The 72089-nt window shown below is 33.1% G+C and overlaps 3 protein-coding genes and 2 long non-coding RNA genes across 5 annotated transcripts; 2 read left to right on the top strand and 3 right to left on the bottom strand.

The window, feature by feature from the left end:
- The first annotated feature begins 12978 nt into the window (after positions 1 to 12978).
- On the top strand, positions 12979 to 25925 carry LOC108470724 (golgin candidate 3-like). Its single transcript, XM_053020915.1, is given in 15 exon segments — positions 12979 to 13419; positions 13891 to 13989; positions 14979 to 15107; positions 15658 to 15774; positions 16034 to 16172; positions 16286 to 16350; positions 21874 to 22041; positions 22155 to 22241; positions 22448 to 22633; positions 23234 to 23530; positions 23628 to 23693; positions 23897 to 24099; positions 24800 to 24854; positions 25019 to 25204; positions 25469 to 25925. Coding segments are annotated over 15 exon segments (2325 nt in total). The 5' UTR covers positions 12979 to 13206; the 3' UTR covers positions 25784 to 25925.
- A 116-nt stretch (positions 25926 to 26041) lies between these two features.
- LOC108472991 (uncharacterized) lies at positions 26042 to 27351 on the bottom strand. Its single transcript, XR_008274648.1, has 4 exons — positions 27002 to 27351; positions 26751 to 26892; positions 26565 to 26663; positions 26042 to 26471 (listed from the first exon to the last, which is right to left on the bottom strand). It is a non-coding gene; the product is annotated as an uncharacterized LOC108472991 (long non-coding RNA).
- Positions 27352 to 41910: 14559 nt separating this feature from the next.
- On the bottom strand, positions 41911 to 43028 carry LOC108472527 (RING-H2 finger protein ATL67-like). Its single transcript, XM_053020806.1, has one exon. The coding sequence runs from the start codon at positions 42814 to 42816 to the stop codon at positions 42262 to 42264; it is 555 nt and encodes a 184-aa protein (XP_052876766.1). The 5' UTR covers positions 42817 to 43028; the 3' UTR covers positions 41911 to 42261.
- A 14410-nt stretch (positions 43029 to 57438) lies between these two features.
- On the bottom strand, positions 57439 to 58928 carry LOC108473104 (late embryogenesis abundant protein At1g64065-like). The gene has a single exon (XM_017774665.2). The coding sequence runs from the start codon at positions 58284 to 58286 to the stop codon at positions 57627 to 57629; it is 660 nt and encodes a 219-aa protein (XP_017630154.1). The 5' UTR covers positions 58287 to 58928; the 3' UTR covers positions 57439 to 57626.
- A 7203-nt stretch (positions 58929 to 66131) lies between these two features.
- On the top strand, positions 66132 to 68186 carry LOC128283736 (uncharacterized). The gene is made up of 3 exons (XR_008274143.1): positions 66132 to 66174; positions 67190 to 67263; positions 67914 to 68186. It is a non-coding gene; the product is annotated as an uncharacterized LOC128283736 (long non-coding RNA).
- Positions 68187 to 72089: the final 3903 nt, after the last annotated feature.

The following is a 72089-nucleotide window of genomic DNA, read 5'->3' as shown; positions in this document are numbered from 1 at the left end:
TTCGTAAAATGTATCGATGACGAATGGTTATATGAAATGGTTGTGTGAAATGTTTACAAGAACTAGTCATATGGAAATATATGTACAAAAGCGTTGTATGAAATAATTATAAAAATGGATAAACGAAATAAGTATAAGTACATGGAATATAATTTATGTTAAGTTTGATATAAGCTATTACCAAAATAAATATACATAAAATATATGGAAATGATGAAGCATAAAATATTGACATAATGAAATGAATGATATATGATTGTAAAGAAACGGTAAGAGCATGATATGTTTCATGACATGTACATATATGATTATCTTTGATATGTTGATACAAGGAAATTATGTAATTGAAACTATTATTAAACTCAAGTGCGACATGTCGAGAAAATAGATATATCAATGTTGAATTTATATGAGATATGTGCAAGTATACTAACAATGTTGTTGTTTGATGCTTATACAAGTGCCAAACTGTTAATTGAATGGTAATATATTTATTTTATATGATGCACTGAATCGGTAAGTATTTTAATTTTTTTAAGTGATCTGCAAATGGTAGCAATGCTCCGAAACCCTGTTCTGGCAGCGGATACGGGTTAAGGGTGTTACATGGACTCCTATTGACTTGCGCACGGAAACAACCGTACGCTGAGTACTTCATACTCAGTGGTATTACCATAATTCAAATAATAATAATAATGGAATATAATTATCAAGCATATAACTATTCAATTTTTCAAATATCAATTCATTCTTAAACTTTCATTAATTAACAATAACAATATAATTTATTTTTAGCTATTCTTCAATTTCATTCACATATCATATGTCTCAATTTCAATCACTACATGAACATTTAGTTCATGCCTTTCATTTCCAATCTCAATTTCAATCCACAATTCAACTTTTTCACATTTTCAATAGTACAATCAATCAAATTTACAATCAATCAAATTCATTTAATTTTTTCCCATTTCGGTTATTCACCCTATTAACAAACCTGGATTTTGATGGATACACGGATTCCAACCAAAACACACTAGTACGACACATTGTGCCTAAAACGGTACATATTACCTGATCAATATACGACACATAAATGCCTGAAACGACACATGAGGTGCCTGATACGACACACGAGGTGCCTGATATACGACACATAAAGTGTCTGATCGGCAAGGCCGATAAATCCCGTACTCTTCCAAATCCTATGGCATGCCAACTATATCCGACTTAGCTCGATTAGTTAATAAGGTATTCCAATTCTCAATTAAATTTTCACTTTCATACCAAATTTAAGATCACTATTCAATTTCAATTTCGCATTAAATTAATATACAATTCAATTATACATACACATTCCCCAACCAATCCAATTCCCATTTAACTCAAATATTAATACTTACCTTATACTCATTTATTAAATATAAAATTTATATAAAACATTTAATAAAAATTAATTTGAATTATAGTAATATAAACCCAGATTTGTTCAATTACTCCTCGACAACTTTTCCCTTTCCTTTCAATGCCGATGCTTCGGGTTCTTTGCTAGCTACAAAAATTAAAATAATTATACGATTAATTACAGTACTAATTATAACAAATAATTGAATTTCTATTCAATTTACACATTATTTTCAATTAGGTCCTAATTAACTCATTCATTTTACTAACTTAATTCATACTTCATTCTTATTCACATTCCTATCAAATTCAACCTAACTATCAAGTGTTCATAATAAAACCCTAATTTAAATTTTCTTCCAATTTAATCCATCAATCACAAAACTTATAGCTTCTTTTACAATTGAATCCATTTATCAATCCTAACTTGAAATTCATTCAATTAAATCCCTAATTCAACAATTTATCCAACATGAACCATGCTTAAAAACCTATGAACTTCCAAGACTTCAACTTAATTTCAACAAAACTTTGTTTTAAAGCATCTAAAACATCAAAATTAAGTAAAAAAGACTTAATTGACTTACCAATTAAAGCTTTAAACCTAGTTTTTACTTTTATTTTTCTTTTTCTCCTTTCCCCTGCTCTGTTTCGAAATGGTTCTGTTCTTTCCTTACTTTGTTTCTCTTTTATTTCATTTCATTTTATTTTATTTGTTTATTAAATTAATTAATTTAATATAATAATAGTTAAAATAAATATCTATTTAATATCAAATACATGTATTACAATTATACACGTACTTATTATTACACATGTGTTTTATCATCACCCTACATTTGTCATAATTCAATTTATTTGATAATATTAATAATAATTATTATAACAATAATTTAATATAATAATTTAAATAAATATCTATTTAGTAATTAAATATAAGTATTACAAATGTATGTATTTTTATTAATAAATTTGTATCAAATCATCACCATACATTTGTCTTTATTTAATTTATTTCTTAATATAATATTTATAATATAATTAATTTAATAATATACTTTATAATCAATTTATATATATAATTAAATCATGTAAAAATCTAAGATTTTTACAATCTTATGCCGCCTCAACCTCCAAATGTGGCTTAATTGCCTATTTGATCCCAATTATTTTCTTTTAATCTATAATTAAACTTTTACCCTTTATTCAATTTAGTCATTTTTCCTAATTTCTCTTAATTAGGCTAAATTCACTTAATTAAAGCATATTTAAACACACAACTAGATTGAAAAATATTCCTAATAAATATTTACGAACCCATTTCGCTTAGACGGAGGCCCGATAATGTACTTTTTCGGTACCCATGAATTTTGGGTCATTACAAAATACAATCCAACACCTAGCACATTTGAATTTGCTCGTCCTATTAGGCCGGAGGAAGGCGAGGATGACGTCAAGTAATCATGCCCTTTATGCCCTGAGTGACTCACGTGCTACAATAGACGGGACAAAGAGTCGTGATCCCGTGAGGGTGAGCTAACTCCAAAAACCCGTCCTCAGTTCGGATTGCAGGCAGCAAAAGGAGCATCAAATTGGTACAACTTATGTAAAAAAAAAAAGGAAATTAGTAGAAAAGCTTGAAGATCAAGTTGGAAGAGATTATCTAGTTTAAAATATAGATTTTCAATGCCATTTAATTTATTCAAATATACTATAGTTGAGTTGAATGATGATAACAATATCAAGATGATGATTGATGCATATTGTTCAACTAGAAACATTGTAGCAGAGATATATGCTTAATTTAATGATGTGTGGTTTCAGTTCCTCAAGATTTCTTATTAATATGTCCCTTAGTGTTGGTTAGAAATATGAATAAGAAACTCCATCAACATGGTTGTGTAATGGTTTCACATTGTCATTGGAAAACCCATATCCGGGGGCACTACAATCATTTTTAGGGAGATATTCTTTTGTAGGTGCTTTATATTTCAACTTGGCCATACCAACGAGATTGTTGATAACTTGTATGTAGAGACCCCATCAAGCTATATGGGGAGACTGTAACACCCTTAAAATCGTTATGTTATAAAAGTAGTATTAAGTTAGAATCGTGCATAATGGATTACTCGATAAAGTAGAATAAGGAATATAAATGATAAATAAAAAAAGGTTGATGGATGCCAAAGAAAGTTGAATTAAAATGTATGTCATGATATATTAATTTAAGATATGGACTAACTTGTAAATATGTGAAAAATTTTGAGTCAAGTGTAAATATTCAAAATTCATGAAGTAAAGTATAAATATGGAAATTTGAAGGACCAAAAGTGCAAATAACACAAAGTCCTTGTGACACAAAATGGGTAAATGAGGACCAAATTGAATAAGTGGAGAAATATTAAATATTAAATCACAATTTTACCAAAAGTGAATAGTGATTCAAGGATGGAATTGTAAAGAATTATGAAAGGAAAAATAGTCATTTCTCAAATTTGGATAAATATGAAGTGTAGTAATTAAGGATGAAAGGTGTTGAGAAATGATTGATTGGATTATTTTAATATTATTTTGATATTATATTATTTTCTTAATTAAATGATTAGATATTTGATGAGAAAAGTGTAGAATTTTCCATCATTTATCTTCCATTTTCACTCGACTTTCCTATATGTATGAGGGAAACTTTCATTCTCATTCATTTTAATCATTTTCACTAAAACCATCAAATCCAAGCTAGAAACCATCAAGTTTCCATAGAAATCCTTAGTGAAATCAAGAATACAACATGATAGCAAGTTGATTTTCAAGTGAAGAAGTTGTGTGTTCATGTTTGAAGAGAGAGGAAATCAAGTTGAGAATTGAAATCAAGAGAACAAGGTATAAATATTAAGGTTTTATTATGTTTTCAAGTTTAATCTTGTTAGAAAAGTAAGGAAGTGATGTTAAAATAAAGAATTCTCATAAAAAGTTTTATGTTAAAGTAAAATACGATAATGGAATAAACATAAAGTGATGTTGAAATAAAATTATAGTAAATATTGTATGTACTTGATGCTAAGGACTAAATCATGAATCTTGTGAAATTTATTTTGAAATAAGAAAAGTGAAGTGTATATAAATTAGGCATATAAAATAATATATTGTGGTGAATTAATGGATTAAAGTGCCATGTAATAGTGAATATTGAATTTCGTTGTAAAAAGATCTAAATTAAAATGTATGTAAAAGTTCTACGTGTTATGTTTTGATAAGTGAAAATGATGTAAAGAACATTAAATATAAGGTGTATTAACATGAATAAAGATCGTGGACAGTTCTAAAATGGAAATGAAAAGCTAATGTTTTTAAAAATCTTAAAGTTTGAAATTATATTTTCTTGTAATATTTAATAGTAAATTAGAATGAAAGAAATGCAAAAGAGTAATGAAATCATGAAAATCATGGAATAAAATATTTTGTGATTAATTATTGTAAATCTAGTATTATGGAATGCCCGTGTAAATTAGTATTGAACTTCTTGAATATAGTTGACATGTCATAGAAACCTAAATGTTCTCATTTTTATCGTGATATTGCACTTCGGTGGCTCTTGTTCTCTTACGCACTTGAGTGCTTGTGTTTTCAGCACTTTTGTGCTTCGTGTATCGTGACATATTGACTGCCTTAGCTATTGGGGCTGAGAATTAACACAAATACAATCAAACTTCGTGCGGTTTCTGCAAGTGTGACGGGCCAGTTGTAATATTTGTAATGTTCAATGGAACACTTGAGTATTCCAAGGATCGAACCCAAGAAGTTTCGTGCTCAAGTGATTCTAAACTATAGCATGCAATTCAGGAGTCTAGCCAACTACTCACGAGGAGTCATATTACGACAAATCATAATTGAAGGCGAATTAAGCTAATTAATTATCTAAAAATAGAAAAGGATTAAATTGTAAATCACGCAAACTAAAAAACAAATAAATTCAATAACAGACTACGGTTGGTTGATTTCCATGTTGTTTGTTAACCTTTGAATTAGGAATCTAAATCACTAATACTCCTAAATTGGCTCAATTTTACCTTTCGTTTCAATTTTACCAAATTAGTTCGGTTTATCTCTTGACCTCACCAAATTAACTTCAGACTATCAAGTTGGTGCCTGATAAGATCTCCTATTGATCTCACTTATCTAAATTTTCTCTTAGGGGCATCAATTTTAAGTTTTGAATTCTATTCGATTTAGTTTAAATTTTATGATTTAGTCTCTGAACCCAAAAATCAACTACCCAACCTTTCCGCCAACCAACTACTTTAGATTTAGTTACCCATAATCATACTCAAGACAACAAAAACACAATAATTACACAAAATATGCATATAAGGTAAACACAATAAAAATGAGAAAAACTTGAAAGTAATGAAAATGGCAGCAAATGAAATGTAAAAGAACAGTTAAAAATCAAATTTTTAATGATGAAACTAAAAGGAAACTGAGTTGTATTGAAACTAAAAGGATTAAACTGTAAATACAATAGTTTATGGTACTAAACAAGCAAATAAACCCTAGCTACAGTGAGAAGTAACTTAACTAACTACTCTTGAAACTAGGAAAAACCAAAAGAAAACATAAACTAAACCCTAGAACTATGGAGAATGACTAAAATCCTAAAAGATGAAGAGAAAAATTGAAAAACATGAAAATGTGTTGAGTGTGTCCTTGTTTTAGCCAAATTTGGCCTTTTTTTTAGCATATTTCCTACCCAGAAATAGTGACCAAATTGCCCATGATCGTCTAATTTTGGTTGCGGACATGTTGGATAAGGAAAACCCTGCAATCATTTTTTTGTCTCCTCTTGTAAGTGGTATCACAATACCACTATTGATGGCTCAATCTTCTTTGTTTCAACACTGTCAGAGGTATCACGACTTCCATGCTTCGATATCACAATACATTCTTCTAGGTGATGTTTTCTTTTTGTTCGAGCTATTGTTGACTCCCTGTATCACTCACTAAGCACGTTAGATTCCCCGGGTTCCATTTGGCCAACTTGGGTCTCAAAATGGCATCAAAATGCACACTAATCACTTATTAATGTAGAGAATTAAAACTAACTAAAAACACAACAAAGACATCTAAATTGCTCAAAAACAAGCTCTTTAAGTGTAATGGTGACCCTAATTTGACTTATCAAATTACTACAACACATGTTCTGTAATGACCCGAATTTTACGGTTATCGAAAAAGTATATTTTCGGGTCTCCGTTGCTGAAAAATGGATCCGTAAATATTTATAAAAATATTTACAAAGTTAATTGAGTGGTTAATTAGAGTTTAATTAAGTGAATTTAACTTAATTAAGGATAATTGGATAAAAGGATTAAATTGAATAAGTGTGAAAGTTTAATTATAGATTAAAAAAGGACCAAAATAGTAATTATGCCATTTAGCATAAGTTAGGCGGCACATAAAGTAAAAATCTAAAATTTTTACTTATATTTTAATTATAATATATATATATTTATTAGTAATAAATGATATTAAATTAATTTATTATAATTATATTATAAGATAATTATATGATAAATAAATTAAAGTGTGACAAGTGTGTGATAAAATAAAATACATGTGTAATAAATATTATACATACATTTATAATATATGTATGTATTTACTTATTATTTAAGTAAATAATTAATATTATTATTATTATTAAATTGATATTATATTATGAAATAAATTAAATAAAGACAAATGTACGGAAAATAAAATATACAAGTGTAATACATATATTTGTACAATTGTAGTATATTTTATTTAATTGCTTTCTATTTAAATAGATTTTATATGAAATAAATAAAATAAATAAAAGAAAGACAAGTGTATAAAAGTGATTTGGTACAAGTGTAATAAATATTACACATACATTTGTAATACATGTATGTATTTGCTTATTATTTAAGTAAATATTAATGTATTTATTATTATTAAATTGATATTATATGATGAATAAATTAAATAAAGACAAATGTGTGGATATGATTCGATACAAGTGTATAAATAAAAATACATACATTTGTAATATATGTATTTAATTATTAATAGATATTTATTAATTAAATAATTATATTATAAGATTTTGTGTAATAAATAAATTAAAACATGATGAGATGTATGATGATGATATGTTACATGTGTAAATATAAGTAATATTACAATTGTAATAAATATATTGATTATTAAATAGATATTTAATAAGTTATTATATTATATATATATATATAAAGGAAATAAAGAAAAAAAAATAGAAATGAATAAACAAAGCAAACGAAACAGAGTGCAGGGGAAGGAAAGAAAGAAAAAGAGAAAAGAAAGAAGAAAAGGGAAAATTCAAGGTTTGAAGCTTGGATGTTTAATAGGTAAGTCAATTTTTACTTAATTTTGATGTTTTGGAAGCTTTGGAACAAGGTTTTGATGAAATTAAAAGGATATTTTGAAAATTTTTAGATTTCTAGATATTGTTCATGATGAATAAAATGATGAATTAAGGTCTAAATTGATAGAAATTCAAGTTAGAAGTGAAATAAGGATTGAATTGTAAAATAATTCATAAGTTTTGAATGGTAGGGACTAAATTGAAAGAATTTTAAAATTATGGTCCTATGGTGAAATTAGAGAGTTGAAATAAGTCTAAAGTGAAATTTGAATGAAAATATTGAGTTAAATATGAATAATAAAAGTTAGTCTCGGTTTAGAGACTAAATTGGAATTTAAGCAAAAGCTGAATAGAAATTAAAATTGAATGGTAGTGTATTGATAATATTAATTAATTTCCGTAACTAGCGTTGTTTCGGAAATCTCAGCTAAGCAAGGAAAAATGCAAAGTCGACGGGAGCTAGCTCGGAAATTACGGTTTGTATTTCTATAATCTGAACCTAGTTATTAATTGTTATATTTTATTCAATGCCTTTAGAGAATGTTGAAGTGAGAATTATTGTGTTTGATAATGGAAGAGGGTTGATTTGGTATGTTATGAATTTATTGAATTAATATTGAATTGAATTATATATTATAAATATATATATATACATATATATATGTGTGTGAATGTGAACGTGATATTGTGCAATTATGATGATTGAATTTTGAGTAAATGTTATGATAAATAATTAAGATGTGAATTATTTGTATTGTGTTTTTTTAATAATTGAAATGAATTGATTTAGTATATGATGAAATTAATATGAATAAGTGACTATTGTGAAATTGAATATTTGTTATTGAAAAGTGAATTGAGTTATATTGAATTGGGAATAAATGTGATTGTTGAAGTGTATAATGATTGGAAACTGGAAAGTAATATGGAATACCCTATTAACTAGTCGGGCTGAGTCGGATATAATTGGTATGCCATAGGATTGGAAGTGTTCAGGATGCTTCGACCTTGAGTCGATGAGACACTGGATGTCACTATTTTACTTCGGATAGAATCGATGAGGTACTGGGTACCACTTTACTTCGGCTAGGCCGATGAGATACTGGGTGTGACTATATTGCTTTGAACTATCCGATGAGGCACTGGGTTCCATTCTGGTGTGTTTGGTTGGATCCGTGTATCCGTCTGAGTCCGAGTCATGTTAACAGGAGTTATTAAATATAACAGTGATCAGATTGATACTGAATGAATAATTGAAATGTGGACTGAATCACACGAATCGTATTATACAATGAAAGCCATCGGGATAGCAAGTTGATTTGATACGAATGGTAATGACTGTTATTGAAATGGATATGTACAGAATACTGATTGAAAAATGGATAGTTGAATATAGTTTATTGATATTAAACAGTGAACTAAAGTATGATTGAGACAAATGAATTATGTAGCTCTGGATTGGATAAAAGTGAATATTATAATTGTTTAATGACTTGTGAATAAATCATGGAAAGCTATATAGGTTAGTAAGTGAAAAGAATGAAATAAGTTACAATAGATTTATCTATGAATTAAATAATTGAATAGTTATGATTGTTATATGATTTTAAGTGTTTGTTATTTATTTTATTTTATTAAGTGTTCGGATTATAGAAATACCACTGAGTATACCCATACTCAGCGTACGGTTTATTTCCGTGCGTAGGTTAAGTTAAAGTTAGAATGTCGAATCAGCATCCTAGGCCAATCCCGAATTCAACGAGGTAAAGCGTGTTAATTGTTGATAATGGCATGTACCTAGGGTGTCTTATGTGTGTCATTTTGAATGGTGAATGTAAAAGTGAAATAAGTAGATTTAGATTTTTGTAATGGTATATAATAGGACTTCACTAATTTAGTATGAATTTGATTTATTTGATAATATTTGATAAGTAATTAGAATTGAGTATTGGATAATATATAAAATGTGTAAATTTAGCAAGTTTTGAGCATATTTAAATGTGTTTAGATTGGTTGAACATAGGTATTTTATGTAAATTCTCCGATAGGTTCGGTAATGCTCCGTAACCCTGTTCTAGCTACAGTTTGGGGTTAGAGGGTGTTACATGTTCTGTTATCTATTTATAGTTCAAATATGTTTAGCATGGGCTAAAAGTCGTGGTAAGTAAGTTCTAATAAAAATTTTCTGTTACATCATAAAATGACAAAGTAATAAATCTGTAACATTCCTAACTCGTATCCGTCGTCGAAATAGGGTTATGGAAGGTTACCACAAAAACGTAACTCAAATCATTCAAAATACCAAATTTACAAGCCAAAACATAATGGCTAAAACATCAACCAAAAACACCTATACATGTGCATATTTATCCAATTATCAATTAACTAGTTTCCAAGCCAAAACATAACATAATTGCTACATAATCACCACACCATATTAGCTTTATGCCATATCTAGTTCAAAACCTTTCAAAAGAACACCATATCTTGACCATGTTGAGGTCAATTCATCATATATCACTTTGACCATTCAAACATGCTTTAACACATTATCAAATTAACACATATCAATAAGGCACTAAATGTACTAAGACTACATCATCCAAAATGACATATACATGCCAAACTCATTACTAACATTCAACTATCATTAATAATAAGTCCACCTATACATGCCATTATAACCTTAACCAAGACATTGAAAACTACCAATATAACCACTAGATAGTGTGATAGATCTCCGACAAGCTTCTAACCCGATCGAGCTTTCAATAATTTAAAAAAAAAAGGAAAAATGACAATGTAAGCAATGAATGCTTAGTAAGCCCGTATAATTTTAAACATAACATTTTATTTCAATAATGAACTTTATAAGGTAAGCATAAACCTATACAAATGCCACAAGATTTATCAAACCTTCCATTTACTTACTTTAGCTTAAAAGACATTATCAACTCACAAATTAGTGTATTTATCCATAACCTATATAAATTCATCCATAACTCAAGTAAATTTCTCACATATAAGTAAACCCTTTAACTCATCTATGCATTTACATTATCACATTACATCTCAATTATGAACTTACCGTTTTTTACACTTCCTTACTTGTATCATTTGCATAACACAAGACATAAGCATAAACATAGACCAATTACGCAAGCTTGACACAAGCCTATATATCATCATCAATACACCGGTTAGTGCATATACTCATAATTCACTCGCAATATCATAAGGTAAGTCATATATATGAATAACATCTCTTGAAATAATCAATTTCATGAACATAAATATACTTTCGTTGAACATTACCTTTTTATTCCTTTCATAGATTCATGACATAAGTCTTTTGAATACTTACTGGTCCCTTCCTTTTTATACCCGTTGAATCAAATGAAATAACACCAAATAATGGAAATAATATTTTCAGTACAACTTACCTGGTACAATATATTGGCACGAAGACTACCAGGCTTAAAGCTTAATGTAACACACTGGCATAAAGCCTGCCAGGCACAAAGCCTGATATAATACACCGGCATAAAGCCTGGTAGGCACAGAGCCCGAATATCACCGGCACAGAGCCTACTAGGCACTGAGCTCGAATATCACCGATACAAAGTCTGCTAGGCACAAAGCCCGAATATCACCGGCACAAAACCTGCTAGGCATAGAGCCTGATATAATACACCGGCACGAAGCTTGCCAGGCACAGAGCCCGAATAATGTTACGTTTCTATTTCTTAAAACATAGCTAAATGACGTTTAAGCTTTAACCAATAATGAAATAGTATAAAACATTCAATTCAATTAATAATAATTGTATAATGAACTTACTCGTTGAATTTGGTGACCCCAAAACCACTATTTTCGACACCACTGAAAAACGGGCTGTTACAGAATCAAAGTATTAATGAATTTTATAAATATTAAATAAATTTTATTGTTATAATAAAATCATGAAATATAATAGTAGTATTATTATTGTGGAATGAACTAACCAATGGTAAAATTTAAATTCATGGGTAGCGACTGAACTTAGCGTGTTATTTTTTCGATGCATATGTGAAAGATCAAATTGAAGTTCTCGTTCAAAGTAGTGACTAGACTTGATTATGGGTTAGGCCGCAAAGGCCCGTCCGAAAAATGGGAGGGTTTAGGCAAAAATATAGGTTCAAAAAATGGACTTGGGCAAAAAAATAAGACTCGTTTAGAAAACGTGTCGGGCCTCAGGTAAGCTTTTTTTGGCCCGAGCTCGACTTGAATTTACAAAAAAGAAAAGTTGTTGTTTTATCATTACTTTGCTGTCCTTTTACTATTATATTACTACTGTTTTGTTGTTATTATTTAGATATTGTGTAATTAATTAGTATAGTTAAATTGAAATACATATATTATAAATGGTTCAAATATATCAGTCTTTGCACTCTTTGTAAATTCGAAATTTAGTGTCTATACTTTTGTTCTTAGGAATTTAGTCATTTTCCTTTTTGAATTTCAAAATTCGAGTCTAACGGTTAATATTTTTAAAATTCAAATTCATTACAACATCATTTTTTAATTACATGATTATTAAATGAGTATTTTTTTTATTTCAAAATGTCATATCAACAAATTTAACACTATTAACAACTGAATCTGAACTTTGAAATCTGAAAAGTATATGAACTAATTTTTAAAAAATAAAATACATGAACTAAATTCTATGTTTATAAAAAGTACAGGGAATTATGGCAGATTTTAACCAACAACTTTCGTCTTTGATAATTTCTCCAAAATTTCATTGTCATGACACAAGGAAATACGTATTCCTCCCTCGCTTCAAATCAGCGGTCCCTTTTTATGGAGGGAAAATTGTACCGTTGGGCCAGCGATTCAAAAGCACGCGCTTCCAAAAATCAAATGCGGTTCACATTTTTATAACGGGAGAAGAATAGGGAAAAAAAGAGCGGGAGGAAAGTCGCCGACATAGATTAGCTCAAATCCTAAACGGCGTCAGTGAAGGTAGAGGTGAGGTCGTTACTCATTATGAAGTGGGAACTACATATTCATCGGCCCAATAAAAAAGCCCGCTAATTGTTGTTCAGGCCTGCCCCAATATCTAACGTTTAAAAACAGTATATGGAAATATATTTCCATAAACTACCATAATTCTTTTTTAACGATCACTCTTTCTGATAATCCGCCAAACTAAACCTCAATGTCAACTAATCTAATAAGTACTGCCATAAATAATTAACCCAAAAATTTTAAGAAGATTTAATTTACCAATCTTCTTTGGCACGTCTTCCTATTCCCATTCTTGTTTGCGGGATCTTGGATACTTTCAAAACCTCTTTATCTTGAATAACAACTATTGGTTGCGGGATCTTTAGGAGATGTGGACTTCCATTGCTAATTTGAAGGAAAATTTGAATAAGATAACGCTTGACGTGCACAGGGACGACGACGAAGAACTCGAGATCTACGGTTCGGAGAATGGGCGCCATTCGACTTTCTCCGATAGACGGAATTCTCATACATTTGCACACTCAAAGCCTGTTTCCTTCTCTCCTCTCGCCAGTGGAATTGATTCGCCGTTCAATTCCGAGGTATGATTGCATTTAATTTTCGAGCTTGAATTTAAAAAATAAAACTGTATCCGGTCTTCTGATTTCACGTAGCTTTGAGTTGATTCAGTGTGTAGTTCAGTGCCGTAAATAAATATTTAATTATATTAGTCGACACTTGACTGTTTGGGGAGCAAGTGAATTGCGGGTATAGATCCCAAGTAGCTCGGTTTAATGCTTTCTAGCATTGCAATTTTCTTATTTGAGTTAGAAAAAATTGATTCAGGTTTGTACTATGGTCAAAATTATAATATTTGAAGAGCTAGTGGCTTAAGATCGAAACTGCACCACTTCTGCGCTGCATGCGCTTCTTTTGTTATTATACTGGTTGGTTTGTTTTTTTGTCTTGTTCATGCTATTATACTGGTTGGCAAGGCATTTGTGGTATTCCAATCTTCATGCATGATAACTAAACCATCTTCCTCCTCTCTCTCTCTGTGTTATTTTTGGTAGATTGGAAGACACAGAGCAGAAATTAAGAAGCTTCAGGAATCTGAGGCAGAAATTAAGGCCTTATCAGTCAATTATGCTGCTTTATTAAAAGAAAAAGAGGTACCCGATGGCTGGTTGTAGTTCTTGTAATAAATTTTTGGGGTTGATCTAAAGTTCAAATCTTTATGAATGATAATGATTCGAATAATTATTGAAATTGTTATTCCTCCATCATACATGGAATCCGTAATGTTTTGCTTATTGCAATGAAGTATGTCGCTTTTATCATCCATTTTACAATTATATGTGTCTAATACTTGACTTATGATACAGTATCTAATGCTTAAATAATAAAATTTGTCAAAATTGAATTGAATATCTATTTACCAGTCAGTATTGTACAAGTCCCTAGGAGGAAAGTTAGACTAGCAGGAGCCATTGTAGAATAATAATTAAAAGAAGGTATGGAAGTTTTCCTTTCTCAGGCACCCTGAGAAATTGTTGATGCAATTTTTTTTTTTTTTGTTTTACCTGTTTCATCTTTCTCATATGCTTCACTTGTGTATTTTACTACATGATAATGTCATGCTGAATGGAGCTGATATGGCTATTTAAAAATTTGGGTCTTAGAATCTTCACAGGTAGATGTCATGCTGGTGAATGCTTGTTTAGTAATCAGTGTTAAAAGCTAGAAAATGGGCATCTAATTTTGTAAACTGTACATATTGATATTAAATTAGTCATTTAAATTGCAAATACTTGTACTCATCACTTTATTCGAAATTTCTGCCAAAAAGTATCTCTTTTGCGGTTGTCTGAACTCCAATGTACTGGGTGTTAGTTGGCAGATTATATATCATGTTTAGATATTGTATTCCAATTATTTTACTATCATAACTGCTTCAAGAAGTCATGTCATATACTGCCTGTTTTGCTAATCTTAGAGGCATCCTTTAATTAAAATTTTGGTTTTGAATGATTTATGTCCAATAGATGTGTTGCTATATTATTGTTCATACTTTTCACTCGCTGCTACTTAGCTTTCATTTTTACATTTTCTAGTGGCTTAAATTTCTTTCTCCTTACTCACCCGTCATCCTGTTCTCCAGGAGCAAATTTTCAGACTGAACCAAGAGAATGGCTCATTGAAACAAAATTTGAATGCAACAAATGCGGCTCCGAGTGCCGCTAGAAGTGAAATTTCCAAAGTATCAAATAATGGAATTAATGCACTCAAGGTACTAGAGTCTCAATTAGAGTTGTTATCTGAGATTTGCTGGTTTATTGGAAAATTGCGGAATTCTTGCAATAGGTTCCTTAATTCTAAGTTATTTGTAGTTTCTTGTAATAAAAGCTACCGTAATGTGGGCCTTCAAGTGTGTTCTTTCTAATGTTATTTGTGCTGTAATTATCTAGCAAGAAGAAAATATAGATAAAAAGGGATTTCATTATCTTATGTTTTCGTACCTTTTGCAGCCTCTCAAGTAGTGGATGTCATGGAAACTTGAACGTAGAAATGAGATCTTTATCGTAGAATAAAAAATTGATCTTTAAGCTTTACAACTTTGTAGTCTTGATGTTTCCCTCTTTGATGAAATGAGTTGGCTAGGATACCTAACATGGTTTGGTGTTTCAATTAAGTGAAAGCAGCATGATATTAATTGTTGAATATTCTTCTTACTCTTATACTGTAACATGCATTTATTTCGATGGTTCTGCTACCACCAAGTTAGAACTAACAAGCTGTATTGATGTGCATGTCTCTTTATGTTAATCCATTTTATGCAGGGAAACGCTGATCAGTCAGCAAACCGACAGCATAAGTCAACCAATTTAGTGAAAAACTGTTATGCTGGAAACCAAATGTCCAATGGTCTTAGCTCTAAACATGATGGAAAAGAAAAGGTAATGGCTTTTTCTTCTCTCTCCCTCTTTTTTTCATTTTTTTTTGTAATAAGTGCCGTTTTAAGCTGCCTGGATATATAATTGGTTTGCACCTGGTGCATGCATCCTTCTGTTGTTTTATTCTTCCCCCCTCTTTTTATGGGATGGTGCACCCTTTCTAATGATTTTTTCCATATTATTCGAGAATAGAAAATTTTCCTCCTTCTATAAGTTTAGCTAATGATTAAACTTGATAAAAAGGTATATGAATGCCTTCTAGGAGCTTGCAGATTTGCTGGAAGAAAAAACTAGGTCCCTGGAGGCCATTCAAGCTAGTCATGAATCACAAATAAAGCAATTCAAGATGGAACTTGAAAAAGAGCATGATAAATTAGTGAACGTACAGATAAGATTACAAGGTATATTTGTACACCTTAAGACCCAATTATGATACTTGCAGTCACCCCTTCTCAAACAATGGAACAGTCTTTTTTCTTTTTCCATCTAATTTTGTTTTACTTTAAATTTCCAGAGGAGCACAAGCAGAATGAGTCTTTTCAGGAGGAGCTTAAGTTACTGAAATCAGACAAGGATAAAGTAAGATTCTCAATCTGTCAGATATGATAAATGTTATACTATTTTTGCTGTATAAAGTAAACTTTAACTCTTTTGCTTATAGAACCCTAATGGTTCAGACTTAATTATCAATTAGGATAGTGATGCTGAGTTTTACATGCTTTGTATTGCTTCACTTGAGCATGTTTCTGATATAGATGTTTTCATTGGAAAACAATATCAACGGAGGAATAGGAATTAGAGTTTTACATTTATTTAATTTCTTTAGGAGTTTTAGTTTTACTAGGTTTTCTATTTCCTTATAAACTTTAAATTAGGAATTCTATTAGGACTTTAAATTAGGAATTAGATTAGGATTTTCCTTTGTAATTACCAGCCAATAAAAAGGCTGCCAATATGAAACAAAGGGAGGAGTTTATTTTTTATCACAAACGTTAGTTTGGGAAGGGGGTTCAGCCAAAGACGAATCTGCCTTTGAGTAACCATAGGTCGAAGCAAGGATACTTTCTCGTCTAGACCTGTGACTAGATCTTACGCCAAGGCGCATAACAACTTGGTTTCGGAGTCAGCTGTCATGGGTGACGAAAAAACTTTGACAGCCAAGCTGAAGGCATTCATGGAACAAATGGCTACAAGGCAACAAGCATTAGAGGAGCAGATGGCGATCTTATCTCTTTCAGTCCAAAAGACAACGAAAGGGAATTCAGAAAAAAATAATGAAGAACAAGGCAGCAGTGGAGGCAAGAAAAAAAATTCAGATTTGCAACACGGTGTGGGCATGGTGCCAAGATATTCCAAGATGGAATTTCCCACTTATGATGGTGTTGGAGGATCCTTTAGGATGGTTAAAAAGATGCGAAAATTTTTTTGGCAATCAGCGGACCAACGAAGAAGACAAAGTCGGCTTAGCTTCATTCCATCTCTTAGGAGAAGCACAATTGTGGTTTGATCAAATCGAGGAAGAGGAGGCAAATCTGGATTGGGAGCGCTTTAGAGAGTGTTGTCATGTCAAGTTTGGGCCATCTATGAGTAATAACCCCTTGGGGGAACTTGCAAACTTAAGACAAACTGGGACGGTAGAAGAATATCAACGCCAATTTCAATCACTACTGGCTAGGACTACTGATCTTAAACCTCGACAACAAGTAAACCTTTTTACTGCCGGATTGGTAGAGGAACTTAGAATTGATATCGGGATGCAACAACCGAGAAACCTTGGAGTTGCAATGAATATGGCTCGAGCTTTGGAACGTAAACAAAAAGTCTCTTCCAAGATGTTATCTCAAACCAATCTAAACTGGTCAGCTTTCCAAAACGCTGGCAGCACTTCAATTTCTCCAACAACTAAGAGCTTTGCAAAGGGAGGAGGACAAACAACGAAACCAGTGGGGAATAACAGCAAAATAGGTTCTTCCGCACCATTTATCAAAAGATTGACACGAGCAGTGATGGCGGAGAGAAGGGCCAAGGGATTGTGTTATAATTGTGACGAGTCTTACTCCATGGGGCACAAATGTAAAAGGCTATTTTGGATAGAAGTACCAGATATTGAAGATGAGCAAGATGATGAGGTAGATGATCTTGAAATTTCCTTACATGCCATTAGAGGAACTTGCAATTCATCTACTATGCAACTACCAGCAAAGGTGTCAGGGAAAACAGTGTTAGTTCTCGTTGATTCAGGCAGTACACATAACTTTCTACGTGAAGGTCTAGTGCCAAGATTGGGACTGAAAATACAAAAGAAATCGGGGTTGCAAGTATGTGTGGCAAACGGAGAACGGGTTCTTAGCATTGGCATTTGTAAATCAGTACAGTTCGTTGTGGCCAATAACAACTTTCAAGCTGATTTTTATACAATACCATTAGAAGGGTTTGATATGATTTTGGGGGTTAAATGGTTGTGTACCCTTGGTCCAATTTTATGGGATTTCAGCTCCTTAACTATGCAATTTGCAGTAAACAAGAAGAAGATACTCTGGCAAGGGCAGCACCCAGAGGAAGTTCCACGACTTAGTTTGATACAGGGACAGGATTTAACTAATATAGTATTAGATAAACTACTGGTAGAATTTGCGTATTTATTCCAAGAACCATCTGCGTTACCTCCTAACCGCAAATGTAACCATCGTATAACTCTCAAACCAGGAACGGGACCAATTGTAGTCAGGCCTTATCTATATCCACATTTTCAAAAGGATGAGATTGAGAAGCAGTGTGATCAAATGTTACAACAAGGAATCATTCGACCCAGTAGATCACCATTCTCTTCTCCAGTACTATTAGTAAAGAAGCATGACGGGTCATGGTGTTTTTGCATCGATTATCGAGAGCTTAATGCTTGCACTGTTAAAGACAAATATCCGATTCCTGTCGTGGATGAATTGTTAGACGAACTTCATGGGGCAAAATATTTTACAAAATTGGATTTACGGTCGGGATATTTTCAAATTAGAATGGCAACCACTGATGTGGAAAAGACAGCCTTCCGAACCCACCATGGACACTTTGAGTTTCTTGTCATGCCATTCGGGCTTACCAATGCCCCTTCCACATTTCAGAGTTTGATGAATGACGTTTTTCGCCCTTACTTGCTTAAGTTTGTTTTAATCTTCTTTGATGACATATTAATTTATAGCAAAACATGGACTGAACATATGCATCATGTAAGATTAGTTTTTGAATTCTTGCGGGATAATATGTTGTTCTTAAAGAAATCCAAGTGTTTCTTTGGAGAGTCTCAGGTAACCTACCTCGGTCATGTCATCCATGGTGAAGGGGTCGAGGTTGATCACACTAAAATTAAAGATGTCACCGATTGGCCAACTCCTAAAACTACCAAGGCTCTACAAGGCTTTCTTGGGTTGGCAGGATATTACAGAAAACTCATCAAGAATTATGGACAAGTGGCTGCACCCTTAACATCTCTTCTAAAGAAAAATGCCTTCAACTGGACTAAGGAAGCTGATGTTGCTTTCACTCAATTAAAAACTTCTCTTTCAGCAGCCCCAGTTTTGCAATTACCCAACTTTACGGAGGAATTTGTGGTTGAATGTGATGCTTCGGACAGTGGGTTTGGAGCCGTACTGCAACAAAAAGGACACCCCATTACCTTTTTCAGTTGCAAGATTGCAAATCGACACCTTAAGTTGGCTGCCTACGAACATGAATTAATTGGTTTGGCAAAGGCAGTGACTCATTGGCGACCCTATCTTTGGGGAAGGCACTTCCTCATCCGTCTTGATCACTTGGTCTTAAGTATTTGTTAGACCAACGACTTACGACATCCCACAACATTGGATCAGCAAGCTAATGGGGTTTGATTTTGAGTGGAATATAAAGCGAGAAAATTGAGCAGTGCAGATGCTTTATCTAGAAAAGACGAAGACTTACCACACCTCATGACTGTTTCATTCCCTCAAGTTGAAATTCTTAAAGCCATCAGACGAGAAATAGAAGCTTCCCCAGAATTATCACAACTCCAGCAAAGAATTCTACAAGGAGAGTTGGGGTCCGATTGGGTTGCACAAGATGGGTTGATTTTCTTCAAAGGGAGGTTGTACCTTTTACCTACCTCACCAATTATTCCCACTCTTATCTCCTCCATACATGCTATGGCACATGAAGGGGAATTGAAAACATTGCATCGTCTTCGCCAAGATTTTTTTTGGAAAAGAATGAAGCTTGCAACCTCAGAATTTGGGCAACATTGTTTAGTATGCCAACGCCACAAATGGCAAAATTTACAGCCTGCAGGTTTACTTCAACCTCTTCCAATACCACAACATGTTTGGGCTGATATCTCTATGGATTTCGTGGAGGGTCTACCCAAAGTAAAAGGGAAATTGGTACTTCTGGTGGTTGTGGATAGACTGTCGAAGTACGCTTATTTTTTACCTTTGTCCCATCCATTTATTGCTATATCTGTTGCTACCGTCTTCTTTGCAGAGGTATTCCGACTTCATGGCTTGCCGGAATCCATAGTTTCGGACCGTGATAAAGTTTTCCTCAGCCTGTTTTGGAAGGAATTATTTCGTCAAAGTGGTTCTAAGCTCGCTTTTCCTCAAGATACCATCCCCAATCGATGGTCGACGAGGTAGTTAACCGAACAATAGAAATGTACCTACGATGCCTCTCTAGTGATCGTCCACGACAGTGGGTAGATTGGGTTCCATGGGCTGAGTATTGCTACAACACCTCATATCACACTGCCCTAAAGGCCACTCCTTTCCAATTAGTATACGGTAGGGATCCACCTCGACTTCTCTTCTATTCAGCTGGTTCTACAAGGATTGAAGCTGTGGATAAGGCTCTACAAGATAGGGATGCACTTTTACACAATGCTCGGGATAGACTCTTGCAAGCTCAGCAACGAATGAAAGCCACTTATGATTTGGGGCACAGAGAGTTGAATTTTAAAGTCGGGGATTGGGTTTGGTTACGGCTTCAACAGTATCGACAATTGACGATAACTAAACAGAAGCATCACAAGTTATTGCCAAAATATTTTGGTCCTTTTAAAGTCTTGAACAAAATAGGATCAGTGGCCTATCAGCTTGAATTACCTACAGGCAGCAGAATACATGATGTATTCCATGTTTCTTTCCTCAAATAATACAAGGGACCTCAACCAGATGCGGTAGGAGACTTGCCCTTAGTATATGATGGCAAGGCCTTGCCTACTCCACAAGCTATTATTAATACCAGGCTTAATCGAGGTCGGCGGGAACTATTAGTGCAATGGGCAGGATGTCCTCAAGAAGATGCCACTTGGGAACCAATTGATAATTTTCGAGCAGCTTATCCTGAATTTGAGCTTGAGGACAAGCTCAACTCCGAGAGGGGGAGTAATGATATAGATGTTTTCATTGGAAAACAATATCAACGGAGGAATAGGAATTAGAGTTTTACATTTATTTAATTTCTTTAGGAGTTTTAGTTTTATTAGGTTTTCTATTTCCTTATAAACTTTAAATTAGGAATTCTATTAGGACTTTAAATTAGGAATTAGATTAGGATTTTCCTTTGTAATTACCAGCCTATAAAAAGGCTGCCAATATGAAACAAAGGGAGGAGTTTATTTTTTATCACAAACGTTAGTTTCGGAAGGGGGTCCAGTCAAAGACGAATCTGCCTTTGAGTAACCATAGGTCGAAGCAAGGATACTTTCTCGTCTAGACCTGTGACTAGATCTTACGCCAAGGCGCATAACAGTTTCCAATCATATAATGATGTTGCTGTACCATATATTTTTCTGTATTCTTAGCCTCAATCCTGGCAAGTACAGTGTTCCTGGAAATTAGTATGTTTTTATGATGTTTATGCTATGTTTGTTGCATACATACAAGTTTTATTAATTTGTTAGTAATTGCTACTTCATGGGATAGTGTTATTCATTTGAGTAGCATTTAGGAGGTAGAAAATCATTTTGATCTATTTCATCGACTGTTTCATCACTAAAAGAATATGTATAAGCTCTTCTCTTTGTTTTTGTTTCACTTTTGAGTTCTATTGTCAAATATTTTTAATCTATTTAATTGGCAGCGCTCTGCAGAGTTGAGCAAAATATGCAATGAATCGAATAAGAAAACAATAGAAATAAATTGTCTACAAAAGGAGTTGAATAGATGGAAGGATGAAAGTTCTGATGATTCAATGGAGAATATGAAAAGATTGGTTGCCACCTTGGAGAAGGAAAACACTCATCTTAAGGTTGATACTTGCCCGGTTAAATTTGTTTCCATTTTAGTGAAGTGTATCATTGTTAACAAAAAATACATTGACCTTTTATATCCTGAGTTTGCTTCACTTACATCCTCCTATAGATGATGAAGAATGAATTGGAGGCTGCTCTGGAAAGTAGCAAGAAAGCTTCAACTGACAAGATTGATCCCATTCCTTCAGAGAATCTGGTAAATATCCACTTTGATAAGCATATACTATATGCAGTGTAGGTTCTTTTTTGCGGGGAGGGGGTTGTTTTTGGTCTGCATGCACCCATGCGTTGCAGTTGGAGAACTTGATCTGTGTAGAAATTGGTTACTGTTGTTATTTTGTGTGAGTTTGTCAGATTATGTATTGGAGAAATATTATTTTTCAAGTAACTTTTAATGTGTAGGTGTTCCATTTTATCAAAATTTTTTAAAGTGTATACCAGAAGGTAGATTCACCTGGAAGTTCTCCCGGAAAGAAAGAAACAGAACTATCATTGCAGAAATTGGAAAAAGATCTGAAAGAAACATGCTGTGAAAGGGACAGAGCTTTGCAAGAACTGACTCGTCTTAAGCAGCATTTGTTAGAAAAGGTTACAGGTCCCCGAACTTTTATGGAGTTTTGTTCAAAATTTAACCTTAACATCTTCAAGTTTCAATTATAGTGGCCTTTTACCAAAGTGCATATTATAGAGTTTATATTGCTTAATCTTGTTCCTCTTGACTAGTTGATATCACAATCATTTGTGTCTGTTTGATATTTGCATGCAACAGCATTAGTTTGGCCTTTATTCACAAATATCATGAAAAATATTGCTCTACCTTGTTAACATAGTTCATTTCTCCCACTCTCCTTGTTGACGAAAAAGTAGAAAAAAGAAAAGAAGAGTTTTAACATATGATTTTTCTATGTTAAAGACTCTATACTTGATTTTGTAACTTCTATATTGATGCTATATTTTGTCATATTTTTATGTGGATGAGGATGTTCGCTGCATGCCATCATGAGATGGAAAAAAAAATACTAGCAAGGTTGTCTAACTTTTAAGCTTTCTTTAGTATCAACTTCTGCTTTCTGTTTCATGTTCTAGATTCTACGAGGATCCTGGATCCTGTATGTTTTAAGTATATGTAGTTTTGTACAAATTCTGCTGTCAAATTGACGATGTTTCTGGTGCTGCAATATTTTCTAGGCAACTGAAGAATCGGAAAAAATGGATGAAGATAGCAAAGTTATTGAAGAACTTCGTGAGAGAAATGAATATCAAAGAGCTCAAGTTGCACATTTGGAGAAAGCCCTGAACATGGCAATGGCAAATCAGGAGGAAGTTAAGCTGATGAATAACAATGAAATTCAGAAGTCAAAGGAAATTATTGATAATCTGAATAAGAAACTTACGAACTGTATGAGAACAATAGATGCAAAAGATGTTGAGCTACTAAATCTTCAAACTGCCCTAGGTCAGTACTATGCTGAACTTGAAGCCAAGGTAAAAAAAAATTTTGGTATTGTGTAGGCATAAACTTTCTCAAAAGTGGTGGGTGAAATAGAACTCAGTTTTTAATGCTTATATTATTCTGTTACAGGAACATTTGGAGCGAGATTTGGCTCTGGCAACAGAAGAATCAGCTAGACTTACAGGTCTTCTGAATGTATTGTCTTCCCTGCTTTCCTTTCTAGTTACTTCTCTACATTAATGGATTCAATAAACAATGTGACTTGAGTTTTATTCTATATCAGATTTTTCTGAACGTATTACAACTTCTTTCTTGAGTTCAAATGTGAAAAATCCTGTGTCTTGAGGTCAAAGAGCTTTTCCCCACTTTTTCTTTCTAATCATCTATGCATTCTCCAGGATGCAGATGAACATGCAGAATTCTCAAAGAGGGAGAAGGAAGAAATTCTGACAAAGCTTTCACAAACTGAAAGAATGCTAGCAGAAGGGAAAATCAGAGTAAACAAGCTCGAGGAAGATAATGGAAAGCTAAGGCATGCTCTCGAGCAGAGCATGACAAGGCTTAACAGAATGTCAATGGACTCTGATTTTCTTGTTGACAGGTTAGCCTGTTTAAATGTTCAATCAGGTTCTTACTACTGAGGAACTGTCCGCATGTTAGAACTGGATGTATGTATATCAATATCTGCTTTCAGTTTTCTTTTCTTCAATCTTAATGGGGGCTTTCTTTTTCTCTCAACGGATAATAGATGCATCGTCTGTGTTCAATTGAATAGCACATTTTATGCCTTGTAAAGGAACTTCTCTAACAAACTAGCAATCTACCTTCAAAGAAAAATAAGCCTTCAATGATGGCGAACCCTGAAAAATTCTTATGCCGTTACTGGTTGGGTAAGTTTCAGAATTCATATGCATCGTTTTTGCAACAGTTGGGCTTCAGAACCAGTGTAACCATATAGCTGTTAGCTGATACCAACTTCTTCTTTCACTACAGAACCAAAAAATTTGTGCAAAAACAATAGATGCCAAGAAGAACAAAAGACCTTGGACGTGTAGTGGGTCTTGAAGTACTATTTCTGCATCCCCCTGACCAAATCTACCCACATTAGGATTAATTGTTAATGATTGATCGAGTTTGATAGATTCAACCACTTGAATATCTTTGATTTATTATATTCTCTTATTGTGTAATCTGTCATTGAATTATTGTAATGTAACCCTTATTTTTCTCTCCTGTTTGAGTTTGGAACTGCTGTGAATCATTTTCTTTAATGTTCTCTAAATAAATAGTTCGTTTTGCAGGCGTATCGTGATCAAACTACTTGTGACCTACTTCCAGAGAAACCACAGCAAAGAGGTATTATGGTTCAAGTAATTTTGTAAAAGAACTAGAAAAATGAATTTTCTCTACTCAATTCCTTTTGTATACTGATATTCTTGGGTTCTAATGCTGGAAAATAATTGTTCGTGGGATATAAGTTAGATTCCTTCTCCTGTGCTTACATTCATATAAATTTTTAGGTTCTGGATCTTATGGTCCGGATGCTGGGATTCTCTGATGAAGACAAGCAGAGGATAGGTGTTGCTCAACATGGTCCTGGCAAAGGAATTGTTCGGGGTGTTTTGGGTCTACCTGGTCATTTGGTTGGTGGCATTTTGGGTGGCAGTCCAGCTAACACACTGACAAATATGGCCTCTGATAACCAGGTTCTTTTTTATTTTTTTAAATTTTGGTTTCTCTCTGCATGAATTACTTAGGACACACTGCAAATAGCATTAGGGCCTAATCCGTCAACCAGTAGCCTTTTAAAGCCACTGCGATCTCCACGATCTATGACATGCAAATCACAGAGTATGCAAAGTTACCCATGATCATTTATCTTTTAATATCTTTTTAATTGCTCTTATTGGTATAAATAATTCAATATACTTGGGAAAATCCAAGAGCCTCAACCATCTTTTTCTCCTCAGTCTATTGCAGATCTGTGGGTTGATTTTTTGCTTAAGGAAACTGAAGAAAGAAAAAAGAGGGAATCTGTAGAAGATGTCAGTAGATCCAGGGAAGACCTTCATGAAAGAAATCCGAACACTGCAGGACCCAGTTCATTTGTATCTGAACAAACAACTGCTGTTTCTGATGTCTCGAGATCTAGTTTCTCTCTAAGCCCTTTACCATCACAAGGAAGTTTTCAGCAACTTGAACATTCTGATTCTGAATTCTCAACTGTTCCCCTCACCTAATCAGAGAGTAGCACTCGTCTATCAAGACTACTGCCAAAATACTGAAGTTTTTTATTGGATGATGTAATTATTCAAAGGTATAGTTCTTTATCCATGCTGTAGCCATGATCAAACTCACTTCCATCAATTCTTTCATATACTTGAAATGAGAAGATATCCTAACATTGTTCAGTGCTCCATGCATAAAGGTAAAGCGGTTCATGACAACATTAGTATTCGAGCATAAGATTACCACCATTTCCCACTTCTTTTTGCTCTTAAAATAGATGGAAGAAAGCATAAAGGACTAGGCATAAGGTAAAAGTAAAACATCCCAGAAATCAAACCGGTCAAGAAATAATACGTGCTATAACACAAAATCGGGTTGCAGCCATATGTAAAAAGTTCGGTCTATTGTTAACAACTCATTGCTCCTAAACGATTATATTCTGAATTGCAAGGCAAAACATTTGTGAACAGTTGATCGAGGATTGAGAAATAATACCTCTACCTAATGTGAATAGAGAATACAACCACACCCTTGAAACCCCCAGGACTACCCAAATGTTGCTGCAGTGCAAAGCATTCTAAACTTTCTTGGTCTTCAAGGGACCTATTGGAATTTTACTCAGAACTTTGACATTGAAAACTGCATATTGCTTTTTTATCTCAACCATCGCCTTCTCTGCAAACAGGTCAACCTTCTCCTCATATTTCTCATAGAAAACCGGCACCATATGCAGCAATATAAAAGCTGATCTCCAGATAAAAGATAAACAAAAAAGTTCAGTATGGTATCATAGTAAGGAATTAACTTAGCACTAAAACTAGTGAGCAGTGTCATTACCTATGTAGAACAAGGTCAAGAAGTTGCACCAACTCCCCACAATTGACAGGACCCAGGAAGCAGCTATAACCTGAAACCCAAAACATGGATGGCGTTCTTCTAAACAATGAAAATATAAGTGATCCCCCCCAGTCAGACTTAAAATAATCATCCACAAAATCACCACAGACGTGAAAATAAACCCACCATAAGGAACTTCTTTGGATTTCTTCCAGAGGCAATATCTCGCAGTAGTTTCAGTGCCTGATTAAGTTCCAGTGTAAGAGCAGAGGCAACTAGGAGGAATGGCTCTTCCGGCAAATGAACTTCTGGGATGTGAGGTGGAGTCCTATAAAGGAAGGAGGGAGGGGGAGGGGGGAATGTCAAGGTAGTCTTTAAGAAATCATACAGTATATAACCAAGGCAATTAAAGTTCCTGCAAAGACTGTAAAACTTACTTGTGGATGAAGGTATAGGCATTGGAAAACAGGAATATTAGTGCAATAGATAGAATAAAAGTGTGACAAAGTAGAGTAAGTAGGTGGTATTCCATTAATTAAAAAAGGACCCAGATTGCAGTTGCTACACCAAGCACACCAGCTGAAATCTTCTTGTTCCTCCACAACAACAGATCAGCAGCTGCACCAAAATATTACCAACGGAATACAATGGAAAAGACAAACATCAGCATCCAACGCGAAAAACAAAAAATCCACAAATTCAAAAAAACTTTATGTTTTGCTTTATAACTCAGCATGCAAAAATGAAGACCCCAAATATTGAAGTCGCAATATGCTTAGATGGCTTGTGTCTCAAGCAAAATAGAATTTTAGTTGGTCTTTAAAGAGGTAAAATTTTCAACTTTCAATTTCAAGTTTTTACTAATAAATGAATCAATAAATCCAAAAATAGGGCCAAGGCCATGCATTTTCTTAATTACCAAACAGATCAGAAAGCATATAATAAAAAATACAGATCCATTAACCTTCCATCAATGTAATATTTTTTTAAGCATTTCTAAATCTGCATTATATCATTTACTAACAGTCCAGCAAATCCATTAGGAAACCAAATATAAAACCCTGATGTCATTAACAATATATGAAGCATATATCCAAAAGTGAAATGACAGGTCAGCAGTTCGTACATTTTCCACCACCAAGAACATGGTGAACGGGTCTCTCTCTTCCGAACACTCGATAAATCTTAGCTTTAATGGAGGAAGGGGAACTCGGGTTCTTATGATCCGAATCCGATGATGAATCATGGTCGTGAATCTTCCCGATGATATTCCCCATCACCGACTCCACCGTCGATTGCTTACTCTCTGATTCCTCCTCCATTGCAAAGAGAAAAGAATCCAACCGAATACCCTAAAAAAATTGGATTCTTTGTCTCCGATTCTTGAGATGTTCAAGAAGTGAGTGTGAAATGTGAATATACGCAAGCAATGTAATAGGGTTTTAGCGTTAAAGTTAATGATTAAAATGCCATTTTATAAAATTTTTTTCTAATTTTATTAAATTTTAAAAATTTTATACCTTTTATTTATTTTTATTTTTTATAATTTTTTATAATTTTTTTCATCAAGTGTCAGGTTATGACACATGACTTTAATTGAAAAAAATTAAGAATAGTTAATTTTAATTAAAATATTAAAGTTATCGGCAAAAGGTTTTTTTAATGTATTTTGACAATTAAGCACTCAATTGAGTGTTAAAAAAAGTGAAGGCTTAATTGTTTTTTTTGAAAAAATTTGAGGTCTTTTTAATGCATTTTGAAAGTTTAAGTGCCCAGTTGAGTGTATAAAAAAGCAGGGGCTTAAATTTTTTTTTGAAAAAATTTGAGGGCCTTTTTTATACATTTTGAAAGTTAAGTACCCAATTAAATGGAAAAATAAAAGCATGAGCTTAATTACTTTTTTTGAAAAATCTTAAGGGCCTTTTTGATACATTTTGAAAGTTTAAGTATTCAATTGAGTGTAAAAAAAATCTACGCTTAATTACATTTTTTGAAAAAATTGAGGACTTTTATGCCCTTAAGCGAAAAGAAATCCTTTAACAAAATTAATATATAAGTTAAAATATCTTTCAAATCTATGTACTCTTTAACACATTTGAAATTTAGTTATTCTATTTTTATTTTTAGAATTTTAATCCTTTTATTTTATTGTTTTAAAATTTAAACATAATTTATAACTTTGATTAAATTTTTCTGCTAAATTTGTTTGTTTGACATATTCACACATTTGAAATTTAATCATTTTATTTTTGCTTTTAGAAAATTAATCCTTTTATTTTTCAAACTTGAATTTAAATATAGTTGGTAACTCGCTAAATTTTTCTACTAAATTAGTTAGTTTAACATCTTCACACCTTTGAAATTTAGTCATTTTATTTTTATTTTTAGGAATTTAATCTTTTTATTTTTAAATTTCAAATTTTAAATATAAGTAGTAACTTTTTCTGCTAAATTTGTCGGTTTGACATTTTGAATTAAAAAATACTCACTTAATAGTCATAAAAAGTTTTACAATGAACTCAAATATAACAAAACAAAATTAACAGCATTAACAATTAAATTTATATTTTAAATTAAAAATAAAGATATTAAAATTTAAAGATGTAATGTTGAAAATATAAATAAAATTTTCAATTAATATAAAAAATGTCTTGGAAAGTTTAAATTACGTTTGAGATTTCAAACTTTAATGAATGTGACAATCAATGATGAATTTTAAAATTATACAGTTTATCTTTTTATGATAGTCTCATTTGTCTATTCAAAATTTGTCTGTAATAGAGAAATAGCTATTATACAACTATAATATCATGTTGTCATGAAAAGATAATTGTTGTAAGCCTACCATAGAATTCATATAATGAATTTTCATTAAATAAAAAAAAGTGAGAATTATGTTAGAAAATGAAAGAAAGTGAAAATCAAATCAACAAAATTAAAAGACATATAACATGTGCATGTATTATTGCTTTTATGAATATTTTATTTTGCATTATTTCACGTGATTAATTATAAAGTTCATAAATCTTTACAAGTTCAATTAATCAATATGAGTTATTAAATTATATTAATTAATTTATAATGAGTAACTAAATTAAAGTAATCAATTTATAAGTTTATGGTGTTCCAAATTCATAGCGAATATTTAATTAAAGAACTTAATAGTTTCTTAAATTGATATCGTTAATTCCATTCATTGAAGACTATTTTCAATTAATAAAATATGATTAATATATTTCTTCACGAAAAATTTAATCATTTTATTCAAATAATATTTTAATTAATATAATTTTTATTTAATAAATGATAATTAATAGGTTTACGATATGAAATAACAATAATTTCACTTAAAAATTAGACCCCATGTTGTTATAAAAAGCGTACTTAATAACTATGGATATTAGTATTGTAGATGAAAAGTTGTTATAGAGGGCTAAAATAAATTATAAAAATTGATTCTTCTAGAAACTTTGTTATTCTAGCGAAATATTGTTATAACGGGTGTTTGTTATGGTGAGGGCTGATTGTATATCAAATTAATGCTCATGATAAATAATATTTAATTTTGCATAATTGTATAAATCAAATTTTAATTGAATTATTTATTAAAAAAAGAAACTTTCATTTTGAAAGGAAAGATTCGTTAATTCGTTCCATGAATGAGACCTTATGACTCGGGTAAAAGAAAAAAAAAACACTTATCGTCGGAGGTGAAGGTTAAACTCTATCAACATTCAACATAAATAGAACATTATGATACGTTAATGATCGAGTTTGGCACAACTCAAGCATGAGATATTTAGAATGACTGCAAGCAACTATCACGATAAAGAAATCAACCCCAAATAGTCCAAAACGGTACGAAAAATGAAAAATAACTAAGCATTCACCAAACTTGAGAGAACGACAACAAAATTATCCCTAAAATTACTTGCAAAAGCAAGACTACATGCATAAGCAAAATTAAAAATGTGCCACAAGAACATATAAAAATTTCTAAAAGTGAAGACTTATTAAATAAAAAGATATATATAAAACTTAGGGTAATCTACAAAGAAAGTCACTCAACTATCAAAACTTTTCATTTTAGGCACCCAAAATAAAAAGTTTACAATTTAAGCACTCACGTTATATAATTTGATCATTTTGATCACTCCCGTTAAAATCACAAACGAAGGCTGACATGGTAGTTAAAAAATTAGTATCATGACAAATTTAACCCTAAACTTTTACATATTATATTAGTTTAATCATAATTTTAAAAAATTAACCCCAAAATTGACAAATAATCACAATTTAATCCTCAAAATCTTTATCGTGTAATATAATCCTTTTTAATTGAAAGATTCAGATCTGTAAAATCCTGAACAACATCCAACTAAATTCCATATCTTCTAGCACTATCAACTTGGTGAAAATTAAAAAGCCAAAAATAAGAACTTGAATGAGTAAAAAAAGAGCTTTGAAAATTTCAAAACATGAAAACCCACAAGTCAAATTTTGGGCAGTGCATTCATATTTGAAAAAGGTTTCGTAGAAACCTAACCTTAACTGGAGTCAAAGTGGGTCAAACGCCATTGATCCTGTAAAAAAAGACAATAACATAAATTTAAAACCTAGAAAAAAAGATGAAACCCAAAATCAAAATCAAACAAAATACAAACCTGCGTGTACTCATCCTTATAATAAAATTTTCATATTAATCAAGACAAGGATGTCACTCCAGTTTTTTTCTTAGATTGTTGTTTCTTTGAAGAACCCAAAAAGGATAAACTTGAAAGGGAAAAAGAAACCCTTTTTACGTGTAGAAAAGAAGGAAAAACAACAATAATGTTGGTTGAATCAAGCAAGGATAAATGCCTGTTATGCTCGAAACTCTTTCATTTTGTGTTTCTTTCGACTAAGTTGCTATTAACAATTGCCCACTAAACTTTTTATACTCGAGGATGAAATTGAGGTTATTTATAAATTTTGAAAGTTAATTTTTTAAAATGACTAAATTGATAAATTATGTAAAAGTTGAGAGCTAAATTTGTTATTATATCGATTTTTTCAACTGTCATGTCAACTTGTCATCTGTAATTTTAATGGGAGTGATAAAAATAATCAAACTATATAATGTGGGTGTTTAAATTGCAAACTTTTTATTTTGGATGTATAAAATAAATTTTTTTGATAGTCAGGTGACTATCCATGTAGTTTACCCTAAAATTTAAGACGACACGGTTCAAATTGATTCATGAAATCATTTTGTAACGACCCGAAATTTATGATTAATGGAAAGTGTATTATCGGGTCTCTGTTTTTGGAAAATGAATTAGTAAATATTTATTAAAAATATTTACAAAATTAATTGAGTGGTTAATTAGAATTTAATTAAGGTTAATTAGGTATAAAGATTAAATTAAATAAAGGGTAAAGGTTTAATTATAGATTAAAATAAAATAAAGGAGATTAAATAGGTAATTATGCCTATTTCATTAGGTGAGCCGGCAAATGAGAAGAAAAATCTAATATTTTCTTAGATTACATATTATATGAAATTATTATTATTTATTATTATGGTTTTCTATTTAAATATTATTATTAATATTATTACATTATGAAATAAAATATATTAAGACAAGTGTATGGTGATAAGATGGTATAAGTGTAATAATGTATATATATATATATATTTGTATTATAATTATTTATTTACTTAAAATTTAAGTTAAAAGATATTTATTAATTAAATAATTATATGGTAAGATTTTTATATGATAAATAAATAAAAGAAAGACAAATGGATGATAATGATAATATACAAATGTAAAAATATTTATATGTAAATTTGTGATATATGTATTTGTTATTAAATAGATATTTATTATAATTATTATAGTTTTATATTAAATTATTAAAATGAAGACAATTGTATAATGATTAATGGTACATGTGTAAAATATATATAAATACATTTGTAATAAAATAAAATATTTTCTTATAATTTAAGTAAAAGATATTTATGAATTAAATATTATTATTATATTATATTATTATTATAATGTATTATTATTATTAATATTATTAACTAATATATATATGACATAAAGTAAAATAGCAAAAGAAACAAAAGGAGAAAAGAAACAAAAGGAAAGAAAAAAGAAAAGAAAAGGAAAAACTAAGGTTTTAAAGTTTGGAATTTAATTTGGTAAGTCAATTAAATCATTTTCTTTTAATTTTGATGTTTTAGAAGTTTTAGAACAAAGTTTTGTAGAAATTAAGTTGAGATTTTGGAAGTTCTTAGGTTTTTGAGTATAGTTCATGTTGAACAAATGATTAACTTAGGGATTAAATTGATAGAATTTGTAATACCTTGAAAATTTTTACAGTAAGATATTATCCTTGATATAGTAAAATAAGGAAATAAAGTGACAAAAAGGGAAATTTTGAGTTATTTCAATATTGAGAAGTATATTATGATATATTAATTCAAGAAAGGACTAAATTGTAAAAGTGAGAAAAGTTTTGTTGCACAAGAGTAAATATTCATAATTTGAGGGGTTAAAGTGTAAATATGAAAAATTTGAAGGACCAATAGTGTAAATAATTTAAGAGTGGAATGATCTAGAAACTAAGGAAAATGGATGAATTAGGACCAAATTGAATAGATGAAGAACTATGAGGGACTAAATTGCAATTTTACCAAATTAAATGATGACTCAATGATGTAATTTTAAAAGATAATGAAGGGCAAAATGATCAATTGGAAGAGAGAGAAATCTAGAAAGTAATAATGATGCTAGAGATATTTTGATATTTTATAATTATTTAATTAGATAAATATTATTTTATTAATACTTTAATAAGATATTTTATTATTATTTATTAGTATATAAAGAAAGAAAGATGAGAAATTCTCATCCATATTTTCCCATGCATTAACGTGAGAGAAAGAGAGGAAGAAAGAAAGTTTTGCTTTCTTTACAATTTGGTCCTTTACCAAAAATTCACCATTTTCACCCAAAATTAAATGAATTTCCATAGCTACCAAGAGACAAAAATGTTAAGGAGAGCATGGGAGTTAGAATATCAAGTTGGATTCAAGAAATAGAAGTTGGAGGAGAGAAAATCAAGTTAAAGATTAGTATCAATAGAACAAGGTAAGTATATCAAGATTTCAATATGTTTTTAAGTTTGTTATTATTGACAAAGCATGGAAATAATGTTATAGTAGAGTTTTCTTACATAAGGTCCTATGTTTTTGATATGTTAGTGAAGAGAAAATAAGAGAAAGTGATGAGAAATGGTGTAGAAAAAGAAAATAAGGGTGTTATAACATGGTAATTAATAGCTTGCACAAAAATAGTTTGGACAGCAGCAGTAGACTAACTTTGAAAAATTACCATAAATTGTAGAAATTGAATTAGAAGATGAAAAAAATATGAAATTAAATCTTATTGAGTATAGTTTCTCATAGAATAAACAGTGTAAGCAAGGGATTTGTAAATTTTGAGATATAATGAATTTTGTGAGACAAGGTCAGAATGAATTCGGGTTCCCCTGTTCTGACTTTGAAAAATCATAAAAAATTGAAGAAAAATAATTATGGGCTTAAATTTATATGTATAAAATCCTGAATGAGTCTATTTGTAAGAGAAACAAACAAGAACATCATTTGAACCTGTATGAGGAGATAATTAATTTTTGGTGAAGAAGGGTCAGAACTGTCAGATAGCAGAACAGGGGTAACTTTAAAGAATAAACTGTACTTATTGGCTAAACCAAAAATTCTGAAATTTTTATGGTAAGAATATATATGAGTCTATATTCAGGGAAAATTATCGGATATTAATTTGGAGTTCTATAGATCTAGATATAAATAATTTAGTGACTATGATGCAGATAGACAGCTTGAATATTCATAAAAGTAAATAATAAAAATTATGGATAATGTTACTTACAAGTGTGTTATCTACATTAAGGATGTGGAATGGAGAGGAGGAGGAGGAAAAATATGTATGAATATTCATCTAGCATGGCTAATTTGCATATTTTAGGCTCAAGGACTAAATTGAATAAAAGTAAAACTTTATGGGCAATTTTGTAAACATGTCAGAAATGACAAAATTGTATGAAATGGATTATTTTATTATTTAAATTATAAAATTGAATGAAATTATTAATTTAGTTCAAGATCGGGGGAAAACATGTTTTAGGGATTAAATTGAAAAGTGTTGAAATTATGAAAAATTCTGATATTTTATAGAATTCATGGATTGTTATCAATATATATATGAGAATAATAGCTGGAAATAAGGATTAAATTGCAAAAATTTTATTTTCCTGACCCTAAGGATGAAATCGTCATTAATTAAAAGTTTAGGTGCAAAATGGTAATTTTGCCTAGAGCATTAATTAAATGCATTAGAATATGAAATGAATGAAAATGATGATCAAATTTATTTATAAAGATCCGGACGACTCAAATATGAGACTTGATCGTGGAAAAGAAAAGATATCAGATTAATGAAATTATAAACACAAACAAGCAATGAGGTAAGTTCGTGTAACTTGAATTATATTCTTAAATGCTTGAAATGCATGTTTTTTATATGAATATGATTTGAATGTTCATTGTATGAAAATTTATGAAACTTTGATAAATTTGATAAAAGGAGAAGAAATCCCGGTTGAATGAAAGGAAAATTCGATGGATCTCTGAAAAGGAATTGACAGTAAAAAGGATCTAGCCCGGACGGGTGATCCTATCCTGATATAGCCCTCCCAAAGAATATGTGTAAAACGGATTTAGCCCAGACGGGTAATCCGAATTAGGGTCTGAATTTAGCTTTGGTGGTAATTGGATCCAAGCTCATTAGAGTAATTGTCGTTGTAGGGGATTTAGCCTGGACGGGTAATCCCGACAATACTCTATGAGTTTATATTACAGGGGATTTAGCTTGGACTGGTAATCCCATTGTAAGGATGAGGTTCGCGGGAGTGTGCTCTCTGATATGAAATGTGTAAGACCATGGTTGAAAGATACCATGACAACCTATGTGTAAGACCATGGTTGAAAGATACCATGGCAACCTGATATGAGATGTGTAAGACCATGGTTGAAAGATACCATGGCAACGTGACATGAAAAGAATAAGACCATCGTTGAAAGATACCATGGCAACATGACAGAAAATGAGTAAGACCATAGTTGAAAGACACTATGGCATCACGTCAAAGATAAATAAGACCGTGGATGGGAGACGTTATAACATCTGTTGAACAATTGATATTCAGGTAAAATGTATCAGATGACGAATGGTTATATGAGATGGTTGTGTGAAATGTTTACAAGAACTGGTCATATGGAAATATATGTACAAAAGTGTTGTATGAAATAATTATGAAAATGGATAAACGAAATAAGTATAAGTACATGGAATTTAATTTATGTTAAATTTGATATAAGCTATTACCAGAATAAATATACATAAAATATATGGAAATGATTGAGCATAAAATATTGATTTAATGAAATGAATGATATATGCTTGTGAAGAAACGGTAAGAGCATGATATGTTCCATGACATGTACATATATGATTATCTTTGATATGTTGATACAAGGAAATTATGTAATTGAGACTATTATTAAACTCAAGTGCGACATGTCGAGAAAATAGATATATCAATGTTGAATTTATATGAGATATGTGCAAGTATACTAACAATGTTGTTGTTTGATGCTTATACAAGTGCCAAACTGTTGATTGAATGGTAATATATTTATTTTATAGGATGCATTGAATCGGTAAGTATTTTAATTTTTTTAAGTGATCTGCAAATGGTAGTAATGCTCCGAAACCCTGTTCTGGCAGCGGATACGGGTTAGGGGTGTTACAGAATTCTTATTTAGAATTGATTAAAGGATTAAATTGTAAAATAAATTATAAGTTTTGTGTTTGAAGGACTAAACTGAAAGAAATTTGAAATTAGGGTTTTATCATGAACATTGGATATTTATGTTGAATATGATAAGAAATTGAGTAGAAATAAAGTATGAATTGAGTTAGAAAAGTAAGTGAACTTAGTTAGGATCAAATTGAAAATAAGGTAGAAATAGAATAGAAATTCAATTATTCAATATAAATTAGTATTGTATTAATGACTATAAAATTGTTTTAATTTTCGTAGCTAACGTTATTTCGGAACACCTTGGCTAAGGAAGGAAAAGGCAAAATCAATGAGGGTTAGCTTGGAAATTACGGTTTGTATTTCTATAATCCGAACTTAATATTTAATTGTTGAAATTATTATTTAATATGTATGGTAAGTGCATCTAGATGATTATTTGAATTGGAGTGAATATTGGTTGAAATTGAAAAGTAAATTTAATTATTAATTGTTGTATTTTGATTAAATATTATGGTAAGTAATTTAGGTGAGAATTATTTGTATTGTGTTTTGCAATTGAAATGGATTGATTTGGTATGTGATAAATTTATTGAATTTATATGGATATATGTGATTGATGTGGAAATTGAATATTAACTGTATGTTATATTGAAAATTAAATTGATTGAGAATGTGATGAAATAAATATGAATATGTTATTAATGTGGAATTTGGAATATTTGTTACTGAAAAGTGAATTGAATTGTATTGAATTATGAATTTATGTGATTAATTAAAATGTATATTGATTGGAAAAATTGAAAGTAAATTGAATACCTTATTCACTGTATCGGGCTAGTCGGATATAGTTGGCATGCCATAGGATTGGAAGTGTTCAGGGATACTTCGACCTTGAGTCGATGAGGCAGTATAAGTATCGTCTTTATTACTTGACTTGAGTTGATGAGGCACCATGTGTGTCGTCTCGCTCTTCATTACTTGGTTTAATCGATGAGGTCTCGAGTACCGTATTATTCTTATTTTCTTGCAAAGCCGATGAGGCACTGAGTGTCATACTGGTGTGTTGGTTGGATCCGTGTATTCGTCAATGTCCGAGCCATGTTAATAGGGGTAAATAAAATTACTGAATGACTGATTTCTTTAATGATTGATTGTTACTGAATAATAAAGATAAATTGATCGTTACCGAAAAATACTAATTGTTACTGAAATGGATAAGTACAGAATACTGATTGAGAAGTGAATAGTTGAATATTATTTATTGATATTGAATAGTGAACTGAAGTGTGAGTGAGACATATGAATTATGTATCTCTGAACTTACCTATGAATGGACAACATTATTGTTCAAATGATTTGTGAATTTGTTTTGGAAAGCTAATAAGATTAGTAGATGAGAAAATTTGAGTGAATTATAAAGGATTTATCTTTGTAGTGAACAAAGATATAATTGTGATTGTTTTATGATTTTTAAGTGTATGTTATATTATTAAGTGTTCAGATTATAGAAATACAATTGAGTTCATACTCAGTGTACGGTTTGTTTCCGTGCGCAGGATAGGTTAAAGTCAGACTGTTGAATCAACATCCCAGCTCGATCCCGAACTCAACGTGGTGAAGTATATTAATTATTGGTAATGACATATACCTAAAATGTCTATGTCTGTCATTTTGGATTGTCAAGGTAATGATGAAATAAGTAAATTTGGATTTGGTAATAGTATATGGTAGGAATTGACTTATTTGGTAAGAAATTTGAACTATTTGATAATGTATGTGAAATACTTAAAAAGATTCATCATATAAGCACGTAAAATGTCTAATTTGACATGTTTTGAGTAGGTTTGAATGTGATTTAAAATGATTGAACTGAATTAACTGGTAATGCCTTGTAATCCTGTTCCGGGGACAAATAATGGTTAGAGAGTGTTACACATTTATTATTTTTGAAATACTCTTAAAACATAAAGAAATTAAGAAGCTGGAAAAGAGCCACCCACTTTTCAAGGAAAATTGTTGGTGGCCCACAAAATAGATCTACAAACTGAAAAGAGGGAAGACATGTTGAGTGAATAAAGAGAAGAAAGAAAGGGTTGATGGGAGGGAGAAAAAGGTGGACGGTAGCCAGCACGGAAGCTAACACCGCAAAAAAAGCAAATGACTTGAAGAAAAAAAGAAGAAAAGTTTGAAAATAATATATTACAGAAAATTATATTCATCTAACATAAAAATAAATTGATGTATTTATATTTTTATGCACAATTAAATTAAATTAAAATTCTCATGTATATTATTGAACCAAAATTAAAATTTAATGCTTAAGCTTATTTGTAGTAATGATTAAAGCTCTAATTTGACATCTATATGAAATGGATTAAAAAAATTGGTAGAAAAGAGACAACATTAAATGATTACAACAATCAATTCATACATTAAAAGGATCTAAACCTATTATGATCTTCAACCAACAAATTTCTAACCGAAACTACTGAAACTGCAAACAAACAGAGCAAAGAGTCTCTTGTATCAGCACATTTAGTCATGTGATCCGCAACCTCATTTTGATCCCTTAGAATATGTAAGACACGAACCTCCCATCTTCGACACTGCAACTGATGTAATAATCTTAATTCCACTAAACTACTATTGGCTCCTCCACCAGACAATATCAATTCAATCAACAAAACATTATCACAATAAACTTCAACCTTTTTGAACCCTTTCTCCCTAGCTATAAAAAGACCTTCCAACATTGCTCTTGTATTAACTTTAAAAACTGATTCTTTGTCGAAACTCATCGTATAATCCCACAATCAGTTTGCATTCGAATCCCTTAACACTCTCCAATAGAAGCACTCTGCCCACTAATCGCACAGCCCCATTTGAGTTAATCTTTATCTAACCCACTTTTGGAGGCGACTAACTTGAAAGGACCCTCACGGTTCTTGGCGGTTTCATTTTTCACATATGAATCTGGTAACTCCTAGCCCAAGTGTAACCTGTATCCACGATGACTTAGGTGCACTTGTGATTATTAGAAAAAAAAATAGACATATTTTTATTTTTCCAAAGTAGCTAACATAAAATTACAAACAGAGTTTGCCAATCAATATCATCACTACTCAGGTTGCTTTTATTCAGCAAGTTCCATAATAACCACTCCTTAAACGTCAAAGAGAAAAAAAAAATACTCTGAGCTTGCCTTGGAACCACTGCTAGCCATACAACTTTAGCAAATGAGCAATCTTGAACTATATGAACCCCATTTTCTAAGCCACCTTTACACAAAGGGCAATTACCATCATCTGTCATGTGCTTTTGCCTTCTTTCATAATTCGTCAACAATCTATCCTGCCACAGAAGCCATAAGAAAACACGTACCCTTTAAGGCGCCCGAGCTTTCCAAATCACCTTCTAAATAGCAGAACCACCATTATCCTCAATAAACAAATTCTTATAAGTTTCAACAGAGACAAAACCCATAATTTTTCATCCATTTCCAAGCCAAACAACCCGATCTTACCTCAACACTTGGAGGCATCATCACTGCAATTTTTCGAACAATATGCCTTGGGACAAGATCATTAAGACGATCCCAATCCTAAAGTCCATTTTCAATCACCAAATCACAAACGCGCAAAGTGTTATTTGGCTAGTCAACTCCTTTAAAAACTTCCCGTAGGGGACCACACTACCTAATCCACACATCATTCTAGAAGTTCATGATGCAACCATTGTCAATGGACCAGTAAACATTACCAATAACTTATGGCCAAACCCTCATTAAAGATTTCCACAAGAAAGAACAATTACTACTGAAAATAAAAAACGAAAGTATCCTTTGTACATTATATTTTTTCTTTTAACACACTGACCCATAATGCATCAGTATTCGAGAGCAAATGGTAACCAAGTTTTAGTAAAAAGATTTTTTTTTGGGCAACTACGTTCCGCAAACCCAACCCTCTATTATCCAACGGACAGCAATAGTCTCCCCATGATAAAAGAGCAACTTTCCTTGTATCAACAGTAGTTTCCTATATGAAATTACGGGCAATTTTTTCAATCTCATTGCATACAGAGATAGGGATTCAAACGGTATACATAAAGTAGTTTGAATAGCTAGAAGAAATGATCGTACCAAAGTTATCAATAGTTTCCTCGCTTCCCAACCAGACAATTTTTGCTGAACTTCATTCACAACAAAATCAAAACTGTTTACTATAACTCTATTATGCAGCAGCAACAATCCTAGATAAGTACCAAGATCCTTAACTCAATTAAAATCCACATTGTTGCATATCGCTTCAACAACAACTCCTAACATATTAGGGGAAAAAACACCTAAGATTTATTCTTGCTCACCTTCTCCCCAGAAAAATAACAAAAAGTCTCAAAAAATGCTATTCACCACTGCTGCTTGATCCCTACTAGCCTCACAAAAAAGTATAAGATCATTAACAAAGAAAAAGTGAGATAATGACGGACCTCTTGAAAGAACTACCCTTTTCAATTGCCTCCTCGATAAGATGCCCAAGTCACTTCATGCAAAGGATAAAAAGATTAATGTTTAAGTTTTAGGTTGATTCATAATTTGTAATAAGGGTTAGCATTTGTTTCAGACATAATTTTTTTATTCCACAAGCAATATTAAAAAATTGTCACATATCTCTTTTTTTAATATTTTATTATACCATTATATAACACTTGTTAACTTTTGACCATATTTACAATTCTCAAAATTAATAATTTATTTTACTAAAAAGGTGGAAATACAAGATTTTTTAAAACCTTATAATTTCAAGAATCATGCCCTAAATTCAATCCAAAAGAAAGCAAGAATATATAGTACATAGTTGATGTTATGGTGGGCCGACTCCACTTTTATAAAAGCATTGGCCCATTCCCATGTGCAAAAATCTGTCTCTTTTTTAACTCCCAAACTCTCTTTAAGTCATAAGACAAGGACAGACAAACCTACTTTCATTCAGATGATGATATCATGCCATTTGCTTCTTCTTCTTCATCTTCATCTATCCGTCCCTCTATGACTATACAATTAAATTTTTGTTTATTTCGCAGCCATGAATAATCAATCATTAGTTTCTGAACTGGGTTTCCCATCATCATATCATCCAATCCATAAGACTGTCATGCTGTGTCTATTTTTTATGTCAAAAAGTTCTGCATGTGTTCATTCACTCAATTCCACCTGGAATGTCAGAAGCAAATAGCACTGTGTCTCAGCACTCTTTTGACAGGACCCTCACCTCATTCATATATCGGTGGGTTCTCTTTAGTTCCTCTGTTCTCTCTCTGCCATTCCTGGCAGTCGGTTTTATAGTCAATTAGACAATAATAGCTTTAGGGATATTAACTAAAGTTTCGAGTTTTATAGATGAAAACAACAATATTTAATCAGATAAAAAGAAATGGACTGAAACTATTAGACAAGAGGAACCGAGTCAATGTCTCATAAATGAACAAAGAAAACAAAATTGATGCAAATTATTCATTTCAAAATTAAGCTTATATAATTTTCTGAAACAAATCCCGGAACTAAAATGAACTCCCAGTGAATTACTTTTTACCATCTAATTCATGCCTACTAACAAAGCACCCGATTCGCTAAAAATCCTTTTCTTTTTCCCTTTGTTTCCCCTAAAATAGCCAAATATCATAACCCATCGACCAAAAATACTCCATACCCAATTTTCCTGTTTCTTAATTACCTAACCCCAAAAAATTGTTTTCTTTTTTGTTGGGCAGGGGAAAAAAACACGATGACACCCAAAAGTCACCTAATCCTCCTTCGATCCGCAGCGAACTGAGATAACGGCACGACTTCCGACAAGGGCGTGGAAAGTGGGGTCGGAAGCGGCGAGTTCCGACAAACGGGACAAGATCCATTGAGTTTTAACCAAGCATCGATGCAAAAAACATGGAAATAATGCTTACACTCAGGCATCATCCTTAACATCTCCAAATCCTTGTACTCACACAGACAAATGGAACATGTGGTGTTCAAGTTACTAGCACCCGAGTCTTTACAGAACTGGAACTTGGGGTAAGAATTGATAACGGCCTGGTCAAGTCCGAGGACGACGTTGTCAGTGGCTTCATCTTCGGCAACGAAGATAATAGTAGGGAGGAGGATGCCATCGGAGTTGGAGGCGGGGATAGCGGAGGGATTGGAAGAGAAAGCGCGAGGAGAAGTGGAAGAGCGGAAACAGATGTAAGAAGCGAGGAGGATGGTGGAGAGGAGGACGAGGAAACCGACGGCGATGGCAATGGAATAGCCGAGGCCTAAGTTGGTGAGATAGGTAGGGGAAGAAGGGGAAGGAGTGGACATTTGGGGGCAAGGCAAGGATCCATTTGTTAATGGAAAAAAGGCTAGTGTAAAGGAAGAGATGAGAAAGTGGGTTGCTGCATTTAATACTCAGTTTGGAAACAGCGGGGTTGTCATTTATTGTGATGTCGCCCACTGACTTTTTCTTCTTTGCTTTGCCGTGATTTCAATTTCATTTCTACATCAAACAATGGGACTTCCCCTCTCTGCGCATGCCATTGCCTATCTTCTATTTTCATTATTTCTTTTTCCTTAATTTTATTGCAATTTTAAATTAGTTTCTTAATTTCGAAATCTTTTTTTACTATTTAAAGCATCAGTATATCAATTAATCATTAGTTTAATTGTTAAAATATATTTAAAACAGGTAGAAAAAACTATATTAATTTTAAAAAAAATTAATATGTTATATCAAAATTTGTCTTTATAGGTTTACAAATTAAATCAGAAAATGTTAATAAAACTTTCATACTTTAATTAAAACATTTGAATGGATTCAGAGGGCCCACAATAGTTTAGGTGTAATTAATTTTTGGATAAACTGCACAAATGGCTATTTAATTATGCTTATATTATTGTTTTGGTCACCTAATTTTAAAAAATTTAATTTAGGGACTAATTTGAATTCGTTTTTTTTTATCACCATCCATTAAATTGAAAACAGAAAGTTTTTTCTAACTGGTATAATAACACACTTAGTCTTCAATACTTATATATTTTATTAATTTAATTCCAATGTAACGCCCTAATTTTCGGGAATCCTGTGAATGTTGGTATAGGTTTAATTATGTTAGTGGGCCTCTAGAAAGCCCAAGCTTAAGATAGAACCCGCAATTTTAGTTAATTTTGTTCCATAAGAAAAAGGGGGTGAAATTATGAAATAGGACCTATGTGAAAATGTTTGAAAATGCTATAGGCTAAATTGAAGTGGCTAAATAAATAGGAGTGCAAAATAGGAGGATTTGCATGACAAACCTCCCATTTTACATGAAGTGGCCAGCCATCATGTTGTTGTAGACAAAATGTACACTTGATATCCATAATTTATGGTACAAATTGATACAAATTGATAATAGGTTAGGTAAATGTTTCATGATAATAGGTTAGGTAAATGTTCCATGATAATGGGTTAGGTAAATGTTTCATGATAATGGGTTAGGTAAATGTTTCATGATAAGAATTTCATGTCTTTTGTATTAAAGAATTAAATGGATGAAATATGAAGTTTTATTAAAAGAAAAAGGGATGAAAAGAACAAAGTTTTGTCTATCTTTGTTCATCATAGCTGAAAGTTAGAGAAGAGAAAGGAGAGGAGAAAGCTCTTGAGTATTTGGTCATTAGGAGGAGGAAAATTGAAGGTAAGTTCTTGGTACCTTGCTTCTATCTTGATGTTCATGAGTTCTTCTTGATTCTACCTTAACTCTTGAAGCATATTTTGGTTTTTAGTTGTGTTGTGAGCATTTAGTCATGAATTAAAATGAAGGAAATGGTTGTTGTTTCATGTTCTTTTGATGAAAAATGGAAGATAGGTGAAGTTGAGCCAAACAAATGAGCATGCATGTGCCTTAGATGTTAAAGGGAAAAATCAGCTAACATGTTGTGCTTTAAAATGATGAAATGGAGATTATACTTAAGTAAAATCATAGATATGTGATGATTGATTGGTGATATACATGTTTAAATAACATGCATGCAAGATAGGTGTATGAAAGAGTGATTTGGTAATAAATCTGTTTGGGACAGCAGCAGTAACGTGACTTTGGAAAATCACCATAAATTGTGGAAGATGAATTAGAAGCTGAATAAATTATGTAATTAAAGCTTATTGAGTCTAGTTTCTAATGAAATAAAGAAGAACATATTTTGAATTCTGTACAATGAGAAATTTGATTCGTAATGAAGAGTGGTCAGATTAGTCAAACAGTGAAACATGGGAAAATTTAAGAAAAATCTGGTATTGATTGGCCATACCAAAATTCTGAAAATTTTATTGATAAAAGATATATGAGTCTATTTTCAGGAAAATTAACAGCACTTGATTTGGAGTTTCGTAGCTCAGTTATAAATAATTTAGTGACTGTTGCTCAGGAAGACAGCTTGCAGTGAAATTATGATTATGTGGTAAACATTGACAAAAATTTGTTAATGAGTTGCTTATTGATTTCTTATAAGCTTACTATGATCTGTAGGTGTGGTTGGTCGAATATTGTAAGGGTTTAATACGTAGTTCGTATTTGAATAGTTAGATTAACGTGTTAGTAATCCAATTGTAGGCGATTCGTGTGTGGATCTCGTCAAGATATCGTCGCAAGCAGTGTATAACTAACACCCTCTTTCTTAGTCCGGATCGGCAAAAGTCGAAAAGTCGAAATGCCGAAAACCGGTATTTTGTAGATTTGCGAGTGTCGAATGCTCGTGAGATAAATCGATTAATGTTTTTGGTAAGCTGCAAAATTTGGACTGTAAAGTGCATGATTTACGTGCCTCGATATTTTTGGGCTTAATGGGCCAAAATTGGAATGACGAATAACGGCCCAATTCGAGTAAGAACCTCGATGCGTGATTACGTTAGTACGTGAAAAGTAAGAATATGCATGAAAAACCCTAAAATAGATAAATTATGAAATACCTTTAAAAGTGAAAAATTTACGCTTTACCCTAGGAGATAAATTACCAAATACCCCTAGGGTTAAATTGACCTAAATGCATGCTTGATTTGTTGTTATTTACGCATGCCATGTTGTTATTATCTGATGCATGGGACTGGGATATTGACGGAGGAAGTCTGAAAGTGGCTTGTCCACGTCTTGGAGGCTTTGCCTCAATTCTTCGATAATCGAGCAAAGAAAGTCGCAATCGTGAGTGTTAAATTTGGGTGGGTTGAGCTATTCCCCATGGAGTGTATGGCTGGTACGGGTGGAGTGTAGTGGTTGGTGGGTTGAGTAGTCTCCCAAATGGGCTTGCATATGTTTACCGATGTTACATGTATTTTGAAATGGGCCTATGGGTCATCTTATTATCTGAATAAGGGCTAAGGCCCGCTTTATTATAATCTGAAAAGGGCTCGCCCAGTACTATCATTACCCAAATGGGCTTGCATATGTTTATTGATGTTGCATGTATTTTGAAATGGGCCTATGGGCCATATTGTTATCTGAATAAGGGTTAAGGCCCGGTTTATTGTAATCTGAAAAGGGCTCGGCCAAGATCATCCATTACTGAATGGGCTTAGGCCCAATAGGCTTGAGTGACTTGGGCTTTGAATGGGTTTTCCTTACACACGAGTTTCCCCAAACTCACCCTTTTATTTTCATCCACGCAGAAATCCCCAACCATAGTGGGCTTGGAGCTGTGAGGAATTCGGAGTGGCCACCCGCTCGAAAGTTTGATTTTCTTCGGTGAACTGGACATCCTTTTAATTACGTTTGAGGTTTTGGGGTTTTAAATGTAATAAGGCCGCTTATTTTTTTTTGATGGTTTTAATATGTATTACTAAGATAGGTAATACTTATTTTAACTGTTGAAATTGGATAGCTTTAGGCGCGTTTTCAAAAACAACATTGATTTCAAAATAACACGACAACAAGCAAAGCTTCCGAATGAAAGTATTTTCCAAAATTAATCACTTTTCCTAAAAATGACTTAATCGAATCGGTTTCCTAGAAATATCCATGACGTTAAGGTGTGGCAATGGCGGTATGCATGTCAGGATTGGATCCGAAGGAGCTTGGTATTAAGCGATCAGATGGACTCACCACCTCTTTTCCTGGTTTCCTACCGGTGCACGACTTCCATTCACTTTAATCCTTAATGAATTAATCTTTTGAACATCAAGTACGATTTTACGGACTTAGAATGGAATTTTTTTTTTACGTTTTGATGTGGCATGCCGGATCCGCCATAACCGGGCCGGGTTTGGGGTGCTACATTTAGTGGTATCAGAGCCCAGTTACAACAACTCGGCTGTGGAATGGGTTTACAAAATTTAGAACTTCGAAAACAAAAATTTTATAAAGATTGCGAAAAACGCAGTTTTCAAAATTTAGATCTTTAGAAGGTGGCATTCCGAATCTCCTACCAAGCACTCGTAAGTATTACTCGAACTTTTCTGAATATTTTCTGAATTATCATGCGTACTAAAATCCTGCTAGGATACTCGGATAGGATGATCTGAAACCATAGGAAAATCGATAAGAGATCAAATCGTAGCTAGACTTGATTCTGCGAAAACAAACTCGAACTCTTTATCGATTCATAAAACATCTGTAATAAACACTAGAATATTAATTGATGCATAAAAATTAAGTAATCAAGATAATACGATATGAGTACAAGAGGCCGTGGATGAAGCCGAGGTAGTACTCAAGCTGGATCTTCGTCTTCTGAATACATACCCACTGGAGTAGCACGACCACCACCGGTGGATGAGAATGGTCCGTAAGATAGAGCCGCCGAGGATGATGCCCTGTCACAGGCAATGCTTCGTGTTCTGAAAAGGGTTGCCGGAGCAAGTACGAGCAACAAAATTCAGGGATCTATTTCTGAATGACTTCAGGACTAACGGAACGGAGATCTTTAAGGGCGTGTCTGGTATAGCCCCGAAAGTGGCGGAATATTGGTTGAAGGCCACAGAACGGATTATGGACAACTTGGACTGCTCTGAGGAGATTGTGAGTGGGGTATCTGTACTAAGTCCCTTGGGTCACTCGGTTAGGGTAGACAAACTGTATAGGAATGTACCCTTAGAAACTCAAGGTAAGATTTTCCCTGGAGATCTGATGGAGTTACCATTCGGAGAGTTTGATCTCATTTTGAGAACGGACTGGCTTGTTAAGCATAAAGCGACTCTGGATTGTGCTGATAAACGAATGGTGTTAAGGACCACAAAGGATAAGGAGGTTATGGTGATAGGTGAGAGAAGGGATTATTTGTCCAATGTGGTGTCGGCATTAAGAGCTGAAAAGTGGATTCGGAAAGGTTGTGAGGTCTATTTGGCATTTGTAAGTCAGTCAGAAGAGGAGGGATTGTCAGTGGATAAGGTTAGGACTGTAAAGGAGTTCCAAGATATTTTTTCGGAGGAGCTTCCAGGATTACCTCCGAACCGAGAAGTTGAGTTCGGAATAGATTTGTTGCCTGGAATGGCGCCTGTGTCCATCGCATCGTATAGGATAACACCGAAGGAGTTAGTGGAGTTAAAGGCTCAAATTCAAGAGTTGTTGGATAAGGACTTTATTAGGCCAAGCGTGTCTCCATGGGGAGCACCGGTGCTATTCGTGAAGAAGAAGGATGGTACAATGCGGATGTGCATTGATTATCGCCAGTTGAACAAACTGACGATTAAAAATAAGTATCCACTGCCAAGGATTGATGATTTATTTGACCAACTTAGAAGAGCTTCTGTATTTTCCAAGATCGACCTTCGATCTGGATATCATCAGTTAAGGGTCAAGGAGGCGATATCCAAAAGACGACATTCGGGACTCGGTATGGTCATTACGAGTTTACGGTTATGCCATTTGACCGATTTAACGCCCTGCAGCATTTATGGATCGATGAATCGTGTGTTCCAACCATTTTTTGATCGGTTCGTAGTCGTCTTTATTGATGATATCCTGGTATATTCTGAAACTGAAGCGAAACATGATGAGCATCTCTGTATAGTGTTGCGAGTGTTAAGGGAGAAGGAACTCTTTGCGAAGTTCAGCAAGTGTGAATTTTGGTTGAGGGAGGTAACCTTCTTAGGACATGTGGTCTCTGCTGAAGGGATGAAGGTGGACCCTCGGAAAATTGAAGCGATTTTGGAGTGGACGCCGCCTAGGTCAGTGTCAGAAATACGGAGTTTTCTAAGACTGGTAGGATACTACAGAAGGTTTGTGGAAGGTTTTTCTGTGATGGCAACACCTCTGTCAAAACTCATAAGGAAAGGAGTACCGTTTGTATGGACTAAGAAACAGCAGGAAGCTTTTGAGAAGTTGAAGAAAGTTCATTGAAGAACTTGTGTTAATTCACCCAGTCAGGAATGATTTTATCGTGTACGATGACGCATCACACGTGGGTTTGGGCTGCGTGTTAATGCAAGAGGGTAAGGTGGTTGCATATGCATCACGATAGCTTAAGCCTCATGAGGGAAACTATTTGACTCATGATTTAGAGTTAGCGTGCGATGATATTTGCACTTAAGATTTGGAGACATTACTTGTACGAAGAAAGGTGTTTTATATACACCGACCATAAGAGTCTTAAGTATTTGTTGACTCGAAGGAGCTGAACCTTAGGCAAAGGAGATGGATTGAGTTGCTTAAGGATTATGACTGATCGATCGAGTATCACCCAAGCAAGGCTAATGTGGTAGCCGATGCTCTAAGTCGTAGAGTCAGATTCGATCCGAGAGCAACGTTTGCTCGTCGAGTCTCAGATGATGATGGAAGTCTGTTGGTGAGTTGCAAGTGAGGCCAACTTGGTGGATCAGATTAAGGAAAAAGCAGTTGAACGATGAGTCTTTGGTCGCTCGTTTTCAACAAGTTAAGGAAGGAAACTTCGAATTTGGGAGCGAAAGAGGCGATGCAACAATAATACCCTCATCTTTTGGATCGGGTAAATTTCGAGGACGAAATTTCTTTAAGGAGGGTAGAGTTATAACGCCCAATTTTCGGAATCTGTGAATGTTGGCATAGGTTTAATTATGTTAGTGGGCCTCTAGAAAGCCCAAGCTTAAGATAGAACCCGCAATTTTAGTTAATTTTTGTTCCATAAGAAAAAGGGGTGAAATTATGAAATAGGACCTATGTGAAAATGTTTGAAAATGCTATAGGCTAAATTGAAGTGGCTAAATAAATAGGAGTGCAAAATAGGAGGATTTGCATGACAAACCTCCCATTTACATGAAGTGGCCAGCCATCATGTTGTTGTAGACAAAATGTACACTTGATATCCATAATTTATGGTACAAATTGATACAAATTGATAATAGGTTAGGTAAATGTTTCATGATAATAGGTTAGGTAAATGTTCCATGATAATGGGTTAGGTAAATGTTTCATGATAATGGATTAGGTAAATGTTTCATGATAAGAATTTCATGTCTTTTGTATTAAAGAATTAAATGGATGAAATATGAAGTTTTATTAAAAGAAAAAGGGATGAAAAGAACAAAGTTTTGTCTATCTTTGTTCATCATAGCTGAAAGTTAGAGAAGAGAAAGGAGAGGAGAAAGCTCTTGAGTATTTGGTCATTAGGAGGAGGAAAATTGAAGGTAAGTTCTTGGTACCTTGCTTCTATCTTGATGTTCATGAGTTCTTCTTGATTCTACCTTAACTCTTGAAGCATATTTTGGTTTTTAGTTGTGTTGTGAGCATTTAGTCATGAATTAAAATGAAGGAAATGGTTGTTGTTTCATGTTCTTTTGATGAAAAAATGGAAGATAGGTGAAGTTGAGCCAAACAAATGAGCATGCATGTGCCTTAGATGTTAAAGGGAAAAATCAGCTAACATGTTGTGCTTTAAAATGATGAAATGGAGATTATACTTAAGTAAAATCATAGATATGCGATGATTGATTGGTGATATACATGTTTAAATAACATGCATGCAAGATAGGTGTATGAAAGAGTGATTTGGTAATAAATCTGTTTGGGACAGCAGCAGTAACGTGACTTTGGAAAATCACCATAAATTGTGGGAGATGAATTAGAAGCTGAATAAATTATGTAATTAAAGCTTATTGAGTCTAGTTTCTAATGAAATAAACAAGAACATATTTTGAATTCTGTACAATGAGAAATTTGATTCGTAATGAAGAGTGGTCAGATTAGTCAAACAGTGAAACATGGGAAAATTTAAGAAAAATCTGGTATTGATTGGCCATACCAAAAATTCTGAAAATTTTATTGATAAAAGATATATGAGTCTATTTTCAGGGAAAATTAACAGCACTTGATTTGGAGTTTCGTAGCTCCAGTTATAAATAATTTAGTGACTGTTGCTCAGGAAGACAGCTTGCAGTGAAATTATGATTATGTGGTAAACATTGACAAAAATTTGTTAATGAGTTGCTTATTGATTTCTTATAAGCTTACTATGATCTGTAGGTGTGGTTGGTCGAATATTGTAAGGGTTTAATACGTAGTTCGTATTTGAATAGTTAGATTAACGTGTTAGTAATCCAATTGTAGGCGATTCGTGTGTGGATCTCGTGAAGATATCGTCATAAGCAGTGTGTAACTAACACCCTCTTTCTTAGTCCGGATCGGCAAAAGTCGAGAAGTCGAAATGTTAAAAGCGGTATTTTGTAGATTTGCGAGTGTCGAATGCTCGTGAGATAAATCGATTAATGTTTTTGGTAAGCTGCAAAATTTGGACTGTAAAGTGCATGATTTACGTGCCCTCGATATTTTGGGCTTAATGGGCCAAAATTGGAATGATGGGCCAATCTGCCCAATTCGGTAAGAACCTCGATGCGTGATTACGTTAGTACGTGAAAAGTAAGAATATGCATGAAAAACCCTAAAATAGATAAATTACTGAAATACCTTTAAAAGTGAAAAATTTACGCTTACCCTAGGAGATAAATTACCAAATACCCCTAGGGTTAAATTGACCTAAATGCATGCTTGATTGTTGTTATTTATTGCATGCCATGTTGTTATTATCTGATGCATGGGATTTGGGATATTGACGGAGGAAGTCTGAAAGTGGCTTGTCCACGTCTTGGAGGCTTTGCCTCAATTCTTTGATAATGACTGACAAAGTTTGCAATCGTGGAGTGTTAAATTTGGGTGGGTTGAGCTATTCCCCACATGGAGTGTATGGCTGGTGCGGGTGGAGTGTAGTGGTTGGTGGGTTGAGTAGTCTCCCAAATGGGCTTGCATATGTTTCTTGATGTTACATGTATTTTGAAATGGGCCTATGGGTCATATCTTTGTTATCTGAATAAGGGCTAAGGCCCGGTTTATTATAATCTGAAAAGGGCTCTGGCCCAGTACCACTGTTACCCAAATGGGCTTGCATATGTTTATTGATGTTGCATGTATTTTGAAATGGGCCTATGGGCCATATTGTTATCTGAATAAGGGGTTAAGGCCCAGTTTATTGTAATCTGAAAAGGGCTCGCCCAATATCATTATTACTGAATGGGCTTAGGCCCAATAAACTTGAGTGACTTGGGCTTTGAATGGGTTTTCCTTACACACCGAGTTTCCCAAACTCACCCCTTTTATTTTCATCCACGCAGAAATCCCCAACCATAGTGGGCTTGGAGTCGTGAGGGAATTGAAGTGGCCACCGCTCGAAAGTTTGATTTTCTTCTGGTGAACTGGACATCCTTTTAATTACGTTTGAGGTTTTGGGGTTTTAAATGTAATAAGGCCGCTTATTTTTTTTTGATGGTTTTTAATATGTATTACTAAGATAGGTAATACTTATTTTAACTGTTGAAATTGGATAGCTTTAGGGCGCGTTTTCAAAAACAACAGTTGATTTCAAAATAACACGACAACAAGCAAAGCTTGACAATGAAAGTATTTTCCAAAATTAATCACTTTTCCTAAAAATGACTTAATCGAATCGGTTTCTAGAAATATCCATGACGTTAAGGTGTGGCAATGGCGGTATGCATGTCTAGGATTGGATCCGAAAGAGCTTGGTATTAAGCGATCGATGGACTCACCACCTCTTTTCCGGTTTCCTACCGGTGCACGACTTCCATTCACTTTAATCCTTAATGAATTAATCTTTTGAACATCAAGTACGATTTTCTGGACTTAGAATGGAAATTTTTTTTTTTTACGTTTTTGATGTGGCATGCCGGATCTGGCCATAACTTCTGGGCCGGGTTTGGGGTGCTACATCCAATTTTTAAATAATTCAATAAATTTAACCCTTCGCTTTTACAAATTCTATCAATTTAAACCTTAAACTTCCTAATAAAAGCTTTCGATCATCTATAAATTTGTAATTATGATATGATCCTCACACCTCTCGATTCTCTATTTATAAAATATATATTTATTTAAATTGAATTATGTAAATATATTAATATAATTTTTAATGTATTTACTAATCAATTGTTTAAACTTTAAAAGAAATGCAAAATTTGTTTGTTTTTATGATCACATTCATAATATGTTTTAATATTTGAAGTTGGTTGTAATATAAAACATTTACAAATCTTTTCCTAGTTAATAAACTAAAATTTTACAAACTATTTTTGAACTGCCCTTTTTTCTTCATCTTCAGTCTTGTATAAAATTCTCTGAATACAAGTTTTTTAGAGAAATATAAAAGAGTTTTTTATTTCCTATAAATTTCATTAATATAATTAGGTTTTAGAAATGTTTTAAATTTTAATGTCAAAGTCAATATTTAATAATGAAAATACAGATAACATTGCTAATTATTAAACTTAATATAACATTATCACTATAAATAATATATCAATGCGTATAGTTTAAGAATTGAAAGTTTTAATTAGAAGGTTTGAATATGAAATTGATAGAATTTGTAAATGTGAAGATTTAAATTTATTGAATTATTTACAATTAGGACCAAACTAATAGAATATATAAGTATTGAGGACTAAACATATTAATATACCAGTTCAAAAAGACTTTCCCTTATCAATTTAACGGCGGTAACCAAAATATGAATGAAATCAAATGTTAATGTCTAAATTGAAATATTTTAAAGTTGAATGACTAAAATAGGAACGTGGATATAATTGGATGACCATTTGTATACTTTACGTACCCTTAACCTTTAAATTTTATAATTGATTGGGTTAAAGATTAATTAATTTAATGAGATTATTCATATAAATCAAAAGTGTTAAAATCAAACGTCGATAATGACAATGAATCATAAAAAAAAAGAAGAGAAAACTAGAATACACATATTTTATGTAGAAATCTTTTCAGGGAAAATCACAAGCAGAGTAGAAGAAAAATTCACTAACTGTTGAGTTCAATTAGAGTGATCATGGGTTGGGCGGCCCGCCTGCCCAAGACCCTTAGAAAAATGGGAGGGTTTGGGTAAAAATATAGGCCGAAAAATGGGCTTGGGCAAAAAGCGAGGCCCGTTTAAAAACGGGCAGACCTCGAGTAAGAGTTTTTGGCTCGGGCCTGCTCGCCCGGCCCAATTATATATTAATATATTTTTTATTTTATTTTTAATTATTTTAAATTTTAATATAACTATTTTTATTATATTGTTAATTTGTGTATTGTTTTAAGAATTGTTTTAGTATTATTTTTATTTGTTTTAATATTTATTTTATGTTTTTAAATATATTTGATTTATTATATTTTTAAATTTTTTATTTAATGAAATAAGAAAAAAAATTAATATGGGCTGGCCGGGCCGGGCTCGGGCTTAGTAATTTTATTTCGGGCCGGGCTTGGGCAAAATTTTAGGCCCATATTTCGGCCCGGGCCGGGCCCGGGCCTAGTAGACGGGCCTAAAATTTTATTTGGGCCCGGCCCGGCCCGGCCCATGATCACCTCTAGTTCGAATGATACAAGAAAGAGAAAACTACGTCTTTATTCAAATCAAAGTCTAATAGAAGCAATGCAATAAGGTTGAAACATCTTATTCAAATCAATATCAAATAAAAAAAGTGTAGTTTTATTCGGCCCTTGACCTTCGCTCCTACATATACTCCTATCTAGCCACTCTTTTTTAACAGAAATTTGGATCACACAACTCTAGAAGAAAGCATTCTGGAAAGAGAGGATTATTTTTACTTTCAAAACGTGATACAATATGTACCGAAATCAGAAATCTTTGAATGGCAAGAAATTTCAAAGGATGGCGATGGCAGCAACTTGTAGTGTCCCAGAGTTGGTCCCAACTCCAAAAGGCGTTCAGCTTAATTTGTACCTTCTTTTTCAATATATATATATAATTGTAGTTACTAAGTTATTAACAATGGAGAAAGCAAGTCTGAATTCATACTATAGTGGCATGCTTTGTTTTTTTCTTGCTTTTTCTACAATATTCTTCTACTTTTTAGTGGGAACCTAATACCTTTTTTTCTTCAGCATTTTGCACACTCTATCATGATACTTTTTAGTGGAATGATGTTTCATTTTATACATATAAGGTTAAAACCTCTTCATATATCTTTGTCTCAATTAAAAAAAAAAAAAAAAGCATGGCAAGCCAACATCAGGAAGCTCTTCTTTTACACAATCTACCATAGATATATTTCATCTATGCATTTATAGACAAAACACTAACATCTGATGGACCACCCAATTTGAATGTGGTCTGACAATATTGGCTGGACTTTCTTCCCCATTTCACTTGCATTGCAGCAGTAGCTGAGACCTTAAAAACAGAGGCTCCACTTAAACAGGTTGTGTGATGTTTAGTATAACACTGAATAATGGTCATGGTGTTGCATTTAGTGTTCAATGGTACTTTTTCCTTTCCGGTCAAGCTAATTCTGTTTTTGCTCACTTTTAATTGAAGGAAAGCTACTAGCCACTACTAAGTTTTGGGGCCATGGATTCAATCACCATTAATGGGTAAAAGAAAAAAAAAAAAAAGGTATACTATTGCATGACATTAGTCGCACAAATTTGGGTTTGATTGTATGAAAAAAGCACAACAAATTAACAAAATAGCAATGTGATGCTATTCTTTTTAAACCATGGTCGTGAAAAGGGCTAAAAGCAAAGAACTTGTTCCCACTTTCGTTACTACAGTGCCAACTACTATATTTCCCACCTTTTCATACTAATAATAATATTGTTCTGATTCAGTCAAAGTTCACTTGAATCCTGGAAATTCTGTAGTTTTTTTTTTCCTCCCTTAATTTGGGTTATGATTTTTGGTCAATGAAATCATGTATCTAATTTTCCACACCATCCGATGCATATTTCGATGATCGCAACTTTGGGCCACGAAATAAATAGTAGTAGTAAGCATTAAACAAGCAAGTTGTCTGTTAAAGATGCTTACATTGTTAACACCTAAGAAATTTACCCATCAAATTTCCTCTTTCTTTTTTTCTCTATTTCTTTTGTTTTGGAGGTAGGCATATAATTGCTCTCTGGCCTAAGGCTGGACCAAATTATTAATAGTTGTTCAATCATTCAAGTAATCAATGCAAAAAAAAAAAAATGGAACACAGTTGTTGAAGATAAAGGTCCGGCCAATTTTTTTTCTGAAATAAGTTGGGTAGAATTTAAGGCGTTGGGGGTGAGGAAAATCAACATAGTGAGGGGGCCATTCTGTACAAGCAAAATTAATCAATGTCAACTGCACCAAGTAACCATGCGCAGTCTCACTTAGGTGTGAGCAAAAATTGAAGTTAATTAATAATATATATTGTTTTAGAATTAAACCAACTTCTAATATATATTATTTTTTATTTTAAAATAAATTTAAAATATATAATATATAAGTTTTTAACTAAAACTTAAATCTACCACAATTCATATTTTATTTCTTTTTATAAAAATAGACAAGAAAAAATTGATTTAAACAATTAATTTAACTAAACAAACTAATAAATATTAAGTCGATTAGTCAATTAGTTGATTGATAAGTGAATTTTTTGATATTTTTAACTGAACCAACATAGGAACCTCTCTACTTTTTTATAAAATGACTCAAAATTTTATAATATTTACGAAAATGACTCATTTTAAAAATTATGTACATAAATTACTTATTTTGAACAGTAAACATCGGTGACATTATTGCTATTGACGTTACCACTCTTGATTTTAAAAAAATTTGGGTGTCACTGTTGTCATTGGCGGCACCAGTTTGAAGTTAAATAGCCTTTAAAAAAATATAAGAATAACAAAAATAAATCCTTTTCAATTTTATTATTTTTAAAAACAATAAACTTAAAAGCTATATAAAATTCTTATTTAAATTACTCAAATATACCCTCAAAAATTTTCCTCAAGTTTTAAATAAGAATTTTTACTTAAGGAAAATTCTTGAATGATATATTTGAGTAATTTAAATAAAAATTTTATATAATTTTTAATTTAAATAATAAAAATTGAAAATGGTTCATTTTATTATTCTTATATTTTTAAGGATTATTTAAATTTAATTTAAAAAAGAGACAAACTTAATGCAAATAAACAATAGTTTAAAATCATTTAATTTGTGTCGAAGGTGGAATAGGTCACCACTTCTTTCATTCAATCTAAAAGAGTAATTGCTTCATCAGGTTCCTAAACGTTTTATATAATTACAATTTAGTTCGGTATTGCCAATGACAACGACAACATCTAAAAAAGTTATTATTTTTTTAAAACCACGGGTGGTGACGCCAATGGCAATGACGTCACCTATATTTACTGTTCAAAACAATTCATTTACGTACATAATTTTCAAAGTGAGTTATTTTTGTAAATAATGTAAAATTTTATATTATTTCTGAAAAAAACCCGAATCTCTCCTAATTTCAGTCTTATATGTGCTGCTTTGTCTCTGCTCTCTTGACTCAGCTTCAATGAAGACAAAACATTAAAGCCCCTTGTTACATAAATTAGGAAAAAATTAATTTTTATGAATGATAAAATGAACATGAAAAATATATTAGTTCCTAAAAGAAGTAACATCCCTTCTGTTATAAATACGTGGATGTGATATGAAATTGATCAATTTTGTATCAAACGAGCCAAAAAAAAAATCATTGTATTAAAGCTAACTTCGACAAAAGCTTCAATGATAAAGAAATTATAATCATACCATAAGTTCACTTACCTAAAATGCCGTTTTCTATGTATAATAGTATTTTATGTATGTATGTAAGCTAGAGGGCAAGGCAAGAAGCAAAAATAGTTTCAAAGCTAGAGATCAACCTTTTGCTTGCACTTCTGTTCTTGAATTGCCTGGCTGGTGATGTTAACTGTCACCGTACAATTCATCATTACCGTAACATGCTTCTTTATAATGTTCAACATATTCACCCTTCCTCCAATTCTCGAGTAACTGATCATGGTCAACGTCCCGGAAGTGAGATCAGCAGTCAGATTTGGATTGGCCAACACCCGATCCGTCATAATATCAACAGTGATATTCATCTGTATGGTCCGACGGGCCTTTGCGGTGCCCCCAGGGCCTCGAGCATCCCCGACTTTGGTTCCGTAGTAATAAAGAGTAGTGGTGGTGTTCCTATACTTGAAAGATGCTATGTTGGGGTTTTTGACGGAGACGTCGGCTATTAATGATATGTTTGACCCAGTTGTAGGGATAGAACCATTGATTAGGTCCAGATTTGTAAGTGAGACAGCATTCAATTTGATGATCGGATCCTTGACTCGAAACACTGTAAAAATTAAGACAATAATGACCACGGCTAAGATGATGAACAAAGCAACGATGCAAGCGCAACATCGGATGAGTTTCTTGCGTCTGACTTTTTTGAATTGCAAAGCAGCCTCTCCGTCATCACTGGTTGGAGCGTCAGCAGCCGGCGCTAGAGGCCTTACTTGGTCCCTTTCCACCATGGCTACAGCTTGGGGAAGGAAAATGATGGAATGATTTGTTGTGGAGATTTGGGGGGATCAGATTTGGGGTTTTATAATATTTTAGTAAAGTTTGTGTGTGTTTCTACTAAAGATTTACATTTTCAAGCTGCTCTATGTTGACTTAGAGTTGTTTTTTCTTTGGCAATCAAGTTGAAGAAGTATTAATAAGCAAAATGTTACTACCACCAAACACTTGAATTATGTTTGGAATTCAATCGCTCTAGGTTAAAGTTTTATTAAAACTCTCTGTAGTAGCCAATTTTGGACTGGGCAAATAAACACAAGTAAAATAGCCCAAATTAAAAGTCCATTTAAAAACAAAGTTACCAACCCAATTACAGCCCCCAAAAAAAAATTAAAACCCTAAAAGCCCAACTAGCCCACTATCCTAAAATTTTTCAGCAACCAACCCTAGGTACCAAGACTTTCAGCCGCCGCATGCCCCTTAGCCTTGGCCACTCCATCCCATCGTCTCATCACCTGCAAAACAACAACAGAGAACCAAAACAAAACGCAAACAGTAGCAGACAAAACACAAAGAAACAAAGAAGAAAAAACAAAAAGGGGCAGAAAAGAAGCAAGAGAACAAGGAAATAGATAATAGCAAATCCATGGTATTTCGGCTATAAAGCCTGAAATCCCGGATTTTTTGGGTACAAAAACAAGAATATTGTAAAAGGGGGGAGGGGGATTTTTTTTGGGGGGAGAAATAAAAAAAAGAAGAGATTGAAGAAAAAAAAGTGTAATCTCTCTAAAGATTTTTCTTTAAAAAAAAAAACAGCAAGCAATAAAAAAAAAGATAATAACAAAGCCATAAAAAAAAGAAGAAGTGCAAACCGGCTTAAGGTTTTTTCTTTTCTTTTTTATTTTATTATTCGAATCCATCTCTTCTCATTCATGTATTAAAATATATCAAGGTATATATATAAGAAATATATAATAAAAAAAAACCTTTTGAAATTTTTACCCACCAGTGCTCGGGCTTGGCAATGACAATAATGGCGGTGATGGCGGCAGACGGAGCCGGAGTTTGGTCGGAGGGAGAAGGCCTTGAGAGAGTTTGAGAGAAAGGGGTTAGTTTTTTTTTATGAAATGGGAAAAGTGAGTTTTTTTTTTTTAGGAATTTTGACTTATATAGCCCCATCAAAGCACGTCGTTTTGGGTTTAAGCCACTAATGCCAAAACGACGTCGTTTTGACTCTTAACCCATGGTCGACCCGCGACCCGACCGCTCAACTTCAGGATATCGTGTTTTCATTGGAGGGCTATTTGCGTTTAGCCCTCCGCTTTTTATTACTTTGCAATTAAATTATTTTTATTTTAATTTGGCACCAAAATTTGTCGCAAATTTTCAATTTAATCCTAGCTGATGTTGTGCATTTTATAAAGGGGTTATTGCACTTTAGGCCCTCTGTTGTTTCACGCGCATTTAAATAGGCCCTTTTCTTTTTTTATTTTTAAATTTACCCCAAAACTTTGTTTTAATTCAATTTAGTCTCTTTTTAATTTAAGTTGATTTTATATTATCTTTGCTACTTTAATTTTTAATATTAGTTCCAATAATATTATATATATGCTTTTAAATACACTCTTTTATTTTCTTTTATTATAAATATTATTATTTTATTTTCTTTACGTTATTATTATATCGTACGTTTTTTTATCATATCATTATTATTTTCATGTACACATTATTTATATTATTTTCATGATTATTATTGTGTTTATTTTACTACTATTATTGTATTTATTATTGGTATTAGTATTATAATTACTATTATTATACTTATATGTATATATATTTATATGTAAAGTTATCAATGGTTATTTTAATATTATCATCATCTTAATATTAATATGTACTTATTTTTAACATATATATATATGTATGTATATATTTATGAAGTATTATTAATAATTGTTTTGTAACATTATTATTATTATTTCTAATGTGTATGTATTATATATATTATATATATATTATATTATATATATATTTATTATATTTTTATGTATATATTTTTAATATCACATTATTCATATATTTTTTATATATTATCCCATGTAAATACTTTCAATACTACATTATGCATATATTTTTGTCTCTATTATATATATACTTTTAATATTCAATACTATTATTATGAATATGTTTTTGGTATACGTATGTATATATATATTTTTCTTTATTCATATATTATTATCATTATTTTCTACGTTATATTATTATTATTATTATTATTATTATCATTATCATTTTCATTGTCATTGCCATTTTTGTTGTTCCATGTTTTATTCATTTTCATTTATTCGTTAATTTGCTTATGTCTTGATCATTTCATTTTCCTCATGCATTTGTTTATATTTAGATATTACTAGTCTTGCTATTACTTCATCTTTTATAATTACTCATATTATCGTTTTTGACAATCGTCGCACCTATTATGTTATTATTCATATTAATATTATAATTTACTTTTATGTTTTACTATAAATCACGTTATTTTCTTACTCAATATATTAAAACAATTCTTTCATAAAAGTAATATTCCATATTAGGTAATTCGAGATAATCGTACCTAACCTCTGGTTTCGATTTTTCTTATTTAACCTAAATAATGGAATATTCCTTTTAATCACAATGTGAGTTTAAAAAATGTTTATTTTTGGAGATACGAGGTGTGGTGCCCTAACTTACGGGTATGACATGTTGTTACCTCGAAATAAGATTTTTGCAAATAAAGGCAATACTCGGTGTTTGATGATTCGAGAATCATACCTTATCGTGCTGGGTTGTGATTTCTCATTTGCTCAAAAACAATCGAATATTCCTTTAGGTTTTCACCCATGCTTATTAAAAACCTTTCAAAACAAAGGATGTTAGATGATTGGATATTTGAGAATCGTGCCCTATCTTATTGGGTTGCGCTTTTTCATTTATTCTAAGCAATCGAAGATCCTTTGAAGTTTCATCCACGTTTTAAAACCCTTTAAAACGAAAGAAGTGTTTGATGTTTGGGCGATTCGGGAATAGTACCCTATCGTCTTTGGGTTGCAATCTCCGTCGACCGAAATAATCAAATATCTCTCCGGATTTCACTCGTATTTTCCAAAGTGAGGCAATGATCAATGTTTGGGAATTGAAGAATCGTGCCCTCTTGTCTTTGGGTTTCGATTTTTCGTTGGACTAAATAGTTGAGCATCCTTTCGTGATTTTCAATTATAAATTTCCGGACATCGAAACAAGAAGATTTTTGACAATTAACTCGGGTTATTCAACTTTTATTAAAAAAGCCACATTTCAAAAACATTTTTAATTTTAGACATAAGGATGATTTAATCGATTTGGTACCAATTTTGGGCGTAGTGAGGGTGCTAATCCTTCCTCATGCGTAACCGACTCCAGAGCCTGTTTTTCTAAAATTTTGTAGACCAAAATTGTTGTTTTAGTAAATCATAAATGTTTTATTAAAATAACCAAATTTTTAGGTGATCCGATCACACCAAAACAAAAGATCGGTGGCGACTCCATGCATTTGTTTTTCAAAAGTCGATTACCCCTTTTTTTTTAAATTTTAAAATTTTTAAATCGAGGAATGGTTTCGACAGCTTGGCGACTCCGCTGGGGACATTTGAAAGTTGAGCCATAAAAATCAATTATTTACTGTCTTTTTGTCGAAAACTGAAAATTTACTTTAAAAATTATATATCTTTTGATTGCATTTGATTGTATGATTGTTTTAGTACGGGTCTTATAAAAAAACACTGCATTTCATTGCATGACCACTGTGGTCACACCTTCTAAGTGGGAGTAAGAAACTACGCTTTCGTGAGGTTTTCACCTCCGCATGGGCTAGTGGATTGCTTCCAGGGTACATCCGTACCTATGATTTCGTGAGATTTTCATCTTCGCATGGTCATAGGGAAATGTATCCCCCTGAACCGAACTCGATCTATATGAGCCTATAATGGGTGAAGATTGAGGAATCTACTGGTTCGGGTACCTTATCTCTAGAACTAAACCGCATATAATAAACCTTAGGAACCATCCTTGGATGAAGCCGCGTCAAGCCTTAGTACTTACCCGTATATGCGTCATTATTATCGTTTATGTGCTTGCATTCTATCGCTATTATTTGACACTAACCGGTATTTTGTTTTGTTTTGTCTTTTTTGCATAACATTGCATACTAAAGGAGGCGTTAATCCGTATTCAATTACTAAGTTAGAAAATTTGACATGGAGAATGAATTTCTTAGTAAAGTCGAGGATAATGCGGCCGTTCGTGCATGGTCAAAGAGGCTGCAATCAGAGAGAGGGGATAGCTTGGTAGAAAGGTATGCATCGGAGCTGCAAGATTTCACTCGCGTCAATGTAGTACAGAACGAGCTGCAAGAGTTGAGAGACATTTGGGCTAGTTGGAATGAAGGAATCAAGCAATTGTTTTACCAAAATTATAGTGACGTATCCTACCTGCTAGACATTAGAGTGGATAAGAATTTGTTCCGAGCCTTGGTGCAGTTTTGGAATTCTGCGTACAAGTGTTTCACTTTTGGGGAAGTGGATTTGGTACCTACCATGGAGGAATACACTACTTTGCTCAGGTGTTCCAAAATTCAGGTTCGAAAGACTTATGCTCGGGTTTTTAGTAGTCAGACTTTCGTGAAGAAACTGATGAGCATTTCTAGGATGAGCGAGCCTTGGGTCACTATTCGGATTCAGCAAAAAGGAGATAGCAAATGTATCCCTTGGGAGAATTTGCGAGATTTGATCTTAACACATCCAGATGAAAGAAAGAGGGTTGATATATTTGCCTTAAGCATCTACGAATTAGTGATCTTTCCTAAGGCTTTGAGGCACGTGGACGAGGCGGTCATTGACTTGTTTGATCGCCTTGAAAAGGGAATCACACCGGTGCCGGCAATATTGGCAGAAACGTTCAGATCGTTGAGCTCATGTCGAAAGACAGGCAAGAGGCGATTCATTGGATGTGCACAATTATTGATGGCATGGTTCCACGAGTACTTTTGGAAGGTAGACAAAGTTTCCTATCGAGTCTTCTCCGAGGGTTATTTCCCATTGAAAGAAGAAGCAGCTATACAGAGGAGAGAGGATATCTCAAAGGAGAAGTGGATAGACATTCTTCAGAACCTCAAGGAGGGGGATATTGAGTGGAGAGCTTATTGGATGGTTCCTGACGAGATCATGTACCGATGTGGTAACTTCGATTGGGTACCATTGTTAAGAATTTGGGAGCTATCGGGTATACTCCACTGTTAGCCTTGAGGCAATATAAGTCGAGGCAGTTTGTACCCACAACCTATGGGCTTGCTCAGAGTGAATTCTCATTTAAAGGTGCTCATTATAAGAAGAGAGTTCGGGAGTTATCGGATGCTTGGAAGCAAACTTATTGGATGAAGAGGTTAGCCGTCGGTTCCATAGTAACGCCTGAGTATAGCGAGTGGTTTAAGAAGAGGATTAATGATAATATTCCTAGGCCAAGCTTGGAGAATGCTCGACCTATCGGGGAACAATTACAAATCACCCCATCAGAATTGGAAATTATAAGGCAAGATTTCGAGAAGAAGAGTTCGGAGCTCAGGAAGAAGATCGAACAGTTAGAAGAAGAGAAGATGCATCTAAGGTTAGACGCTGATGTTCAGAGGTCAGAGGCTGAGAAATGGAGAAAAGGAAAAACTAAGGCCGAAGAAGACTTAAACAGCTTGAAGACAGACTACAAGAAGCTGCGTCTATCTATGAGGACTGCGGGTTTAGGTAAGACTTCCGAACAATGGCGCCACGAAATTCGAGAAGAAAAAGCCAATACTGATCGGTGGGAAAGAAAATTTCGAGAAGCTCAGGCACGAAACGAAGATTTGGAGAAGAGTCTGTCGAAGAGCAGAAACGAACGAGGTGAACTAAGGGCTAGAGTGGCAAAACTTGAGAAGTCTCTGCATCAGTACCGAAACCGCAACACCGCAATAGAGCTGAGGGCAAGCTTGAGCCAGATAGAAGAGATGAAAGGAAGAATAGGAGAGTTAGAGGCATCACTGCAGAACTGTGAGATGCGGATCCAGTTTTTCGAGGCAAACAAAGATCGTTGGAAAGAGCAGCTTCACCATACGTAAGACCAAGTCAGAAACAGATATTAGCTTGTGGGGGAAGCCATAACCCAAATTCGGGAAGTAGCAGACTACTTGCAAACTTTAACGGTTCAAGCGGACATACTGAGCGTGAAGTATGAGTTGGAATCGGATCGCGGACAAGAGCTGGCCTCGTTGCTTAGAAAAATTAGGATTTTAAGTGTTAGAGCGAAATTTTATTTATAATTCGACTTTATGTAAAAGATTTTATTTTCGAGTGAAATTTTCTAAGGGCAATTGAATCAAAATTGATGCCTCCTTTACATTCATGCATTTGCATTACATCATATCATTATACATTAAAGGCCATAAGAGTTTTCTAATTAATTAATTAAAAATTATTTCAGTAACCTGCAAACTAACGAAAACCAACCAACTACGCACTCCTACGGTACAAGAAAAAAATCAATGGATAAGAGACTCGAGAAATTGGAGCAAATGAAAAAGGACATGCAAGAACAAATACAGCCTCAGATGGAAGAGCAGCTAGCCAAGATTCAACGAGAGATGAAGGAGCAAATGATGGAGTCCTAGAGAAAAATGATGTCCTAGTTATCCAAATTGCTGTTAGGAGGAATGGATAAGGGAAAGGGCCCCATGGACTAAGTTGAGGAAACGAATGAAGATCTCCAATACCCCCCGGCTTTACTCCGACGCATGTATCGATGAAGCTCGAGATTTACCTACAAAAACCATCGGTCACAATCATACCCCAGCAAGTTCAGGTTAGAGCTTCAATTCCGATGAACTTCTAAGCCGACTCAGGCTCTAACTTTGTCAACAACCCGAACTATCCTCCCGTTCTCGACTTGGATGAAGCTGCTGAAAAGGAAAAGGTGAGGATGGATTCGCAAAAACAATTGGAAGAACGTTGTAGATGGCTCAAGGAAAAATTCAAAGCCATAGAGAGTGCGGATCATTATCAAGGGATTGATGCCAAGGATCTGAGTTTGGTCCCAGATTTAGTCCTCCCCCCTAAATTCAAAATGTCTGAATTCGAGAAATACAATGGAACAAGTTGCCCTGAAGCCCACATCACCATGTTCTGCAGGCGAATGACGGGATATGTTAACAATAACCAGCTACTAATCCACTGCTTTCAAGATAGTCTGGTTGGAGCGGCGTCTAAGTGGTATAATCAACTGAGCCGAGCCAAGATTACCTCATGGAAGGACCTGGCTCAGGCCTTTATGAAGCAATACAATCATGTGACGGACATGACCCCCAACAGAATCACTCTCTGTAACGACCCAAAATCCGTGGGCACCAGAAAAGTGTGTTATCGGGCCTCCGTCTTAGTGAAATAAGTTCGAAAATAATTATTAAAAATATTTATGAGTCTAGTAGTGTGTTTAATTAGGTTTTAATTAAGTAAATTTAGCTTAATTTAGAGTAATTAGTAAAAAGGATTAAATTGAATAAGGGTAAAAGTTTAATTATAGATTAAAGAAAAATTAGAAGGACTTAAGAGGAAATTAAACCATTTCCTATAGCTGAGGCGGTTTAACGTGGAAAATATCAAAGATTTTATTGATTAAAAAAATATATTTATTTAATAATTAAGTATATTATATTATATTATATTATATTATATTATATTATTATATATATAAAAGAAACAAATAAGTTAAAAGAAAAGGAAATGAAAACGAAAACAGAGAAGAAACAGGGGAGAAAGAAGAAATAAAAGGGGAAATAGGGTTTATGAAGCTTGGAGTTAATTGGTAAGCTCAATCAAGTCCTTTTCTCATAATTTTGATATTTTAGAAGTCTTAAAACAAGTTTTTGATGAAATTAAGTTGTTAGTTTGGAAGTTCTTAGGCTTTTAAACAAAGTTCATGTTGAATAAAATGATGAAATAGGGGTTTAATTGAATGAAATTCAAGTTAGAATAGATATAAGGATTGAATTGCAAAGTAAGCTATAAGTTTTGTGTTTTAGGGACTAAATTGAGGAAAATTCGGAATTAAGAAAATATGTTGAAAATTTAATAGTTAAATTTGAGTTTAAATGAAATTTAAATAGGAATAAGGTGTGAATTGGTGTTATAAATTTGGTTATTAACATTTTACATCAAAACAGTTTTGGGAAGTAGCAATGGTCTGACTTTGCAAATTCACTAAAAATTTTATAAATTGAACTAGAGGATGAACAAAATATGGAATTAAAGCTTATTGAGTCTAGTTTCTTATAGTAGAAACAGTGTAAGCAATTAATTGATGAATCAAGAGATATTTGAAATTTTGTAATACTGGTTCGGGTGATTTCGAGATGCCCTGTTTTAACTTTGGAAAATCATTAAAATTGTAAAAAATTATTATGGAGTGTAATTTATATATGTGAACTCCTTAATGAATCTAGTTTCAAAATAAATAAACAAGAACCTTATTCGAGTCTTGTACAATGAGATAATTTATTTTTAGTAGAGAGAGGTCAGAACTGTCAAATGAAATAACAGGGGAGTATTTAACGAATAAACTGTACTAAATGGCTAGACAAAAAATTTTGGAAATTTTATGGTTAGAAGATATATGAGTCTAGTTTTAAGAAAAATTTACGGATATTAATTTGGAGTTTCGTAGCTCAAGATATAAATAATTTAGTAACAATGACTCAAGTAGACAACTTAATGGTGAAATTATATATATATACATTAAAAATGGTTAAATTTGCATGTTTAGGCTCATGAATTAAATTGAATCATGTTGTATTGATGATTATAAATTATTATTTTCGTAGCCAACAAAGAACCTGAAGCATCAGCATCGAAAGGAAAGGAGAAAGTCATCGAGGACTAAATCGGGAGAATTACGGTGTGTATTACTATAATTCGAATTTTAATTATTATTGATTGCTGAAATTTTAATTGTTATGTATGGTAAATAAGACTTGAGGTAAGTATGTGAAATTGAAATTAGAAAAAGTAAAATAATACCCTATTAACTCGTCGGACTAGATTCGATACAATGGCATGCCATTGGATTTGTGATGTGATGAAGAGATTGTAGTTCGGTCGAGAAGATGTTTCTGTTATTATATACTTCGGTTTATCCGAATAGGCATTTAATGCCTTATTGGTGTGTTTGGGAGGATATATTATACCGGTGTGTTATGGAGGATTTACAATATTCCGGGTGTGTTTGGGTTGGATATTCTGGTGTGTTTGGGTGGAAATCCGCGTATCTGTCATAGTCCGAGCTTTGTTAATAGGGTAAATAATTGAAATGAAATTTTGAAAATGAGATTATTTGTTAATAGGGTAAATAATTGAAATGAAATTTTGAAAATGGGATTTTTTGTTTTGTTAATAGGGTAAATAATTGAAATAAAATTTTGAAAATGAGATTATTTGTTAATAGGGTAAATAATTGATGTTTGTAATTTATTAATGTTAAATAGTCTTGGATTATAGTAATACCACTGAGTATATCCATACTCAGCGTGCGGTTGTTTCCGTGCGCAGGTTAGTAGAAGTCAAGTGTCCCGGCTCAGCATCCAGAACAATCCCGACTCCAACACAAACTTGGTGATGTATATTTTTTTTTGGGGTAAAGGTGGCATGTACATAGGTGTTATTTAGTCACTTGAATATGTATATTACTTTGGGTAGTGAAGGATGAATTATAAAATTTAGATGGTTAAATGAAATGGTAAGGAAAGTACATGATATTTTGATACATGAACATCAAGTTGTTAAATGAATGAAGTTTTTAATCAATTTTGAATGATGCTATAATAGTTATTAAATTAAAATTTTGTTAATAATATAAATATTAGTATATGAATGTGAAATATTGGTGTTGGTTGTTTTGGTTTGAATTTGCGGAGGTTTAGGTAAAAATAAGCGAAATCTTTAAAATTTTATAAAAAATTTGGAATACTCGAACAAGTCCGTTCTACTTTTAATACGTGTTTGAACTTGAGAGTTCAAGATATGGACTTAATTATTATATTATACTATGAAAGTTATATTAATTGTAAATTATTCGTAAGTTATCTGCTATGTCCTAATGCCTCATAACCTCGTTCGAACGGTTTGGGGTTAGGGGTGTTATAATTGTTGGTATCGAACTATCGGTTTAGCCGATTCTCGGGCTAAATTGGGCTCGAAGTGAGTTTAAAAGTACATGCCAACGTCGAGTCGAAATTGAGTCGGGATTTTGGATGCTAATGTATTTATTTGATTTTGTTTTATAGATAAAATGTCGATGAAAGAATGGATAATGTTGAACAGAAATGTATCTTGGAAGTCGAGAATTAGAAGAAATCAATCATACACCGGTGTGAATCAGTTAAATAATCAATCTCCTAACGTAGGGAGAGAAAGAAATACCTCACAAGTGTTAAGAGATATAGTGATGCATTACTGACATATAGTGAGAGCTATACCGCTACTACATCTGTATTCATTGTCGACAGCCCCAATTAAAGAGTTACGAAAATATGGTGCCACGGAATTTTAGGGATTAAAAGGAGCTGATCCATCCGTTCTTTGAAAATTGGATAGAAACAACAAAAGAGTTTTGCAACAATTAGACTGCACCCTCGAGAGAGTCGATATGTCTTTGTATCAACATTACAAGGAGAAGCGTATCTCGGTGGGAATCGTGGTTAAACATTTGCCGGATGATCAGGTAACTTGGGACTTGTTTCAAAAAGAATTTCAGAAGAAGTATATTGGGGAATTGTACATCGAAAAGAAAAAGCAAGAGTTTTTAGTGTTGAAACAGGGGAATATGTCAGTACTGGATTATGAGCGAGAGTTCTCTAGATTGAGCAGGTATACTTTAGAATATGTTCCAACCGAGGCTGATAGTTGTAAACGATTTCTACGGGGACTGCGAGATGAAATCAAGATTCAATTGGTAAGTCTCAGAATTACTGAACTTGTTGATCTGGTTGAGTGAGCAAAAATGATAGAACAAGTACTGGGTCTGGATAAAAAATCAGAAATTGGTAAATCAGCTGGGAAACGTATGGGAACTACTAGTTTTAATCCATTACCGAAGAGATTCAGAGAATCAAGAAGTGACTGGAGATCTAGTTTTAGTTCAGACAGAGGTGGTAGAAGCAGAGGTAAACAGATGACAGTATCTACTAGTAGTGTGAGAGGTCCATCCCGAAGTATAGAAATTCCAGATTGTGAGCACTGCGGAAAAAAACATTTAGGTGAATGTTGGAGGATAACTCGACGATGTTTTCGATGTGGGGCTACAGATCATTTCATCCGAGATTGTCCGAAAGGTGAAAATGTCACACCTGCAACATCTCAAAGATCAGTACCTACTGTTCATGACAGAGGATCTAGTAGGGGTGGTTCGGGTTCTGTGTCTAGAGGTGGAGGTGTCAGAAGAAACAGCGATATAGTTACACAACAGTCAGAGGCCAGAGCGCCAGCCAGAGCGTACGTAGTCCGGACCCGTGAGGAGGGCGATGCACATGATGTTGTTACAGGTATATTTCTATTGTATTCTGAGCCTATTTATGCTTTAATTGATCCGGGTTCGTCACACTCTTATATAAATTCAAAACTAGTCGAATCGGGGAAATTAAAATCTGAAATGTCTAAAGTTTCTATAGAAGTGTCTAGCCCTTTGGGACAAACGGTGTTAGTAGATAGAGTATGTCGGAGGTGCCCGTTAATAATACATGATAAAATGTTTCTTGTGGACTTGTTGATCATGCCTTTTGGTGATTTTGATATCATTTTGGGTATGGACTGGCTATATGAACATGGGGTAGTTTTGGATTGCTATAAAAAGAGGTTTAGTATTCAGACAGAAAATGGGAATAGAATTGAAGTGAATGGCATCCGTACCAGTGGTTCGACACGCATTATTTCAGCGATGAAGGCTAATAAATTACTGCAGCAGGGTTGTCCAGTATACTTGGCATATGTTATTAATTCTGATTCAGTTGGGAGTCAGTGCAGTCAGATTAGAACTGTACGTGAGTTTTCAGATGTATTCCCAGAAGAATTACCGGGCTTACCACCTGACAGAGAGGTTGAATTTGCTATTGAGGTGTATCCAGGTACAACACCAATTTCTATACCTCCGTATCGAATGTCGCCCACTGAGTTAAAAGAGTTGAAGGTGCAGTTACAAGATTTACTAGATCGTGGATTTATTAGACCAAGCATTTCACCCTGGGGAGCTCCAGTATTATTTGTTAAAAAGAGGTTATGAGCCTTTTCCTCATTTTATTTTGAGCCTTACCAGATTTTTTGTCCTGTTTAATGTATTCACTTCAAGTTTTGCTCAATAAAATTCCATCTTGTCCATTATGATAATCTCTTTCGAGCATTTTTTTTTATTGAAATCACGATTTTTGGACTTATAACATTCACATAAAAGAGGTTACACATATTACTCTGGAAAGTTTCTAAATAGTACAAGGACCTGAAACAGGGCCACTAGGCAGAACTAACCAGACTCAAAAACGGGAAACATTGGAGAAAGAATAGTCCAAGTTGTGACTATTTCTTTGAATCTTCTATCAAAGATAACGACTAAGCAGGAAGACGCGATAGTGCATCAATGATAGAACCCGGATGAACTATGAGCAACGATACCTTAAACATTTAAAAAGAAACCACTCTCATGACATTTATACATTCGTAATCACTCATTTAGTTAGGAGCATTTGGCTCATTTTGATCATGGCATCCTAATTATTTGACATAAACATAGATACAGGAAACCCACTCTACAAATCATGTCTTCAGAAGACGATGTAGCGACATTGATCAATTCTACAGATCTTGTTTCCCTAAGATTGCAGTGGAGCAGATCAAAAACCGCGAATCTAGGTTTCCTGATGTTGCAGTGAAGCAGATTTAAGCCACCATCCTAGCTCCCTAAAGTTGTAGTGGAGTAGGTTGAAGATTGTAGATCTTGTTTCCCTGAGATTGCAGTGGAGTAGATCAAATATAGCAAATCTTATTTCCCTGAAGTTGCAGTGGAACAGATTAAAGCTAAATTACAGATCTTATCTCTCTGAAGTTGCAGTAGAGCAGATCAAAATAGATCTTGTCTCCCTGAAGTTGCAGTGGAACAGATCGAAGACGGTAAATCTTGCCTTCCTGAAGTTGCAGTGAAGCAGATTCAAGCCACCAAGCCTTAACCCCCTAAGCAATAGGTTGCAAGGGAGCAGATCAAAACAAACCTTATCTCCCTGAAGTTGCAGTAGAGCAGGTTAAAACCACAAGTCTCATCTCCCTAAAATTGTAATGGAGCAGGCTGAAGATAATGGATCTTATTTCCCTGGAGTTGCAGTGGAACAGATCAAAGCTACGAATTACGAGTCCTATACCTTTGAAGTTGCAGTAGGGTCGGATCGAATTCTTTATATTGAGCAGATGAAAGTTACAAATCTATACCCCAAGATGCGGTGAGATGGAACAAGGCTTTTAGAAGAACGAAGTACCAAGAAGCCAAGACTCGGTGGAATGGGCAAAATTGGCTCATTTAAAGTCTTTGCTCGTTCTCGTTACGACAACGAGCAAAGAGGGGCAACTGTAGTAGCAATTTTGGCCTGGGCAAATAAACACAAATAAAATAGCTCAAATTAAAAGTCCATTTAGAAACAAAGCTACCAACCCAATTACAGCCCAAAAAAAATTAAAACCCTAAAAGCC

Source organism: Gossypium arboreum, chromosome 11 (genome assembly GCF_025698485.1).
Source record: "Gossypium arboreum isolate Shixiya-1 chromosome 11, ASM2569848v2, whole genome shotgun sequence".
Lineage (NCBI taxonomy): Eukaryota > Viridiplantae > Streptophyta > Magnoliopsida > Malvales > Malvaceae > Gossypium > Gossypium arboreum.
Note: the sequence above shows the minus strand (reverse complement) of the source record. Positions and strands in the feature narration are given on the sequence as shown.

Coding starts and splice junctions, on each gene's coding strand:
- LOC108472527 (XM_053020806.1), bottom strand. CDS start 42,816: ATGTCCACTCCTTCCCCTTCTTCCCCTACCTATCTCACCAACTTAGGC.
- LOC108473104 (XM_017774665.2), bottom strand. CDS start 58,286: ATGGTGGAAAGGGACCAAGTAAGGCCTCTAGCGCCGGCTGCTGACGCT.